The 72,089-nt window shown below is 43.4% G+C and overlaps 1 protein-coding gene and 1 pseudogene across 1 annotated transcript; one reads left to right on the forward strand and one right to left on the reverse strand.

The window, feature by feature from the left end:
- Positions 1 to 9,321: 9,321 nt before the first annotated feature.
- LOC147424362 (uncharacterized) lies at positions 9,322 to 46,595 on the reverse strand. The gene is made up of 9 exons (XM_086500493.1): positions 46,345 to 46,595; positions 45,567 to 45,684; positions 45,054 to 45,373; positions 37,775 to 37,894; positions 35,004 to 35,354; positions 31,814 to 31,874; positions 22,161 to 22,210; positions 10,309 to 10,377; positions 9,322 to 10,225 (listed from the first exon to the last, which is right to left on the reverse strand). The coding sequence occupies exons 1-9, from the start codon at positions 46,432 to 46,434 to the stop codon at positions 10,058 to 10,060; spliced, it is 1,347 nt and encodes a 448-aa protein (XP_086356619.1). The 5' UTR covers positions 46,435 to 46,595; the 3' UTR covers positions 9,322 to 10,057.
- A 10,338-nt stretch (positions 46,596 to 56,933) lies between these two features.
- LOC147424363 (uncharacterized) lies at positions 56,934 to 58,243 on the forward strand (annotated as a pseudogene).
- Positions 58,244 to 72,089: the final 13,846 nt, after the last annotated feature.

Below are 72,089 nucleotides of genomic sequence, written 5' to 3' on the forward strand. Positions count from 1 at the left end.
AGTAGAGTATGCATAAAATAAAATTGTTCATACTTCTACGGGAAAGGCACCCTTTAAGGTAATTGAAGGAAGACCCAAGCTCCCATTGATAGTCAAGAAACTCGGGAACATATTTGTTGCTAATGAGTATAGCAGAGATCTTTAGAAATCTATGTGAATGATAAGAGAAGCTATACCCATCACGCAACAGAGGAAAAAGGCTATTGTTGATAAGCATAAACGAGCCTTGACCTTCAAAGAAAATAATTGGGTATTTCTCAGGTTTCCAAAAGCACGTCTAAGTCATACTATGGGCAAGGGAACACAAGGGTCGCTAGAAATATTATGCTAAGTTAGCAAAAATATATTATGGCCCATTTCAAATTCTTAAGCCTATCAATGAAACAACTTATAAGTTCAGGTTACCAAGTAACTATCTACATAAGCCCTACATTTAGAGAGAGAGAGAGAGAGAGAGAGAGCTCTAATTTGCTTTCTTTCATGGATAATAAACTAAAGCGCTCTCTCTCTCTCTCTCTCTCTCTCTCTCTCTCTCTCCCCCAATATTTATTCCATTCCTCAATAGAGTTATCATCCCCTCTCTCTCTATTTGATTTATGGCCCATTTCAGTGCATTTCAAGAGCAAAATTCTTTGATAGGAAGCTCCTCAAGCACTTTTTGTGCTTTATAAAGTGCAACACATCTTGCATACATGTCAACCAAGGCAGTGCCGAGCACAACATTTTATTTCGACAATCCCTAACTAACAATATCATCGTGAATTCTTTTGCCCATAACATCTTGTGTAATGCCACACGCCTTCAAGGTGCAAGTGTATGTGATTGCATTTGGAGAGATTCCCTCTCGTGACCCCGATCCTTGCCTTCAAGATGCAAGCGTATGTGATTGCATTTGGACTGAAAACCCTTGCTTTGCATCCAACAAAAGCAGTCTAGAGCTTCTTGACCCTGCTGAAGTTTGACGTATCCCACAATCAGTGCATTTTAAGAGACAACATCCTGGACAAGAATCTCCTCAAGCACTTTTTTTGCTATATGAATTGCACCACTTTGGCATACATGTCGACCAAGGCAGTACCCAATGTATGTGATTGCATCTGGAGAGACACCCTCGCTTCGTATCCACCGGAAACAACCCTAAGCTTCTTCGAACGGCATATCCCGCAATCAATACATTCCAAGAGACCACATCCCAAAGAGGAAGCTCCTCAAGCTTCTTCGAACGGCATATCCCGCAATCAATACATTCCAAGAGACCACATCCCAAAGAGGAAGCTCCTCAAGTACTTGTTGTGCTTTATGAAGTGCACCACATTTGGCATACATGTCGACCAAGGCAGTGCCAAGCACAACATTTTCTTTCAACGGCATCATCATGAATTCTTTTGGCCATATCAGCATCTTGGGCATATCCCACAATCAGTGCAATCCAAGAGAAGATATCCCGAACAGGATTGCAAGTGTATGTGATTGCATTTGGAAAGACGCCCTCACTCTCCATCTGCTTAAAACACCAGAGCCTTTTCACCCTGACCCTTGTCTTCAAGATGCATGTGTATGTGATTGCATCTAGAGAGACACCCTCACTTCGCATCCGCCGAAAAAAGCCCAGAGCTTTATGGCCCTGCCCAAGTTGGACATATCCCGCAATCAACGCATTCCAAGACACGACATCCTCGATAGGAAGCTCCTCAAGTTATTTTTGTGCTTAATGAAGTGCACCACATCCAGCATACATGTCGAGCAAGGTAGTGTCAAGCACGACATTTTCTTTTGACAACCTTTGACTAACCATATCATCATAAATTCTTTTTCCCATATCAGTATCTCATGTAATGCCACATGCCTTCAAGGTGCTAGTGTATGTGATTGCATTTGAAGAGATGCCCTCTCTCTCCATCTGCTAACCTTCAAGATGCAAGCGTATGTGATTGTATCTTGAGTGAAAACCCTCGCTTCACATCCACCAAAAACAGCACAGAGCTTCTTGGCCCTGCCCAAGTTGGGCATATCCGGTAATTAGTGCCTTCCAAGAGATAACATCCTAGACAAGAAGCTCCTCAAGCACTTTTTACGCTTTATGAAGTGTACCACATTTGGCATACATGTCGACCAAGGGAGTGCCACACTCGGTGCTATGAAGAATGATAATTCTTGTGAGAAGTCGTTTGTTGCCTTCAGAGACGTGCTAATGATGCATACTTGTCGATTAAAGGCATTGGTGATGTGGGGTTGACAACATTTATTGGTGATGCATTGTACATGTCAAGGATATGTAAAAGCTTAATCTTTGTTTCCTTTCACAACGATTGGCTTCTAGGTTCAATTACTTGTAAATAGTCTATACTATCTATAATAGGGGAAGGGATTCCGGTCCCTTCCTCCAACCACGGTCAAATGCTTTAGAAGGGACTCTAAAGCATTTGACCAGTGTGCTCTGACTCTCAAGAGTCAGCCGATGTGAGAGAGAGAGAGAGAGAGAGAGAGAGAGAGAGAGAGAGAGAGTTTTGTTATGCGAGCGCCAAAGAGTAGGTTGAGAATAGCAATACCACTACACGCAACGAGTCCTGACCATAGGCGTGCACGGACACTCACAGATTCTATTTCTTGAACTCGGAGAATCGCTAAGAAAGCATCAATATCCGCTCAACAAGCAAACATGGAGGAAAAGAGAATAACTCTTTCATTTGTGAGCTCACTTAAAGACTGTGCTACGAAGAAAGATTTGTAACAAGGCACCATGATACATGTTGATATTCGTGATAGTGGGTTGCTTGAAAAGAACTCATACGTAGGCAACAAGTTAGTCAGTATGTCAAGTGTGGTGGACTTGACAAAGCGCAAAATCTAGTCGAGGAGCTTCCTATTCACACTATTGTCTCATGGATTGCAAGATATGTCCCATAGGGTCGGGGTCAGGAAGCTCTATGCTGTTTTCAATAGATGCATAGAGAGGGCATCTCTTAAAGTGCAATCACGTACACTTGCACCTTGACAGCATGTGGCATTACACCAGACACAGAGCTTCCTCCTCTATACCCCCTCTTCAAGCTTGATATTGCAGTCGGCCTCTTCAGATGGCAATAGAGACTTGGTCTACCCTTACCTAACCAATGTAGGTATAAAGACGACAAGTGTGGCTCTGTATCGGTAAGCTCTCCATACAAGTGCACCAAGAGCACTAACGGTGTCCTTATTCATCAACACCCTCAAACACACCTCTTTCATCCACAAAAACAACATTCTCATTTTTATATTCTTGGCGGTTAAGTGCACCGGATCCACGGTCTTATCACGGATGCCTTGCCGAATGTGTTCCCAAACATAGGTAATGATTTCCCTTTGTCTCAATCCACTATGGTGAAAATGGTGAAGTCCATTTCCGCCGCAATGGATTGAAACAAAGAAGCAATGTTTGGGAACACATCCGGCAAGGCATCCGTGATAAGCTCGTAGATCCGGTGCACTTGGAAGGGTTTGTGCAAGCAATGGCCAAGAAATTCGAGAACATCCAGCAAGGCATCTGTGATAAGATCGTAGATCCGATGCACTTGGAAGGATTTGTCACAAACTGCTGACATGTCAAAGACCTGAAGAAGGGAGCCAACTTGCAGATGCCGGCCGCGGGGCCTAAAACCTAAGAAGAACAAGTAACAGAAGAATAAGTCCTACCAACTTATGGGGACCCCGTTCGATGGGGCCCCAAGTGACATAAAGGATTAAAATAAAGCAGGACCCACACACACACACACACACACACACACAGAAAAGGCTGGCGGAGCAGCTGATGACGTGGTAGTTGTACGAAAATTCCAAAAATTGCGTTGACATCATGACGTGGCAGACTGTACGAATTTCCGCGCCTTGTGCTGACTGCTATACGTGATTTACACTGGCAACTTTTTGGCTTTTCTTTTGGACCAAATGCTTTTGAGTTTGAAGAATTTTTATTGTAAACTGTTTTTGGGGCCTAGGGCCTTTGAATATGAGGCCATGGGCTCATTCTTGGGCATACTTCCTGGAGAAGGTGCAGAGTCTGGAGTACCAGCTTGTACTGTGTTGATGCAATATGAAGAAATACCGAAAGGGGCGCCAAGGTTTGGGGCCAATACTCTTTGGGGTGGAATTTCACCACTCCGTGTTGCATGTTGTCTCTCTCTCTCAATTCAGCTGTTATTGAAGTGTTAAAAGTCTGTTCAATCTGTTCTTTTTTATTAGCACGTGGTGCCCATCTTGTAACAAGATTTATAAAAGTAATGGCCATTTATGCAACGGATCTACAGTCTTATCACGGATGCCTTGCCGGATGTGTTCTCGAACAAAGGTAATGGTTGTGGCAGTTGCATGGAGGCAATTTTTGGACTTGGACGCTAGTATGTTCGGGAACACATCCGGCAAGGCATCCGTGATACGATCGTAGATCCGGTGCACTTGGAAGGTTTTATGCAAGCAATGGCCAAGAAGTTCGGGAACATCCAGCACGGCATCCATGATAAGATCGTAGATCCGATGCACTTTGGGGGGGGGGGGGGGGGGGGGAGGGAGAGAGAGAGAGAGAGAGTGCACGACACACGACGGGGAGTGGTAGAGTTCCACCCCAAGAGAGCATTCGCCCCAAACCTTGGTGCCTCTTTCGGTATTTCTTTATATTGCTTGAACTCAATACAATGTAGGTACTCACGCTCTGCACCTTCACTCAGAAGAATGCCAGAGACTGAGCCCTCTGCACATATTTAACGGCCCTTCGCCAATGAAAAGCAGTTACATGAAAATCTTGAAACTCAAAAGCACCTGATCCCAAAAGCACTAGCGTCCAAAAACTACCTCCATACAACTACCACAACCATTACCTTTGTTCGGAAACACATCCGGCAAGGCATCCGTGATAAGATTGTAGATCCGTTGCATAAATGGCCATTACTTGCATAAAAGAACACATCAAGATTGCCCTCCATCTCTTAACACGTCCATTGCCATCCTAGACATATAATTCTTTGAAGGGTCTGGATTCAAAACTCATAATATTTTGGACTCCAAATGATTCCCAAAACCTTTCAATGCATATAGCTACTTGCCATGGATATCTTGACAACCCACCTCTCCAAAAGCAGCCTTTATTAGAGTGGAACTTACGAGATACATACTTAGAGAAAGCTTCTTAGAGGGATACCTTGAAATTCAAAGCCACTTTTATAGTAGGCTAAAGGGTTATCCTAGGGCTTTCCTCCTCAAGATCTTCCACTCTATCTCGTTTCTTGAGAAAAAAACTCTCTTGGCCTCCAACACCCCATCACAAAGGTTTTCCTCGCAGTCCTCAAACTCCCGTTCTCCCCCGAAACTCAAAAACTTGATCCCTCCTCCCATATTAGAAAACCTATTGCACGTGCTTGCCAAAATGTTCCCCACCTTGCTACACTCCCTATACCTACCATTTGTTGGACTAATGGCCATAACCTACATGGCTTGCTTACATGGCACTACCCACCCTAATGCTCTTCCGTTTTTTAATCCTTTTTTGACTTTTTAATCACAGATAATGCAGATGACTCCTCCTGGCCTTCTCTACAATACCTTGAAGCATTCATGGAAGCCCTTACTTTAGCCTCTTCTTAAACCCTTTCATTAAACTAGATTCTCTCCTCCCTCCCTTTTTTGGTCAGCCTTAAAAGAATTTTGTTATATCTCTTCTACCTACTTGTTAGGTGTGTGATGTTTTTGAAAAGAGATCGTCATTCCACCATCCCGTACTTGCTTAGTCCCCTCTCTATTTGCAATATAATCCACTTTCAAGTAAAGCGTGGTTTTAAATCCCCCCCCCCCCCCCTCTTCTCTCCCTCTCTTTCCTTTGTAAAATACCTTCCTTTCTCTCTTTGTGACTCCCTCTACCCTTTAAAAACTCTACCTACCTTCCTTTCATTTATTTATAAAATCTGCCCTTCTGATGACTTCCCATAACCAACTTCCTATATGAACCCCCCTCCCATCCCCATTTTTGTCAAACTTTCACCCTTCTCTCCCTCTTTGTCACTCCCGCTTATGAGATCCTCCTAGGAGCGAAACACGTTTAGGTCTAACCCTTTACCTCCCTATCAACCACCCCTCTCCTCTCTCTAAGCAATTAAACTTCGCTTGTATTTCTTCTTTGAATTTGATTAATATGCTTCTACAACCTTGTTTTGGGTCCCTGCCCTCTCTTTTGGAGTGTTTCGCACTCTTTACGCATCAATTTTTTAACCACTTTTTGTTCTAATCAGCACAAGTTGTCACAAACTGCTATGTGTCAAGCCACGTAAGAACGGGGCCAGCCTACAGATCCCTCTCGAGGGGCCTAAACCCTGAGTGAAGAAGCAACAACAGCAGAAGAAGTTTTACCAACTTGCAAAGTCTTGCCGAGCGGCCTTTTTTTAAAAGAGTTCCCCCGTTCCATGGGGCCCAAGCGACATGAAGACATTAAAATAAAGCGAACCTCTACACACATACACACTCAAAGAGATGACATGGCAACTGTACCGACGCTCGCAAAACACGATGACATGCTGGTGTGGTAGTCTGTACGGATTTCTGCAATTTGCGCTGGCATGATGACGTGGCAGGTATACGGATTTCTGTGATTTACACTGGGCAGCTTTGGGCGCCAACTTTTGGGACCAAATGCTTTTGAGTTTGAAGCTTTTCATGTAAACTACTTTTCATAGGCCAAGGGCCTTTAAATATGTGCTCAGGGCTCAGTCTCTAGCACTCTTCCAGGTGAAGGTGTAGAGCGTGAGTACCGGCATTGTACCGAGTTCAAGGAGTATAAAAAAATACCGAGAGGGGCGCCAAGGTTTGAGGCCAATTCTCTCTCGGGATGGAACTCCGCCACTCCCCGTCTCGTGTCATGCATCTATTTCTGTTCACTTGTTATTTGACGTGCTTAAAGTTGTTCACTCTGTTCTTTTCGGTTGGCACGTGGTGCCCGTCCCCGTGACAGTGGTATCAGAGCTTCACGCATGTGCTTTTTTGAAAGCATACCGGTCCTATCAAAGAGGAGACAGAGCAAGATGGCACTTCCAGATTTTACAAAAATCTTCATGTCCCGACACCGAACTTATTAGCCACTCCCACCCTTACTCCACCGCACATCGAGCGTGCTCCCGTCTTCATAGCTCTGTCTTAAAGGGCATAAGCCATAAGGAATTCAAGATCACTTGCACGAGAAGGATTAAAAAAAAATTTCGAGCCACTGTTTTTCTCAAAGGCAGTGCCGTGAAGTGGACGACGCTTATAGCTACCAAGCCCTATACTCCAAGGACTTGGCAAGCTTTCAAGAAAATTTTTGTCTGAAGTTATATGCCTTCACACATCTTTCTTCGAAGTGCAGCTTCTGGCAGAGTGGGGTATTCTAAAATGCTTGCCACAGAAACCCTAGCAGATTATAACTTGAAATTCTCGACTCTCGTAATACGAGAACTTGTTTGGTGATCCTGTTTGGAATTTGTTTGAAATGGATGGTATCTATTTTAAACCTCTTGGTACCGATTTGAATTGTTGACTCTTGTTGAAATATTGGTTTCAATGATTGGTGATTTATTCCCGGGTGGAGTACTGAAGAGAATTAATGTTTGAGAATGCTTGTTCATACTCATGGCCCAGACCCTTGTGGTTAACTGCTGGTGGAATATTGAATGTTTGAGAAGTGTTGTTGTTACTCATCGTCCGGACCCTTGTGGTTATTTATGGGGGGAGTATTGTTGTGGTTACTCATGGCCCGGACCCTTGTGGTTAATTATGGGGGGAGTATTGTTGTTGTTACTCATGGCCCGGACCCTTATGGTTATTGACAAGGGAAGTATTGTTATTGTTACTCACGGTCGGGACCTAGATGGGTATTTACGGGGGAAGTATTAAGAAGTCTGAGTAGTGGTTACTCTCAGCACCTCCAAACGACATAGGCTGCGGTTTGTGGGGCATTTGTAGAAGGCCTCTATGTCCCATGGCCCGGACCTTTTTAGGTTATTTGCCGGAGGAGTGATGAGGAAGTCGTTGAACAGCTCATGATCCGGACCAAGATGGTTATTTGCAGAGGGAGTGTTCATCGACGGTTCTATGTTTTTATGTCTTGTAACATGCATATGTGAGCATTTGGGTTGAAGTGTGATGTGCCAACCATTGAATATTCCTTATTGGATGAGATTTTTCTGGGAAACCAACGACCCGCGATATTAAGAGCTCCAATCTGGAATGAGACTTCTTATTGGATGAGATTCTTCTGGGAAGCCAACGACCCAAGAAATCAAGAGCTTCGATCTGGAATGAGACTCCTTATTATATGAATTTTTTTCTAGAAAGCCAACAACCCAGGATATCAAGAGCTCCAATCTGGAATGAGCAAGCTGATTGTCCCTCAGATTGTCCCTCAGAATGACCCTCGGAAATTTTTGAGCTAACTTGAGTTGTTTTGCAGATATGCTGTAATCGCGGACGATTACTTTCTTTCAAGAAGAAGGGATGTCACAAACTGCTGATGTGTCAAGCCACGGAAGAACGGAGCCAACCCGTAGTTCCCTCTTGAGGGGCCTCAACCCTGAGTGAAGCAGCAGCAACAACAGAAGAAGTTTTACCAACTTGCAAAGTCTTGCTGAGTGGCCTTTTTTTCAAAAGAAGTTCCCACCAACTTACGGGACCCCGTTCGATGGGGCCCAAGCGAAATAAAAATATTAAAATAAAGCGGGACGTCTACACACATACACACAAAGCGATGACATGGCAGTTGTATGAACGCCTACAAAACGCGCTCGCATGCTGACGTGGCACCCTATACGGATTTCTACAATTCGCATTGAGATGCTAACGTGGCATGTGTATGGATTTCCGTGATTTACGCTAGGCAGCTTTGGGCGCCAGCTTTTGGTACCAGATGCTTTTGAGTTTGAAGCTTTTCATGTAAACTTCATAGGCCAAGGGCCTTTAAATATGTGCATAGTTCTCAGTCTCTAGCACTCTTCCAGGTGAAGGTGCAGAGCGTGAGTACCGGCATTGTACCGAGTTCAAGTAATATAAAGAAATACCAAAAGGGGCGCCAAGGTTTGGGGCCAGTGCTCTCTCTCGGGGTGGAACTCCGCCACTCCCCATCTCGTGTCGTGCATCTCTTTCTGTTCACTTGTTATTTGAAGTGCTTAAAGTTGTTCACTCTGTTCTTTTCCATTGGCACGTGGTGCCCGTCCCTATGACATAAGTAGCCCTCTGGGTCCCAAGAGAACATATATGTATGTATGTACACACACCTAGGTGAATCCAAGATAAGCCTGGATTCACCTTTAATGGAAAAAGAAAGGCAGCATATGTTTAAAAATGTCCCAAGAGTCTTACAACCCTAAACATCAAGATAATTGCTAGCAACGTCGGCCAACAGGCCTTGCATACAAGTACAGCATTGATTGATGAGATATTAATGAATCCTATAAATAAGACTATGAGCTATCCGCTGTAATTAGACTACAGACACTTGCTATGCCTATAAGGACATCCAAGCTAGAGTGACACCCAGCGGCATAGGATAGCAATTCTTCGGGTGTCGTGCTACGCCAAACTACTAAGTAGCTTCGGGTTCCCTAGCTATGGGGTGAGCCAATGTGGCTGGGACATGAGTCAAATTCCTGTCTGCCATGTAATGAATTCTATAAGAGCACTAAAAGCAATCTTCTTGTAGATCTGGCATCCAATAACAATCAACTTTTCCCTACAACCAACCGTCTTGTACCTAGACCACTTTCCCAACACTTTCTATCACCAAAAACTTGCATAACCAATTGCTAAGCATTTTAAGCTCTAACTGCCACGACCCTTGGAAAAAGTCACTGAGAGAACTCTAGATATATAACCTGCATTTTTGCTATGCTGCTTGAAGCATCAGGTCACTTTTACTACACTTTCTTGACTAACAGTAGTTAGAGTGCTGTTCCACAATCCTTCTGAGCTCTTGAAATCCACAAGCACTGCTAATCGTCTTCTTCAAACAGCAATAAATAAAGGCAAGCAGAAGATGAAACGCCATTACTGTAAGGCAAATGATCCAGCTTCATATGTCATCGATGCGCAGTTGAGCCACAGCTGCTTGAAGATCATTCATAGCAGCATCACCTCGCTCTAAGACCAATCTCATGCTTGCAATCTTCTCTGATAAGAAGCTAAGGTTTGAACCGACTTTAGCCGCAACTTGATTGGCAGAAATAAGAGCAGAGTATAGCTGTTTCAAATGCCGTCAACCCAAACAAGTTAAGCACATTCCAAACACCATAAAATTTCGTACCAGTGAGACTAGCCATATACCTGCTGTGTCAAACTTGTCCAATAGTGGCCTGAGCTTGCCAAACCCAGTTCCAAATCTTTGTATGTCCTCTGCAAAATGACAATGAGATCAGGAGACCTGGGAAGCTATCAAATACATATATAGACAGTAGGAATCAAGACCCCAATGTTTTAGTTTTTCAAAAAGTTGCAGACCTATCCTGGCTAGCCACGTTTGCTGCAGGCCTGATTTGGTAACTTTTCCTGTCAGGAAACGTTTCCCAAACATTTCGGGTATCATATTGAGGAGTCTGGCAACGTTTCCTACATTTCTTGCATTTTTGGGCTTGGGAGACATTCCCGACCATTTTATGCCTGCAACCAACATCTCTTATTGGTATGGATCCCACGTAGATTGACATAAAAACGAGGACTTTTGCGATATCGAGGGCTGATGCAAACAAGTAGCAAATTGAAACAAGTTACCGCAGTAAAATCTCTCATAGAAGCCTCCCTCGATATTGAGGGCTGATGCAAAAACATGGCAAATTGAAACGAGTTATCGCAGTAAAATCTCTCATAGAAGCCTCCCGAAGCGTGTTGTAGTGTCTCCAAACAGTCCTCAGCCTTCTTGCTCTGACACCATGAAGGAATGAAAACAAGAGAGAGGAACACTGAGAAAGAAAGAGAGGCACAGATAGAGAGAGAGAATGAAACAAAACAACTCAATAACTCAAGAGAGTACCCATACAATTGGATGTTTATACTAGTGAAGGTGGCCTAGGGTATGCTAAAATGAAGGCAGTCTAGAGTAGGCGCTAAAAAACACGCCACTTCATCTAAAGGGGGAACGTGAACAAAACATGATCAACTGAATATAACAGGTCCAGGATAATAGTAAGCTGCCATAAAAGGATCTCTAACAGCACCCAATACCACCACAAGAGTACCTAACTATAGAGACACACACATGACTCATCCAAGCAATCTTTTGATCTAAACAAAGAGAATTGAACTCCATGGATACACATAAATCATCCTTTGCAACTGACATGAACTCCCAATCTCTCATCTCTAGCACACAGTTGCGAGACATACGAGAGTGTTACGTTCCCAAACATCAGGATGTATGCCTGAGCTATGTTTGGCCGAGTGTGAACGTGGCTGTAATGTGCAGCAGAAGTGATTGATGGTGAATGCACCCAAGGGCCAATACCACCACAAGAGTACCTAATTATAGAGACACACACACGCACATGACTCATCCAAGCAATATTTTGATCTAAACAAAGAGAATTAAACTCCATGGATATCCGACACACGAAAACCATCCTCTGCAAAAAACTGACCTAAAAAAGAGATTAATCATTAAAAATAAGAAAATAGTCCAATTAGCAACAGTCCCCCCGTCGCACTTAGCAAGTTGGTGGATACTAGGAAGTGAACTCAATAAAGGCATAAAGTCAAGGTGTGATCACCAACAGAAAGTATCCGACAATTGGGCCACATTGCACTTTTGGATGCGGTCCCAATGAGGATAGATGGTCAGATGACCAGTGGGAGCCCAACGAAAGCATCTCCTAGAAATTAGGGAACTCCTATTTTGGGCCGTGAAATGTGTTCGCGTCATTACCTTCGGAATGACAAGGGGAACATTTTACAACTCTACTGCGAAGTCAACTGGGCAACCAATCGGGAGATTTTTAGGCGGTAACCCCGAAACGGGAAAAAGCTTGTAATCGTGCCAAGTGGCAAAATTCTGAGCACTTACCTCATACAAAAAATGGGGCGCTGATTTTTAAGCTGGGAGAGGCCACTTTTTGCAGTTTGTCACAGGTTAAGAGCTATGGAGTGCTTCCTTTCGACTCTATGTACAGTGTGGTGCTAGGAGTGATACCCTGCACACTACACACTGCTCTCTCTCTCCCCTACGTGCAGTTATGTGATGCCCCACAAGAGGGCTCTTCATTTGATTGATGTACAGCTGTGTGGTTTCATGCTTTTGTACTGAGGCAAGAGCCTCCTTGAGCAGGAACAGGGCTAGCTAACTGCTACTCCAAAGCAGGCACTGGTGATGGTCATAACCTCACCGTACAGGTGCATTTTCAGCGTTGTGTATGTGCTGTAATTTGACTGTTTTTCAGCCATACGGACGCCACAACCATTGAGAACTGTGCCCCATTGGCAGAGAACAGCTTGGGAACTGTTTAGGACTGAAAACAGGGCAAAAACCAATAAATACAGCGTGTTGAATTTACTGTTTTTGGGCAAGAATCAGAGGGTTTATGCCAGTGGAAGTGAGTTCCAGCAGGGGAATTGGTTTCGCGCAAGTCTTGGGGCTGTTATGCTGCCGAGATTTGGCCAAAACAGGTGGTATCTAGCTGAATACAGGTAAAGGATTCCCAGGACTCTACTTTGTAATTTACCCTCTCAAAGTATAAAAGAAATACAGAAAGGGGCACCAATTTTGGGGACCACAGGTGGTCGGCGTCTGCTCGGGGCATTCTAGCTTCCGAGCTCAGTTTTCAGCCCTAAACCTGCAGATTTTCAGCGACAAAGACCATCAGAAAACAGCCCCAAAAACAGCGTTTTTCGGTAACAACAGATTTCAGCCCATAGCGTTTTTGGACAGCAGATACAAGATTGCAGATTTCAGCCCTTGTAACAAAATGCTGACGCATCAAAGCCTAAAGAATGGAGCCAACTTCCAGATGATGTGGTTGCCCGAGAGCAGAAACCCTAACCCTAATTTCTGCCAAAAACCCTAACTGCTGAAACCCTAATTCTGGAAACCCTAACCATAAAACCTGCAAACCCTAATTATGAAAACCCTAACCCTAAAACCTGCAAACCCTAATTCTAAAAGCCCTAAGAAGAACAAGTAATAGAAGAAGTCCTACCAACTTATGGGGACCCCGTCCGATGGGGCCCCAAGTGACATAAAAGCATTAAAAATAAAGCAGAACAGACTCAAAAGACTTTGCACATCAAAATATGATGATGTGGCACCTGTAAGGACGTCCCGGAATTCGCGGCAGATTTTTAGGGATATCCCGAAATTTTAGGAAAGTGATTTTTTGGGGTCAGCTTTTCATATTTGATGCTTTTAGGCTTTGGGCCTTTAAATATGAGCCTTGGGGGCCCTCTCTGGCACTTTTTAGCGCGCAGATTGCAGAGCAGGTGCTCCTCGGCTGTTGTACTTTGTGAATCGGCAGTAATATAAAGAAATACCGAAAGGGGCGCCAAGGTTTGGGGCCAATACTCTCTGGGGTGGAATTCCGCCACTCTGTGTCACGTGTCGTCTCTCTCTCTCTTTCAGTTCACTTGTTATTGAAGTGCTAAAAGTTTGTTTAGTCTGTTCTTTTCTATTGGCACGTGGTGCCCGCCTTGTGACAGCCCTAGTGTCGGCCTCGTCATCCCCGTCATCGTCATCGACATAGCCTACACTTGCATCAGCTTCATGCATCATCATTGTACCCGTCTGTGCAATCAATCATAGACCACTCTCGCCAACAAGAGTGGGGCCTTCGGAGGAGGGTTTTACAACAGTCTCTGGTGTCGTATCTCTCTTCTCTCTCTATCTCTCAGTCTCATACACTTGCACGCACAATGTCCATTCACTTTGTTCGTGATGATAGCATTCTCTCATTAAGAACGGAAGGCTCTACCTTCCATAAGAACAAAAGGAGCCTTGAGCACAGTTCAGAGCACTCATCTTGAGCAAAGCGCAAACATTCATTCCGCTACACCTAACATCGGTATCAGAGCTTTGGTAGTGTTCTGTATCACTCAAGGAAAGAACCACAAGAATCACAAGATTTTATTTTTTTTGCTTGTTGCGGTCGCACGAACCCAAGTTCGCTTGGGCATCTCGATTCCTAATCATGTTTTTAAAGAGTGACAGGAATCCCAAGAAAGAAGGGCTTGTCCAGCCTCCCCTTGTGTCTCTTTTCACTCATTGAGAGCGGACCGTGCGCTTACCGGCCGGCCAATCGACGTGAGGTGGGAAAAAGCAACCTTGGTGTGAGCGCAAGGCCGCCAAGGGGTGCGCCCGCGGAAAAGAGTAGAACTCGGGTGAAGAGAAGATCCTTCTCAAACACGGTTTGCAAGCAAAAGACAACCTCAAGAACCTCAAGACCTCAAGAACCTCAAGACCTCAAGAACTTAAGAACCCAAGAACCCACGACTTTAGAGGATGGTCATCACTCAAAGCGGAATGGATACTTCGCTTAGAGGTGATGAGCATGAGAGAGGCAAAGACGAATTTTCCCCACCAGGAAGTTTTTCCGACCCTCCTTCCCCATCTACGCCAAGAATTGCACTAACTCCTATGGAGGCTTTAGACCAGATGTTTCTGGGAAGTTAGAACGCGAAGCAAGAAATGCAGAAAGAATGGCAGAAATGAATCACAGACAAAGAAAAGCAGAAATGGATCGCAGACACGCAGAAGACAAAGCAGAAAGAGAAGCAGAAAGAAAGGCAAGACAAGAACAGAGCGAGCGACGCATGCAAGAGTTCTTGCGACTCTTTTCTCAAGTGCCGGCACAGATGCAAGAGATTCATGAGAAGGAGACTCTCTCAGTCTCTTCTTCTCCCAAGCATGACACACAGGATTTGCATGATGATAAGCATGATGATTTGAATGATAATGATGAGCATGATGATTTGAATGCTAATGATGAGCATGATGGTTTGGATGACAATGACAAGCATGATGATTTGCATGATCAAGATGTGATTTCTCACAAGCATGATGAGTTGCATGAAGATGACGTGATTGTTCACGAGGATGATGAGTTAGTTGATGCTTTTTCTAGTGAAGCTAACCTTGTTGTAGATTCGATCAATCACGAAGAACCGATCTTGGCTTTCAAGTCGAGGTCCAAAGAACCCCCACAGGACGATTCGATCATTCAGGAAGAACCGATCTTGGCTCTCGAGCCTAGGTCCAAAGAACCCTCACGGGAAGCATTATGTGTTCGCATGATTGATACGCACGCATTGTACGAGTATTTCATTCGTGATCGTTTCCTGTATTTTAGTCAGCGTCTTTATGTGATCCCTTTTCCTAAGCATGACATATTGTACGTTGAGCATGTTTCACTCATGAATGAGCACAGTTATATGCAGATTGTTCATGAAAAGCTGAAAAGTATGCATTCAAGGAAGTCACATTCCCTGTCTCTTCCTTCAACCTTGGCATGACACATTCGTAGAACGAGCACATGAAAGTATGAGCACCAAGCATGGGCATTTGCGTTGTGAATTGCCACAGTTGATTTCTTTAGATCAGAAGAGAAAGATTCGATCTCATTGTTTGCGTGTGTGTGGTGAACGCTTTGGCACTCCATCTCTTTGTTCATCTACATTGCATGCACAGTCTTTGAGGAAGACGAGGTTTTTTCCAGTCACTTTACATGGAATAGGTATGTTCATGGTTTTGTGTTGGAAATGGTTTCAGGAATTTTCAGCCATGAAGATTCTTGAAGGAGAAAGAAGCATGACTCTAGACGAAGTTGAAGCATCGAAGGAGCCTCAGAAGACTTTGTGTCGCTTTCGGCACGGCCCAAAGAAGCAAGCGTTGCAGACCTTTATGAAGTTCAAGTACCGCACGACCCACACCTCAGAGTGGGCCGGCGAAGAGTCCCTTCCAAGATTCTGGATGCTATTGGCGATCTCCCTTGACGCCATACAGTTCGGTACCAGTACCTCACTTTGAAAAGGAGGGGATGTCACGTGACACATCCAACCCTATGTGTCCGTGGACAAGCTATAGAACGACAAGGGTTCAGTCAGTCCAGTCAGTTTAGATTAGAAGTGATCTGGCACTTTTGTGAGTCTATTCATAGACCGTGCATGCCCAGTCACTTAGTATAGATGCATATCCTCTGGTTGCACACAGCATGATAATAAGCATTCCCATCAGAATCCTTCAAGGGAATTTTCCAGTGCATTTAGCCTATTTTACCTATCTTTGACATTTTTCACTTATTATTTTTAAGTGACTTTTGTTGGAAAGTAAGTAGGGCAATTTTGCTAAGTTTGTATATAAGCAAACTAGAGCTAGCACTATTTGGCAGAAAAGGCAACAGGAGCCAAGCTCAGCAAGCAACTTCTCCAACAAAAACTTGGCGGTACTTCCCTCCAAGCAAGAATCTCCCCTAGCGTTTTCTTCATCCACAGCCTCAGCAAGCTAGCGTTTTTGGAAAGCATCATCGGCTAGCCCCTGCATCAGCCTTGCGTTTTTGCCTCAGCATCATCACCTAGCGTTTTTGGATATCCCTTCCACTAGCGTTTTTGCAGACCACAGCGTTTGCAGTTTTGCAGCGTTTTCAGCCACAGCAGTGCAGCGTTTTCAGCAATGGAATAACTTGCAAGTTCAGCCCCTAAAAGAGTAGCAGATTTAGCCCAGATAGACCATCAGATTCAGCCCTTAAGAACCTCAGTTTTCAGCCCTAAACCTGCAGATTTTCAGCAATAAAGACCATCAGAAAACAGCCCCAAAATCAGCGTTTTTCGGCAACAGCGGATTTCAGCCCATAGCGTTTTTGGACAGCAGATACAAGATTGCAGATTTCAGCCCTAGTGTTGGCCTCGTCATCCCCGTCGTCGACGTCGACATAGCCTAGACTTGCATCAGCTTCATGCATCATCATTGTACCCATTTGTGCAATCAATCGTAGACCACTCTCGCCAATGAGAGTGGGACCTTCGGAGGAGGGTTTTACAACAATCTCTGGTGTCGTATCTCTCTTCTCTCTCTATCTCTCAGTCTCATACACTTGCACGCACAGTGTCCATTCACTTTATTCTCTCATTAAGAACGGAAGGCTCTACCTTCCATAAGAACAAAAAGTCAAGTTTCACTTCCAGATTCTCGGTGCAGAGACAGAAGAACTTTGTGGCAGATGCTTTGTCCCGGAAGCCGTTAGTCTTGGCTATTTCCGCGATTCACCATAGAAGCTTTGAGGACATGGTCGATCAGTACGCCACAGATCTAGATTTTGCAGATGTATTCAGTAGAATACACAATGGGGAGGTAGTAGCGGAATATTCCATTCGGGATGGATACTTGATGAAGAAAACGATGGTGCGCGTTACACAGCCGTTGAGGAAAAGGTTCTAACCGAATGCCACTGTCCACCATTTACGGGTCACCGCGGAATTGATACCACCTTGAAAGGTGTGGAGAAATACTTCATTTGGCCGAGACTCAAGAAAGACGTGGACGATTTTGTACGTAGTTGCTTGGTATGCTAGGTCAAGTTTGACAGGCATAAAGCACACGGATTGTTATAGCCTTTACCCATACCTACCCGCCCCTGAGAAAGTTTTGCTATGGATTTCATTTTTGATCTCTCGAAGACACAGAGTAGGCACGATGGTATCTGGACTGTTATTGACATATTTAGCAAGCAAGCTCATTTCATTGCAGTGAAGAAAACAATCAAGCCGGATCATTTAGCGAGACTGTTCATTGCCCAGATATTCAGATTACATGGCATGCCTGTGACAATTGTCTCTGACACAGATCCCCGATTCACGAGTTTGTTTTGGAAGGCTATTTGGGAGAACATTGGCACACGGTTGCAGTTCTCGTCGTCTTTCCGCCCGCAGACAGATGGGCAATCCGAGATTGCAAATTCTGTCGTACTTGATTTATTGAAGTCTTACATTTCTGATCAGAAGATTCAATGGGAAAAGTTTTTGCCTTTGGTGGAATTTGCCTACAATAACACGATTCACTCTTCGACGGGGAAGGCGCCATTTGAGATTATTGGAGGTGCTACGAAGGTTCCACCCTTCCTAAGCACGAAAGATAAGATTTTTGAAGCCGACCAGTACACGAGGGACTTGGACATTGCTCTTGCCAAGGTCCGAGAGGCTTTAGAGAAATCTCAAGAAAGACACAAGAAGGCAGCAAATGGACACCGTCGCGATTTAAAATTAAAGAAAGACAATTGGGTGATCTTACATTTGAGAAGGCACGCCTCAGAAAGAAAAAAAGGAAAGGAGCGGCTTTTTCCAAAGCTTAGTATGAGATACTATGGGCCTTCCAGATAAAAGAAAAGATAAATGATGTCTCCTTTAGGCTGAAGCTGCTCGATACTTGGAGAATTCACAATGGTTTTCATGTGAGTCTCTTGAAGCCTTTTAAAGGCGATGTGCCCGATGATGGGGAGCCAGATGAGCAACCCGAAGTGGAGGAAAGCGAGGAGATACTCGTTCCAGAACAGATACCGGCACATAAAGATAGAAAGATTAAAGGTGAAGTGATTAGGCGGTTCTTGGTTAAATTCAAGAACTATCCTGCATTTGATGCGAAGTGGATGGAGGAGGACCTAGCAGATACTCCTCAAATTGTAGAACTTTACCTTGAAGCATTCAGTTTAGCATAGTCTGCTCCGATAGAACCCCGATTTCAGCATGGGCGAATCTAGTGCAACAGGTTTGCACAAGAGGGGAGTCACTCCACTCCTTTGTCAACAGATTGCCCCAATTTTTATATAGAGTCGCTGATGTCCCTTTGGGTTTCAGGGATATTGCTGAGCTGACAGTATTCTGCTATATGACTTTATGAATTGGAATTCTCGATAATGAATATGACATTGATTGATTTGTACTTGACTTGTTTAAATGCAGGAACTGATAGACCAAATGATTGCAACATTTCAGTCTCATAAATCTCTATAGACATGATTGCAATATGGATTAGTTAATCAGGCATCTGTGACGTGCCGACTGGATCTAGATGCGATTGCTAAATACGTTGCCGATTATCATGGTCTGAGATTTGGAATGAATTTTGAATGTGATTTGTCATGTGATGTCAAGTGATATCCTGTGATGTGATTGTCGATTGGTACATGTGCTAGATGTGTTGTGCCTAGTGCGTCGGTACTAACAGCCAGTGTCTGCTAAGATAGTTTATAGGCTCTGTCTATTTTGCAGGCGTAATCGAGGACGATTATAATGCTTTCAAGAGGGGGGTATGTCACAAATGGGTGACGTGGCATGCTCCTTGCCACACTCACAGAGTGATAGCAAACCCTGGGACACACACACTGACACGTGGCAGGCTGACGTGGCCACAGTACTGATCTTCGCATTTTACAGCGCAAATCTGCTGACATGCTAACGTGGTGGGCGTACGGACTTGTACGGGTTTCTGCTTTTTACGTTGGCACAGCCGTACGAAAACCTTGAATTTGTGTTGGCTATTTTTGGGGCAGCTTTTGGGCCAGTTGTTTTATTTTTAAAAGCTTTTAAAGTTGACAGCTTTTGGGGCTCTGCATTTGGGCATCCCTTGTACCAATAAATAAGTGGGCAGGGCCTCACTTCTCAGAGCATCTGGACGCAACGTCTGAGAGTGAGCACCTACCCGCTCTCTTGTACTTCGAACACAGATTAATACAAAAACAAACACCGAAAGGGGCGCCAGTCTTTGGGGCCAATATCTCTAGGCACGGAACTACGCCGGGCCGTTTGGACTTAGTTGTTTAGTATGAACTATTTTGAAGTGAATCTCTGCTGTGTCGCGGTAGAATCTTGACTTGGGGTGTCCAAGTTTGTTACATAGAGAGAGAGAGAGAGAGAGAGAGAGAGAGAGAGAGAGAGAGAGAGAGAGACCACAAACGCAAGATATGGTGAAGAGGGGGCGATCAGTCCCCCCATGACTACCATGAGCAGAAGACCCTCTCAATTCATCATATGATCTCTGTGTGATGAGATGTGGAAGTGGGTACCCCCCCTGGCCCCATATATAGGTGCCCAAGGGGAGGTAGGGCAAGGCTTGATAAAAATCCCCACGACGCAACAAGAAAAATGATATATAAAAATATAGGAGGCCGCCCGCTTTGTATATATAGGTGCCCAAGGGGAGGTAGGGCAAGGCTTGATAAATATTCCTACGACCCAACAAGAAAAATGATATATGGAAATATATGAGGCCGCCCAGACAAAGTGGGCAGCCGGCCCCAAACTTAGGCGGCCGGACCAGGTACAACCTACATTATGCATGGCCAGCCCGGAGACATACTAGCCGTACAAGTATGCCCTAGTCCTCTGTAGCAACACAGTGGTGTAAGTCTAACAATCATGAAGAGTCACTCAAAGCAACGTAATTCCCTTTCCACTAACTAACAGACACTTATAAGACATGCAATGGATACCCGCACTGACTACCACCTTTTTCACTAAAGCCACGAAGGCTCCCCTCCCATAGGGCTTTTTGTATTGCTCCCCTCCCACAGGGCTTTTCGTATTACGAAAGCTTACAGTGAAGCTAAATACAATTATGATACATCAACTTGCCAATAAGGTGGCTTTCATCATACTCCAAACATGTCCAAAGTGCTTGCCGTTTACAATTAAGGAAGATGCAAGACCAGATCCTTGCATTACGCGATTCCAAGCATGTTGAAGCTCTGCAAGCTTCTCCAACTCCTTGGTAGTAAGAGACCTATATGTGTGAGCCTTTGGCCACTCAATCTCATCATGTACCATCAAGATAAGGTCATAGGGCTCCAATACCGCCTCCATAAGCACCTTCCAGTCCTAATAGCTGGTGGTTGCATCCAACTTTTGATCCCGGGGAAACACAGGCAACACCAATACCATCCTCTCAAGTAACTCTTGCAACCCTCACTATGATAGACTTCCACAAACGCTTCAAAGCATCATCCACTGTGTTTACATAGATTTCTTCTTCAATGTCCCCAACATGAGAACTCTCCACAACGTTCTCCTTCTTCAGTGCCATCGTCAAGAAACTCCCAAGGTTGCAACGCAATTCTGTGTAGAAAGATACAAACCGAGCTTCAAGGCTGCAAGCGACTTTCGTCGAGAAGGAATCTCCAAACTCCTCAGCAAGGGCAGGTACACTGACTGAAATCAGTCCAAGATCAGCGCCCTCTGCCGTTGGCTGAAAATCTTCAAAGGTACAGGACACACTCCAATCACCTATTGGTCTTCAAAAGGCATCCCAAATCTCCTCCAGCTCCACACTAAAAATCAGCAACACTCATCTACTCGCTAAAAAACTTAGGTACTCAAGGGTTCTTCGTGACAAAAATACAGTAGAGACCGATCAGCCCCCTCGTGATGCAAAAGTGTTTTTCCAAGGGATGTCTCTGCGACATCAAAACGTTGCCACAAGTCGCCCTCCCACCGATATAAAAACCTAGCCACAATCAGCCTCTTCGCATGCTCTGGACCCACTAGAGGTTGTCGAGCCTAGGCTTTGATACCATGTCAAAGTGTAACGGAAGTGATGGTGACAAGGGAACATGTGGCAGATCGAGAGAGAAGAGGAGAGAGAAAAAAGCTGGAGAGAAAACAAGAAGAGAGAGTGGGCAAGCCCTACGAGACACAACTCTACTAATCAAGAGAGAGCAAGACTACACACAGTCGAAAGTTTCACACAAACCCCCCCCCCCCCCCCCCTTTCCCAAATAGAAAACGAAGAAAAAAGCCTTACCACCTCTAGAAACCGCACAACCCATAAATATGGGAAAAACTGGAAAATAGGGATAAAATAGGGCACCGAAAAAGCCTACAAGTGGCTGGCTGAACAAAACAAGGAAAAACCCCAACATGCATAGAATGTCAAAACACCTAACAAGGCCAGGCATAGACACAAAGAAGCCCTCACTCACAAGATCTAGACGAGGAAACCCATGAGATGACCTCCAAAACTCCATCAACCATGCATATTTCAAAAGGAGACATGCTTTGTTTGCTTTCACTACTCTACTATGAAGGTGGTTGTGCAGTCTGATAAAAGTGAATATGCATACACGCATATTCTTTATTCCTAAAGTAGATATCGAAGTGGGTTTGTATGTCACACATAGAAGTTTCAAAAAGCATGATAGATATGCCTCGGAGGTCACCTGAAAAACATCCTCTAAGCTTTCACTAGTTGGAGTAATGACATCCACACCTGTATCAAATTCAAGAAAGCACCTCTTTAATAGACTTCCAAACTACAAAGCTCTCTCTCTCTCTCTCTCTCTGGGCGGCAGCGAGAAACAATCTTCTATTAAAAAATAAGCATATCAAGGGCACAGTCTCAAGATAAAATGTACAAAAGCTGATCACCACAGAGTTGTGAAACCAAAAATGTCCATAAATATACAATGAATGACCAATATTATATCTTGAATTCCAAAATTCTCCTCATACTGTGTCATATGCACAACCAGAGGAACATCTCTGTCAAAATTGCATGAAGGCAGAGTAGAATACCCAGAAATAATGGGTTCAGGAGATGCAGATGATATCTCTTCAGAAGAAAATGGAGCTCTCTATATGTTTTCCCTCTCCACAAGATCAACATTTTCTAAGTAAGAAAAAAATAAGCAACCACTAACACATCATCCTTGTGAACAATCACATCTTCTTCATGCAACTCATCATGCTTGTGAGAAATCACATCTTGATCATGCAAATCATCAGGCTCGTCAGTGTCATCCAAATCATCATAATCATTCAAATCATCATGCAAATCATTGTCATTCAAATCATCATCATGCTTCTCATAATCATGCAAATCCTGTGTGTCCTGCTTTGGAGAAGAAGAGACTGAGAGAGTCTCCTTTTCCTGATCCTGTTGCATCTGTGCCTGCATTTGAGAAAAGAATCGCAACATCTCTTGCCTTATTGCTTGGTTCTCGCGATCTATGGCTGCCATTCTTTCTGTGTAGTTACGCTCTATGGCTGCCATTCTTTCTTTGTGTTCACGCTCTATTTCTGCTTTTCTTTCCTGGTCCAACTCCTCCATAGGAGTTAGCGCAATCCTTGTCGTAGATAGTGAAGGGGGAGGGTCGGAAAAACCTCCTGGTGGGGAAAATTCTTCTTCGCCTCTCTCATGCTCATCACCTCCAAGCGAAGTATCCAATCCGCTTCGAGTGATGACCATTCTGAAGTCATGGGTTCTTGTGGGTTCGTGTGGTTTTGGGTTCTTAAGTTCACGAGGAACTTGGGTTCTTGGGGTTCTTGAGTTCTTGAGGTTCTTGCGGGTCTTGAGGTTCTTCAGGTTTTCTTTCGCTTGCAAACCGCGTTTGAGAAGGATTTTCTCTTCACCCGAGTTCTACTCTTTTCCGCGGGCACACCCCTTGGCGGCCTTGCGCTCACACCAAGGTTGCTTTTTCCCACCTCATGTCGATTGGCCGGCCACTAAGTGCACGGCTCTCAATGAGTGAAAAGAGACACAAGGGGAGGCTGGACAAGCCCTTCTTTCTTGGGATTCCCGTCACTCTTCAATAAAACACGATTAGGAATCGACACACACAAGCGAACTTGGGTTCGTGCGACCTCAACAAGCAAAAGAAAAAATCTTGTGGTTCTTTCCTTGAGTGATATAGAACACTGCCAAAGCTCTGATACCAATGTTAGGTGCAGCGGAATGATTGTTTGCGCTTTGCTCAAGATGAGTGCTCCGAACTGTGCTCAAGGTTCCTTTTAGCTCTTATGGAAGGGAGAGCCTTCCGTTCTTAATGGAAAGTGCTATGATCACGAACAAAGTGAATGGACAATGTGCGTGCAAGTGTATGAGACTGGGAGATAGAGAGAGAAGAGAGATACGACACCAGAGACGTTGTAAAACCCTCCTCCGAAGGCCCCACTCTCGTCGGCGAGAGTGGTCTACTTATAATTGCACAAAGTGGTACAATGACGATGCAATGGACTGATGCAATCTGGGACTATGTCGGTGACGACGACGGTGATGACGACGACGACTTTAGGACTGAAATCTGTGGTCTTCTATCTGCTGAATTTCGGGACTGTTTTGGTGGCTGAAAATCTCTGTTGTGGATGCGTTTTTATGAGCTGAAAATGGGGTGTGTCTGCAACCAACTAGGGCTGAATTGTCTGCTGTCCCATATGGCTGAAAACGCTGACAAACTGCTGTACTTGAGGCTGAAAATCAAAAACGCTGATGCTCTTCTGTCGCTAGCAAAAACGCTAGGCTGTTCTAGATCTGTTGCTATCGTTGATGAAAACACTGCCTATCTGCTAGGGAAAATGCTGATCTGAAGGGTGGTCACTAGGGCTGAAAACGCCAGGAGTTGGGCTGCTGTCAAGGCTGGAAACCACAACCACCAGGCTGATCTACTAGCGTTTGTGAAAACGCTGAGGTTCTGGGTAGGCTGGCGATGATCAGGTCTGAAAACGCCAGGGATCTAGGGTACTGCTGGGGAGGTCCAAAAACGCTAGGTTGATGGGTTCTTGCTGAGAAGGTGCCTGTTGAGCATGTGCTCCTGCTGCCTCTTCTGCCAGAAAGTGCTAACTTGGGTTTGCTTATATATTAAATTAGCAAAATTGCCCTACCTACTTTTGTTGGGAAGTCACTTAAAAATAATAAGTGAAAAATGTCAAAAATAGGGAAAATAGGCTAAATGCACTGGAAAATTCCCCTGACTGAATCTGATGGATTCTGAAGGGAATACTAATGATCATGCTGTGTGCAACCAGAGGATATGCATCTATGCTAAGTGACTGGGCATGCACGGTCTACCAATAGACTCACAGAAGTGCCAGATCACTTCTAAATCTAGACTGACTGGACTGGCTGAACCCTGATCATGCTGTAGCTTGTCCACGGACACATAGGGTTGGACGTGTCACATGACACGTGTAATGAGAGAGTCCATACCGGGAGCGAAGCCCGACACATCGAGAGGAGATGTCTTGCTAACCTCCAAACGGGCTCTTTCGGCAAGAGAGTCACCAATCACATTATGCATACTATGAGAATCAAATAAGACCACCATGTGTTGATCATTCACATGACCATAACACTTCATGAGAGACTCATCAATGAGAGGATCGTGAGAAACTTGGGACACACGAGTGTTCTCATTTATGACATTAACAGAGGATGTGGGTTCTCTGGGTTCTTTGGATTCATTCTTAGGACATGTTCTTTTTATGTGACCCTTGACGTGACATTGATAACAACAACCTTCCTTAGAATAAATGACTTGTTCTTCTGCCGTGATGTATCCTCTTATGATTCCTTGTGCAGCTTTTTCATCCGGGGTGAGCTTAGGTTTAGCAAGTGTGTTAGCTTTACCCTTATATTCATTTTGAGTGTTCTTTTCCGAAAGACTAGTGGAAGTGTCACAAGACTGGCACCACGTGCCAATAGAAAAGAACAAACTGAACAATTTTAAGCACTTCAAATAACAACTGAACTGAAATAGAGAGAGACGACATGTGACATGGAGTGGCGGAATTCCACCCCAGAGAGTATTGGCCCCAAACCTTGGCGCCCCTTTCGGTATTTCTTTATATTACTACTGATTCGCAAAATACAACAGTCCGGGAGCACCTCCTCTGCAATCTGCGCGCTGAAGAGTGCCAGAGAGGGTCCCCAAAGCTCATATTTAAAGGCCCAAAGCCTAAAAGCATCAAATATGAAAAGCTGACCCCAAAAAATCACTTTCCTAAAATTTCGGGATTTCCCTAAAAATCCGCCGCGAATTTCGGAACGTCCGTACAGGTGCCACATCATCATAATTTGATGTGCAAAGTCTTTTGAGCGTGTTCTGCTTTATTTTTATTGCCTTTATGTCACTTGGGGCCCCATCGGACGGGGTCTCATAAATTGGTGGGAACTCTTCTTTAAAAATAGACTACTCGTCAAGACTTTGTAAGTCTGTAAAACTTCTTCTTCTTCTGCTGTTGCTTCTTCGTAGGGTTTTTGATTTTAGGGTTAGGGTTTCGGACAAAATTAGGGTTTCTGGTTTTAGGGTTAGGATTTCAGTAGAATTAGGGTTTCGGGCAAAATTCGGGTTTCTGATTTCAGGGTTAGGGTTTCAACAAAATTAGGGTTTCGACACGTCAGCAGTTTGTAACATCTCCCCTTCTTGAAAGAGAGTTATCGTCCTCGATTACAGCATATCTGCAAAACAACTCAAGTTAGCTCAAAAATTTCCGAGGAACATTCCGAGGGACAATCAGTTTGCTCTTTTTATTAAGGAGTTATCTTCTCCTTTCTGCTCTTTTGATCAAGGAGTTAGCTTCTCCTTTCGGCTGTTTTGATCAAGGAGTTAGCTTCTCCTTTCGGCTCTTTTGATCAAGGAGTTAGCTTCTCCTTTCGGCTGTTTTGATCAAGGAGTTAGCTTCTCCTTTCGTCCAAATCAGAACTCTTGATATTCTGGCGTAGTAAAATTAGCCATCACATCCAGACCGTACTAATCTTCCACGGGTGTCTTGATGCACTAAAATTACATACCCATGCAATCTCATCCAATTAGGAATATTCAGTAATTGGCTCATCACAATGCAACACAAATGCTTACATATGCATATTACAAGACACAACAAACAGCGTCGTTGAGCACTCCCCCGAGACAAACGGTCTGCGGTATGAAGCTACTCAACGACTACCTCGTCATGGCAAGAGGCATAGTTGACCGCACACCTAGAGGAAGCCGAAGAAGATGCGTCCCTTTCCTTCAATTGGGCCGACTTCCAAGACAAGCTCAAGGGGCAGTTTATGCCACCACAGTACCTAGCACGGTTGAAAGACGATTGGCGCAGTCTCAAGCAAAATGGTATGCCAGTTATGTCTTTCTTTAATCGTGTTTTGCAGCTCGGCACCCAATTACGCAAATCGGATGATGAGCGCAAGGAGGCATTTCTTTATGGATTGGACGAGTATATCAAGTATTATGTCGAGGTACTCAATCCAATCGATCTCAACAAGGCGGTAGCGATTGCTCTGGCATAGGAGATGAAGCACAATAAGGGAAAGCCTAAGGAGAACAAGTCCCTCTCAGACTCCTCAGAACCCACAGAATGGTAAGAACAGTAAGAATGGTAAGAATGGTAACTCTTCGAGCCAATCTTCCTGTTACAAACTGCTGACGTGTCGAAACCCTAATTCTATTGAAACCCTCACCCTAAAATCAGAAACCCTAATTCTACTGAAACCCTAACCCTAAAATAAAAAACCCTAATTTTGCTCGAAATCCTAACCCTAAAATCAAAAACCTTACGAAGAAGCAGCAGAAGAAGAAGAAGAAGTTTTACAGACTTACAAAGTCTTGACGAGTGGCCTATTTTTAAAGAAGAGTTCCACCAATTTATGGGACCTCGTCCGATGGGGCCCCAAGTGACATAAAGGCATTAAAAATAAAGCAGAACACGCTCAAAAGACTTTGCACATCAAAATATGATGATGTGGCACCTGTACGGATGTTCCGGAATTCACGGCGGATTTTTAGAGAAATCCCGAAATTTTAGGAAAGTGATTTTTTGGGGTCAGCTTTTCATATTTGATGCTTTTAGGCTTTGGGCCTTTAAATATGAGCTTTGGGGACCCTCTCTGGCACTCTTCAACGCGCAGATTGCAGAGGAGGTGCTCCCGGACTGTTGTATTTTGTGAATCAGCAGTAATATAAAGAAATACCGAAAGGGGCGCCAAGGTTTGGGGCCAATACTCTCTGGGGTGGAATTCCGCCACTCCATGTCACGTGTCGTCTCTCTCTATTTCAGTTCAGTTGTTATTTGAAGTGCTTAAAATTGTTCAGTCTATTCTTTTCTATTGGCACGTGGTGCCCGTCTTGTGACAGTGGTATCAGAGCATCAGGCGTGTGCTTTTCTGAAAGCATACCGGTCCTACAAAAGAGCAGACAGAGCTATTGGAATTATTATGCGAGATATCTTCGCCCAGCTATTGGAATCATTATGTGAGGTATCTTCGTCCTCCAATCCGGACTTATTAGCGACTCCCACCCTTACTTCATCGCGCATCGGGCGCGCTCCCGTCTTTACCGCTCATGTCTTACAGGGCATAAGCCATTAAGATCATTTGCAAGAGAAGGAACCAAGATTTGTTTCGACCTGCTGTTTTTCTCAGAGACAGCACCATGTAGATGTTGATAGCTACCAAGCAGCATACTCCAAGTACTTGGCAAGCTTTCAAGAAAATTTTTGCCCAAAGTTGTATGGTTTCTGACATCTTCCTTCGGAGTGCAACTTCTGGCAGAGTGGGGTATCTTGAAACGCTTTCCATGGAAACCCTAGCAGATTATAACTTGAAATTTCTTGTCATCTCTCAGTAGATGTCTCTTCACGAGCAGATGACCTTAGAGGTTCCGTGTGATTGCTATCTCTTGGGACTACCATCGCCGCCAAAGAAACATTGTCTGTCCATTAGCTGATGGACCATGCTGTGATCGGCTACGACCTCATGGAAGGAACCTAACCCTAATTTTTGGTGCAGGTTTCAAGATGGAAAGTCAGTCGACTTTTCGAGCTCGATTGATGTCGAGAATGCTTTTTAAGTTTGAAATCTGTTTGAGAACTTGTTTGGTAATCTGTTTGAAATGGATGGTATCTGTTTTGAACCTGTTTTGGTGCCGATTTGAATTGTTTGACTCTGGTTTGATAATGGTTTCAATGATTGGTGATTTTACTCCCGGGTGGAGAAGTGATAAATACTGTTTTGGTATTGTTTGAACCTTGGAACGACGTAGGCCGATGCCTGGGGAGTGTTTCGTTGTATGTTTGAAAACCTCGGAACGACGCAGGCCGATGCCTGGGGAGTGTTTCGTTGTATGCTAGAAAACCTCTGAACGACGCAGGCCGATGCCTGGGGAGCGTTTGGTTGTATGCTTGAAACTCCAAGCGACGCAGATGCGATCTGGGGAGCGTTTGGTTGTACAGTCTTCTGAGCTCATGGCCCGGATCTTTTTAGGTTATTTGCGGGGGGAGTCGTGGTACCAATTAATGGCATCACTTGCAAGGTACATGGTTGCCGTCAAAACCTTGCTATTTCCTGTCTTCTTAGTTGTCGCAAAATAAGCATTAAATTGATGCAACCAAGAATGAATAATAGTAGCATCCATCTTACTGTCATACTTATTCAATGTCCACTTCTCAATGACGGGTTTGTTGGAGTCCGAATCTCTGCTTGTCCTACTAGATGAACTACCAACATCTTTGACCGTCTCGGGCTCCGAGGTGAGTACGTGTAGGACCAACTCTTGTGCGTTGGTCTCTTTGTGCCTCACGCTCTAACTCCAAGGCCACTCGTTTGTCTTCGCGCTCGTACTCCAATTCTGTCTTTCTTTCTTCGCGCTCGCGATCCAAGATTGCCTTTCTTTCCTCGGCTGCCAAGCGCGCTTGCTCACGCTCGCGATCCAAGGCTACCTTTCTTTCTTCGCGCTCGCGATCCAAGGTGACGCGTTGCACTTCTTGTTGTAACATCATGTCCATCATTGTCTTGACCAAAGCCTCCATAGGATTTGGTGCAAACCGTGGCGTAAATGAGGAAGGGGGAGGGTCGAAAAAACCTCTTGGTGGGGAATATTCTTCTTCACCACCTCCATGCTCATCATCTTCACGTTAAGTATTCATTCCGCTTTGAGTGATGACCATACACTGAGATCTTGGGTACTTAAGTTCACGAGGAACTTGGGTTCTTGAGGTTCTTGAGTCCTTGAGGTTCTTGAGTCCTTGAGGTTCTTGAGGTTCTTGAGGTCTTTCTTTAGCTTGCAATTTGTGTTAGAGAAGGCTTTTCTCTTACCCGAGCTCGACTCTTCCCTGCGGGCGCACCCCTTTGCCGCCTTGCGCTCACACCAAGGTTGCTTTTTTCCACCTCACGTTGATTGGCCGGCCGCTAAGTGCACGGTCCGCTCTCAATGAGTGGAAAGAGGAACAAGGGGAGGCCGGACAAGCCCTTCTTTCTTGGGTTTCCTATCACTCTTCAAAAACACGATTAGGAATCGACACGCCTAAATGGACTTGGGTTACTTGCGACCGCAACAAGCAAAAGATTCTTGTGGTTCTTTCCTTGAGTGATACAAAACACTGTCAAAGCTCTGATACCAATGTAAGCTGCAGCGAAAGTGAATGTTGAACTTTGCTCAAGATGAGTGCTCCGAACTGTGTTCAAGGGTTCCTTTTACTTACGGAAGGGGGAGCCTTCCGTTCCTTTAATGAGAGAGTGCAAATGATCACAAACAAAGTGAATGACACTGTGAATGAAGATGTTGAGACTGAGAGAGAGAGAGAGAGAGAGAGAGAGAGAGAGAGAGAAGAATATGACACCAAAATGTTGTCAAACCCTCCTCCAACGGCCCCACTCTCTATGGTGAAAGAGGTCTATGCTATTGATTGCCCAAATCTGGTACAATGGTCTAGATGCAATGGACTTGCCGACAATGTCGACGACAATGATGACGGTGACGAGATGGGCTGAAAATTGAAAACGCTAGGGGCTAAAATCTGTAAATCTACTGAATTCTGACACTGTGTCGATGAGGACGACGATGGCGACGACGCAACGACGATGCGTTGAAAACATAGATACTGAAATCTGCGAACAGCGGACTGAAACTGAAAACGCTGGCTGATCTGATCGTGCGGCGAGGATCTGCTGCGGATAGGTGAGATCTGCAAGGTTTGGGGCTGCTATTGCGGAGTCTAAGTGCTGAACATAGAAAGCGTTGATGCTAGGGTTGATTCTGTCGCCGGAAATCTGCAAAAAGCTGATGTTGATCTGCAAGTTGCAAAAACGTAAGGCTGATCTTGTATCTGCAAAAACGCTAGGTACTCTGCAAAAACGCTAGCTGATCTGCTATAGAAAAACTTGCCTAAATTGAATAAAGTCACTAATTTCTCCTTGAGATTCTAGGGATACTGACAAGCTGACGGTATTTTGCGAGATGACTTTATGAAAATACATACATTGAATTGGAAATTTTCTAGAATTGAATACGCTCTTTCATGTGTGTTTAGTATGTGATGGAAAGATGAAAGGTGATTTGAACTTAGTGCATCTAGGCATCTGTTAGAGATCGGTAAGGTCTGGATGTGATGGCTAAGTGAATGAGAAATGAATGACATTCTAGTGCATCAAGATTTCTGTATGGTTGAGAAGATTGGATATTGTTGTGAGATCATCAAAACTTCTGGAAGGATGAGATGGTTGCATAGCGATCTAGGTGCATCAAGAGTTTTGGACAACATGAGATGGCTAGATTGAATGATTGAAACACAATGCTCATTGTGAACTAAGTGTGTGATTTTCTGAACCGCACGCTCTGTGAATGTACTCTCTTGTGGGGATGGTCATGGGCATGGTTTGGTTGAAATGTGAAAAGAAAGGATATGAATCACAAACACTTCAATTCAACTCAAGTGTACAGTGTTGGTCCATATAAAGTTTCACAAGTTTGCAATTAAACATTTTAAAACTTTTTCGCGAGCCATTTGGTAATTTGCAGAAAACTTGTCCTTTGGAAAAGAGCAGTGTGCCTTGTTTAAGTCAATACCCAATAGACAAAAAAGTCAGAACCATTGCAAAGAGTATCTTGGGTATGAACATAACTCTCATTAAAGGTTCAATTCTCAGCAAAGGCATGGTTGCTTCTAGACATGGAGAATATCCATTGAGACATTAAGTCTAAGGACACCCTCCACTAAATTATTCCGATGTCCAATCTCGTGTGCTCTAGTAGCTCACACCCCTCAAAGTTTAAGAGATTCTTAAGACATTTCAAAGCCCAAAAGAAGAGAAAGCACTAACCTGAGTTATGGGAGGAGCTGGAGAGCGACTGCATGCAGAAGGATTCCTCCGACAGTAGATCCTGCATTAGGTCATCTACGCAAAGAAGAGGGCCCCCGGTCGTCTTGCCCATTAATCCGAGAGAGAGAGAGAGAGAGAGAGAGAGAGAGAGAGAGATCGCTGAACGTCGGACTGTACACAACAATGGCCAGCCTTGCGAACGCGCGTTTGCAGCCGCTCCCATAAAATGGTCACAGAACGCATAAATAAACTACACACACGTACAATTATTAAACACTGATACATTTTCATATTTGTTTTTACTATATATATATATATATATATGGCTCCTTTAAAAATAAAAAGGTTTTTTCCGAAGATTCTTTCACTCAAAGCTTTGCACTCCTTGCGCTATTGCCTCCACCCTCGGCCCCATCTTCCCCTCACTCTGCTCGTCTCTCCCCCAAGCTTTCTGTTGCTCCAACTCTCTGTGCTTTCTTACAGGAGCTACTCCTTGCAATGACAGCCCCTACCACAAGATAGAGGGAGAGAGGCAGAGATAACCTAAACATCAAGGGCTATGAGACAGAGACCGCAACAAAGAAGGGTGCTGGTCCACGAAAACATCAGAGCAACAAGGCTTGAGAGAGAGAGAGAGAGAGAGAGAGAGAGAGAGAATAAATAGATTGCCCCTCCTCCCTGCACATCGACAGCCTGACCTCAATCCCATCGTGTTAAAATTCTCGACAAACAGTCTGCATTGATGCTCACCTCATGCATGGAGACATTTTCATGATTGAGATCGGTATATATATATATATACATAGAGAGAGAGAGAGAGAGAGAGAGAGAGAGAGAGAGAGACAGGTCTCCATGGAACATCACGCATGGAGCCATATGCATGATAGAGAGAGAGAGAGAGAGAAAGTTCACCACCTATCGACAGTAAGCGCACATGTTGCAGCTCCAGTCGATACCTCACAACGTTGAAGACAAAAGTCAATTGTATTTGTTGTGTTGTCCTCCTCGCGCAGCCAATAAGGCTTCTTCCCGCCAGGCAAACGGCCCTCACCGCCGAGTCACTATGGGTAACCGTTAAGGCGAGTGGTATCACGTTACGATTGCGTCGATGGGATTGACGACAGCTGCGTGCAAGGGCATGGTGGGCCTTTGGTGGGCTCACAGCATTTTTTCGTCGGGAGGAGCCATCGCTCGTAAGCATGTGCGCAGACTAAGAGAGATCTGCATGGGACTGTATTCGTTGCGAAGCATCTCCCTGGATTCCGGATTAGTTAACATTTTTTCAAATCGTGGGCACATACATACTGGCTTGAGTGAAATGAAATCCCCATCAATAACGAGATTTGCACCCCCCACCCCCCCCCCCCCCCCCCCCTCCCCCCCCCCAAACAAAACAAAAAAACAACCCTAGCCTTAGGCTCTACTAGAGAGCAACCCTCCACTCAACGTCACCTCATCGCAAGCAGAGCCTTTGAGCTTGACGTCGTGCGTCACGTGCAAGAGTGAGAGAGACTAACATTTTTTCAAATCGTGGGCACATACATACTGGCTTGAGTGAAATGAAATCCCCATCAATAACGATATTCGCACCCCCCCCAAAAAAAAAAAACAAAAAAACAACCCTAGCCTTAGACTCTACTAGAGAGCAACCCTCCACTCAATGTCACCTCATCGCAAGCAGAGCATTTGAGCTTGCAAACGTCGTGCATAGCGTGCAAGAGTGAGAGAGACTAACTGTCAAAGAGAGAGAGAGAGAGAGAGAGAGAGAGAGAGAGAGAGAGAGATCGTATGGGCATGCAGCCCTCTCTACAAAAACCTCCTTTGAAGCATTACAAACACCATCGGACACCATACTTACTGCTACAAAGGATGGATTTGACCCCACACTTTGGGCTGGCCTCCCTTGAAGCCATTCCTTGTTGAGCAAGAGATACCCTTTCAAGAAAAACTTGCCTTGGAGCTCAGTCTTGGATGAGCCACACTTGTAGCAACACCAAATTTCACAAACAAACAACAACAAGATGGTTTCTTAAACATCATACATCTTGGATGGAAAATACAAAGATTTTAAATTAAATTTTGCTTTCAAGCACTTGCACATTATTTTTTTTAAAGGTCACAAATGAAAAAACTTTGAGATCAAACATAATCAAGCAATCAAACACAGACACCTTATCGATCTAGTGCAAGGCTAAAATCAACCCATGACATAACACCCACAATTGCATAGTAAAACCAGTTCTCCACCCAGCCCTAAGGTCTTTGCTTTCTTGCTAAAACAACAACAAAAACATTATAACAAAGAATTTTCTAGGAAGCAAGGCAAAAATGCATCCATGTCCAAATCCTTAGTAGTATGCGCCATACTTTGCACCACACTAATCGCATGCATGCCATAACCAATACCTCACACTAAAGGGCAATGCTAAACCCTAAACTCACAAAAGGGAATTCCAAGCTTCTTTGCCACCTTTCCTGGGCCTTTGACAATTGATAAAGGACTTTTAGTGCCCTCTGAAGGCCCTTTCCCTTGTAATCAATGCTCCCATGTGGCTCTCGACTCCCATCGATCGCCACATAATTACACTGATTACAAGGAAAGCAACTTTAGGACACTAAATGTCCTTTCCTTAACCCAGCTAATCCCGGATCTTGGCACATTCGAACGATGCTATTGAGCACAAGTTGTTTAATTTTGTGTGAGAAGAATCATGTACTCCCATTACTAAATCTTCGTTCTCTAAACGTGCTCTATTGAGAGCATGGAGGCCCCTCCTCATCTTCCCTTTGGCTTCTATAGCAAGGCACGACCTTGCACATGAGTTCATCTCAAGGGGTTTTAATAATTTTAAAGAGTCAAAAAATCAACTTAGAGGGGGACAATGAATGGCCGCAAAATGATAACCACTTTGTTTGATGCTTCTAGTTATGTCTCTAATATTATTTTAAGAGGGAAGAAGAGATATGCCCCGCCCACACACACACACACGCGCGCGCGCACACACACAAGAGAAGAGAAGTTTTCTACATCATAGGAACAATCCCTTTTTTTTATGAGTACTCTCTCCAATAGAGAGAGTTATATTATATTAGATGAAAACCAACCATATACAACGAATCCATGGTCTAGATGAACCATGGAAACCATGGATGACCAAAAAGAATTCCAAAAGGTTCAAAAAGAACAAACCAGAACAACAGAAGAGGCCAACCTCGACTCCAAGAAGACTCGAACGAGATACACAACCAAGGAAGAGCACATACCACTAATAATGTTGGATGGGCAGGGCCCATAATCCCCATCACCAACAGCTTGCTCGGTGTGCCAACATGATGCCACCTCTGCCACTAGCAAAGGACATGCCCCGAGATGAAGCACATGCATGGCCGAACTCTGATGCCAATACATAGCCAAAAAGAGCAAATTGCACCATCGAACCGCTCCAAAGATTAGATTCGGGCTTTCAAATGAGCCATGCACCTTCAACAAGCGGGATTGCATTGCCGAGGGAAGCCACAAAACCAGTAGGATGCTGCCACCCTATAGCAAAAATCATACAAAAAGTTAGAGAGGTTTGACTAGCATTCTCACACCATACAATTCGAGCATGCCAATACCCACTTCAAAGTTAGTCAAAGTGAGAAAGCACTTGGATGTTTCAATGGAAGGCATATTGTCAAATAAGAGGTTGCACAAATAAGTGTTAATGTTTGCCTTTAGATACTATGGCGGGTTGCCTCCATGACACGCCTACTTTTTTTCTTAGTTTGTCCAATCCAATAACGCAAGTGCTTTTTCTAATGCTTGGTAAAAAATGCATCCAAATCAACATATATACCTAAGAACTTTTACTATTTGCACCTGTTTTACATGTCCTCCAATTTGTGTTCCTAAGGACATCAAACTTTCACAAATCCTATTTCAACATAGACCCATAATAAATCGCTTAATGAAAGCAATGCCCACAACACAATACAATCATGCTATATGGAATAATTAGTTGTAGAAACTTCAGCCCATATTGAGGTCAAAGAACCAAATGATCATTGTGCACTATAATATAACATGATAAACATAACCAAAAAAAAATCACTACTTATTTAATGCAAGGACATTAAGAGAACGCTAAAAGGATAAATAAGCAAAAGAAAAACACAAATGCATCATCGTGTGTTGGGCTCTCTTTTATATGGACACAAAAAGTCAAAGTTTTTGACTTTCCATTTTCATGGGTCTTTTCATTCCCTAATCTTCCCTATGCACCGAAGATGTTTTGAAAGGTTTTTTATTTTTCCAAAATTGGGTGTTCCTAATGAGGTCAAAGAAGAGCCAAATGATCATAACTAGCTTTATGCCATATTGAGACCCAAGTAGCACCAAATGGTCTTTTCACATAATCATGAGAAGAGAGCCCCAAGCAGAAAAAAAGCCTTAGCAGGCAGAATGTCTATGATCTAATATTTACTCTGAAGCACATGCACGTGCATGTCACAAACAATCTCTCCGACCACCTTACTACCCGCCATGAGCCTTCCCCTACTTTGAACACACGTGCAATTGTTTCGAGAAGGTGCACTTGCCTGATAACAAACTCATCAACAAAGCAACGCTCAACAAAGTGGAGTTTCAACAATCCACAGTAACTCATGTGAGCAACATCACCACTATGCAACTTGCTGAAAGAGAACTCATCTTCATGCAACAAGACCAAATCCTTCTTTTGAATGATATCATTTTTTACCAAAACAGACACCACTGCCAAAGGTTCTTTAACTCCAAAGAACGTTGCGAAATAATTTCCAATACAATGATGAAACACACTTTTCAATTGATGCAAAATCCATTCAGAACCTGAAGGAATGGAGCAATGTAAAGTGTTGGCAACATCAGTAATTCTTTGAATTTGCTTCGCATCCCAGTCTCTCTCTCTCTCTCTCTCTCTCTCTCTCTCTCTCATTTCATGAGACCCAAGTAAGGTAGAGCCCCTTTAATGCTCTACACTGGCACATTTTGTGGTTCCAAACATTCAAGATGCACTTTTCCACTCTCAACAAAGAATTGTACCAATAGAAATGAAAATGTACATTTATCTCCCTCTGTCACACACTTCTCAACATTGTCTGTATATTCATAAGTAAAAGAACAAAATTGTTCACAATAGCTGATTCCTTAACATCCACCATTTATATAATTTTCCCACTCCCAAGAAAGCCTAGGTTTATATCCATACAGGTTCAAATCCTTGTTAACCACATTGAACTCCTACCAAGGCTCTGCAAAAACTCATTGCCATACCGAGGGCAAACAAAAAATAGCAATAACTTTTCTTACGAATTCTGAATGGAAATTAAATACGACTCAGCAACTAAGATAATGATCTGTTACACATTACTATGTAAACTTGAGATTCTGCTCAACAAAACGGATACAAGAGACCGGCCAATGAAAGCTTGACATCTGCGTCAATTAATACATGCTATAAAGAGCCAATCTGAATCTTGCTCTTTGTCAGCTCTGTGTCCTGTGATTCCTTCGGCCCTGGTATAGGCTGTTATACACAACTTTCTCGGTTACCAATTCCCTCCATAAGAAAATGCACCTTGCATCATCTTGCAAAAGCCTGCAAGGAAAAGCTCTTTGTACACAGATTGTGGCGCTGACTGAAATGCTTGGAGGCCTCCTCCCACCCTTGCATGCGGCTTCCATATATCCTCAATCTCTTTGTCACAGACGGAGCTTTCTTCTCGGCCTGCCATTGCTGTCTCTTGCCAAGGCCTTATAGTGAATATAGACCTCACATACCAAATACCGCTACCTTTATTTTACAACACTAGGAAAAAATTACAATTTTTTAAACCCAGGCAGTGTTTTACATGTACAATGCAGAGATTCTAGAGCAGCTGAACAGCTGCAATCATGGGAATCTTTTCCCGCAACTTTTGTGTTACAGCAACTCTCACCGTCATGACTTGGGCTGCGGGACCGCCAATCCGAACCTTGACTACTGGGCCATCAATCTTCTCTAACTCTAGCTCGCCTCCACCAGTTCCACTTAGATAAGGCCTAATCTCAGCGAGTACCTGCTTGACAAAAGAAGAGTTTGTCATATAAAACAGTAGTAACAGACATACCTCTAAACATTTGAAAAACAACCAATCAAGAAACATCACATGCATCCATCTCCAGCATGCAGTAAGATGTACGATATGATCAACTAAGGGGTATCACAATGCCCATCCCAAACGGAAACAGGATAAGAGCAATCAATGATACTGTTTGACATGAGCGCAATTTCCAGGGTTTGTGTTCATCTTATCTGTGCTTCAACAAGTCATTTGCTGCAATTGCAGCTCCACTACGTGCTCTTACCCACAAAGGACTTACTTTCACTTGGAGGCAGAAGGAGGTCACTATCTTTGAACACCTGAAGGAGAAGCTTACTACTGGACCCATTTTCATATTACCAGACCTTCAAAAGTTTCTGGAAGTTTTTTGTGATGCATGTGGCAGTAGTATTGGGGCTATTTTGCAACACAGTGGGCATGTGATCACATATCAAAGTGTAACAGGAGGGCACCAAGTGCCAACTGAAAAGAACAGACTGGAACAGACTTTTAGCACTTCAAAACAATTGAACACAGAGAGAGAGAGAGAAATGAAATGAAATGTTATATTAACCTTCAAAAGGCCAAAGTGACCTATGAGACCAGAAAGTTACAATGTGGTGGATCTGATACAAAGTCAGAGTAACAAAATAACAACATAACAAAACAAAAATACTATGGGATCCTAAGCTGGTCGATGTCAACTAAGCAAAATGAGCAGCTCGCTGGGATCTAAATAGCTAAATCACAGGAGATCCGGCATCAGTCGTTGGCGGATCTCATCAATCTCCTCCATGGTCAGTAGGCTGACCGGGCATCGTGCATGCCTGGCCAGAGTGCTCCAATCTTCTGATGTAGCCTCCGTCGATGCTATGTAGTCCTCCGCAGTCGAGGGCTCTTGGATTTCCCCAGCTCAATCGCTCAGTCGATCAGTGTGCCTTTGGTGTGAGACGAATGTGAGCTCTACTGTGGGAGTAGCTCCTGCGGCTGTCGAGTGTCTGCTCTAAAGAAATTTGTGATCCGTCTCTAAGACTGGCTAGTCTCTCCACTCATCAGGCTATCTCTGTGTCTGCGCAGCTCGAGCAAGAACAAACCGAAGCATCTCTGATCCTCGTATCCCATGACTCTGGAGAGTGGTCCAAAACCCTCTCTAAACAAGCAATGGAAGCGGCCTAGTTTCTCGTAGTAGATGGGGCAGCGGCATATGTAATGCAACTCTATCTCAAGCTCCATGTCACACAAGGGGCATGTCCTAGCCTCTGCTGGTACTCCGCTGTATCTCCCAGTCTCAATCCGCAGTTGGTGAGAAGATGTGCGTATCTGGCCAATAGCACATCGTATCCCATGAGACAAGTGGGTGTCCATGTATCTGGGTCTCGTCACAAAACCATCCTCTGTAAGCTGGAGAAGATGCTCTCTGTAGAAAGCCATCTTTGTGCCCAGCTCCTGTGCTGGTTGTATCCATGTCCTTCTGGTGTCTAGCTAAGTCAAGTCTTGGCGGATGAACCCGATGATCTCGGACTATGTAAGAGTGAGAGATGGTGCATCCAATGAGTACTGAAGGGTGGCAACCTGTCTATGTTGAACCCTGCGCCTGAAACCATGATGTCATCTCCCCATACCAGCATGTTGTATCTCCCTGCATGGCTAACTGTCAAGAGGACTCAAGTGCAAGGCGGGCATATATGTCTCTAGGAAGTTCTCACATGCGGTGTATGAAGGAAACTGATATGGTGAGCGCCTCAACCACTAGTGGGGGTGCCGCTAGCTCTGCTCGGATAATGGCACGTGATACTGAGGCCTTGGCTCTAATGAGCCGCGAGATCATAGAGACGAGAGGTTTCTCCATGCTCCCCCATCCACTAGTGCGACCCGACCTCCCGTGATGATCCAATGAAGGTCCCCATATCTCAGCTCCATAGAGCAATTCAGAAGCCACCAAAGTGTCAGAGAGCCAGAGCTTCGTCCGAGGCTCCTGAAACTGAACCTGCGAACACATCCTCTCCAATCTACCCAATGTTGCATCGGCTCTAGTCAATCTGGTCTCTGCTGCTCTCCTTAGTGAGAATGCACGTCCCCTAAAAACCACTCCAAGGTAAGTGTAAGCATCTGTATACTCCACAGTCTCCTGGCCGTATGTGAATGTAGGTGCTGACCTCCTGCTCCATTGTGGGGTGGTATTAAACACCATAACCTTGGTTTTACCAAGGTTGACAGACAAACCACTTTCGTGGGCAAACCTATGCAAAGCATCCAAGTGACATTGCATCCCCTCCGGAGATTCGGAGATCAACACAATATCATCAGCATATAACAAAAGTGGAATCCATGTCCCTGCCAACTGTGCACCTCTATCACCATCACTCTCAATGTAGTCAGAAACCTCATCCACATACATACCAAATAGAGTAGGAGAGAGCGGGCAGCCTTGCTTCACCCCAATAGTGGAGTGAACCGGTCTAGATAGTCCCTCAGAGGTGCGTACATGCCCTACTATTGATTTGTACAATGCCATGATCCCCCATATGAGCACTGTGGGTACTCCCATCTCCTGTAATCTAAGCATCAATCTAGCTGGGTACTGTGTCAAAGGCTTTGCGGAAGTCCACAAAGCTACAATAGATCCGTCTCCCATGAAATCTGCCCTCCTCAATGATGGCCCTGAGTGTCAAGATATGGTCAAGAGTAGAAAAGCCTCTCATGAACCCTGCCTACCTAGCTACACGCATTCCTTCCCCCTCTGCCCATCTACTCAATTGTTGCTCAAGAATGGATGCGTACAACTGTGCCAATGTGTCCCCAATCATGATAGTGCGATAATTCCCAGGCTCCATAGGGTCTCCTGACTTGAAGATAGGTACAATCGTAGATAGGCTCCAAGTATCAGGCAAGCCCTCACACATGGCACTGTTAAACATAACTGCTAGAAGCTCTGCTAGTAGATCTTTGGCATGCATGAAATGCTCAGCCACTAAGCCATCATGATCATATGCTCTCCCAGTCCTCATCTTGTCAATGGCTTTCTTCACCATCTCAGCGGTGAAAAAAGCACATGTGTGTGGGCATGGATCGGGGGGGTTGAGAAGGGGCGGTTGTCCAGGTACTGTGTACAAAGATGACGCGTACTGACCCCAGGTCTCTGTAGAGGTAACGACGAGGGGGGGAGACGGCTCATGAAAGAGCCGCCACGCCTCACGCGAGTCCTGACTCAAGAATAGCTGGTATAGATCCTGCTCTAGTCAAGCCAAAAATGCCCTCTTCTTCCGCCGCACTAGGCGTCGGAAGTCAATCTGAGACTGTCTGTGAGTGACGTCCCCCAAAAGCACCTCCCTCTCAAGTCTTAGCTCTAGTCTGACGGCATACCTCATCATACCAGTTGTTCTGAGGCATGCTCCTTGAACGGCGTCTCTGCTCAGGCTGGGTGTGTGGATATGCCTCTACTGCTGCATCATGTAATGTTTGCGTCAATATAGTAGTAAGCTCCTCCAGAGGTCGCCCTAGTTCCTCAATGCATAGGCGTCTGTAGATCCCGTCTATGTACACAGAATCCGTCTCCCGCGTGAAGGTGTAGCGAGTAGAGGCTGCTACCCGTGGCCTGTATGCTACATTGAACTGGAAGGAGATGGTCAACGACACAAGAGCATGATCCACTGCCACCCCAACCGGTTTGGGCCCAACTGTGAGATCCTGGATACTAGAGATGAGACTCGACTCTGCCATGACATAATCCACTGTGCTGGCTCCATGTCTGTGTGGAAAGCATGTGAAACCTCCCGTAGCAAGAAATCTCTATAGGCCATTCAAGATGACCAGTCCATGTGCGGTGCCCATGTGTATCAGGGGTTGCCCATACTCAATATATTCCACATCCTCTGATAGTCTGGACAGGCCCGTCTCTACAACATCTAGCTCTTTTAGCAACTCCTCTGAAGTATCATAAAATACTGTCTGGTGCTGGGCAATCCTAGCATTGAAGTCCCCTAGAATGATGATGTCACCATCTCTAGAGAACTCCCATATGTCATCATCCAAAATAGAAAAGGGAGACTGTCCTCTGGGTGATGCATAGACTGACGTACTCGGAGGAAAGTAGCAAATAGCAATGTAAAGATATTTGCCTGTCTCTGCTCTCAATCTCACCCACATGTACCTAGCCTGCTCATCCCTGCGGGCTATATGTATCAATGGCTGCAACTCCCCTCTAAATAACACTGCCACTGCCACTCCCCCTGAGCCCCGTCCTCTGTGCTCTGATCGTGTCTCCTGTCTGTAAGCTATCTCCCATCTGTATCCACTAATGTGAGGCATAGATTGCCCAAGGGCCTGATCTTTCTCAGAGTAGAAGATGATGTCTCTTCCAGTCAAACTATCCTCAAAAGCACCCACATCAAGACGCATAGATCCATTACAATTCTAGGCAACAACTTTGAGTGTGGTCCATAAGTCTCGCACCGTCATGTGGAGCGTCGCTCCAGTATTACCACTCTTCCATCTCGGTAAAGGCAATCTTGCCTTTTCCCCTTGCCGCTCTAATCTCCGGCATTACCTCCTGCATATGAGCAATCTGCGAGAGGGTAAGATCATCCCCGAGAAAGATACCCGTCTCTTTAAGAGTTGGCCTTTTCTTCAAAAAGATCTTCACTTCCATGGAGAGAAAACGGAGGATGAGTGCCCTTTCTTTCGAGGTTTCCCCACTGCTTCCATTTTTCTTTATGTTGCCCACTCTCCAAGCTCTTGTGTGCGTCGGCTCATAAACCCCCATCAAGGCCATGAGTTCTTTTACCTCTTCATCCACATTGTCTTTGTCTTTAAGACCTTCACATGTAAAGCGCGCACACGTCTTCTTTGCTCCTCCTCTAGGGTCAGATTAATAATAGTGGGTGTGGACGTGGACGTTATTTCCTTGCCTTTTCCTTTCTTGGCAACCTCGATCCATTTCTCGGCTTCATCCGCCTTCTCTTGAGTTTCTGTAAGAACATCTACCCAAGAAGTCATCATCTCTTTGTGTTGCTCTTCTCCCTCTTTGATGGCCCGTACTTGCTCCTTGATCGTGTTGATTTCTTCGATCAATTCGCCCTTTCAGTGTGTTTCTTGATCGTGCTTCGGCGAGATCCTTCTTGAGTGACGCTCTTCATCCTGAGTCGTCACACGGTCTTCCAGTGCATTTATCTTGCTTTCTTGGATCAACACGCATCCTTCGAGCATCTTTATTGTGCCCAATAGATTGCGGTTCATCTTGGTAATGGTCTCCGTCATTTCCTCTTTGCACTTTTGAATGGCATCCTCAAAGGAGTCGGCCTTATCATTCTGCTTCCTCATGCTTAAACGCCGCCCGGAAAACGAGTCACTAAGCGCACATATGTTTCCACACTATGCATACATTGTCTCCCGCATCAAGCATACATTTTGCGTACCCTTGCAATTTCTGCAAAAAAGTTTGCAATCTTAATTTTCTGTGTTTCTGAATTTCCGCTTGCAAACTCTGAGAGTTTCTGAAAAACTTGAAAATTTTCTAAAAATTGTTGGAAAATTCCATGCAATGTGAATTCGAAAACCCTGTTGCAGATTGGACCTGTACCTACCCGGGGGGGGGGGGGGGGGGGGGGGATGCAAAGCAGAGTAGAAAATGCAGGGGCAACGGGGCTGGCTTGTCGAGGGGGGGGTTGGCTGGGCGAGGGGGGAGCGCGAGGAGGTTTGGCAGGGGGGGGGCACGGGGGGCAACGCGAGAGGGTGTGGCAGGGGGGCAGCGCGAGGGAGTAGCGAGAGAGGGCAGCGCGAGGGGGCTAGCTGGGCAAGGGGGGGGGGGAGAGAGAGATCCACCTGATAGAAACTAAGTGGTAGAGTCTAGTCTGTGAAAAAAAAATTCCAAAATCCTAATGTTCAAAAATATCTCCTCTGAGCGAAGTGTATTTAGTCACCAACCTACTCATAATCTTTACTGTCCACAAGTACTTCAACAACCTTGTCAAAAGACCTTGTAGCAAATCCTTTCCCCCTTGTCTCTTGCACTTGAGTAGCAACCTTAAGTCTCATGTTTGTAACTCCCACCCTTTGATCTACAATAGCTCTAGAATGGAGCTTGCCAAATCTACACGTCAACGAGACATGCCAACTGTGTATATACTGTATGAAAAAAAAAAGACAAAAATATTGTTCAAAGAGGTGCATGGACTTTAAAAACCAATAACGTGAACAAAAGGAATAAACTGATGTATGCATCCCACAAAGCTTGGCGCTAGACAAGAGTCGAGAAATGAGATGTCTAAAGAAAAGATATAAGATAAAATTTCTAAACAGCTTGTGAATTGATTGAGCTTTTATGTTTCTCCTAAATACTATTTAAGGGAAATATTTGAGAAAGCAAATTTATTACATCTTACGATGGGCTACATCATGTCCAGTCAAGTGTTGAATTCTAAAGGTCACTAGAAGACCAGAAATTTTGAAATATCCAACTTAATGGTGTTTTCTTTTTTACTTTATGCGATTCTTTTTTGACTGAGCTTTCCCAATAAATGGAAAAAATTAAGCGAGTTTTAAAAGCTAGACCCAGAGTCATTGCATGCCAGCACGTTCACACATGATTTTTCCAGCCCATCGTACAAATCTAAGAGCGGTGATGCGGACATCTTCAATCCCTTGTCCAATAATATCATAGGATTTCCATATGTCAACCACACGGAATAAGTACGGATCAGACCCCTGCGGATTCTATACATCGGATTCCATATGGCACACTAAAAATAGCCTATGTATGACACTTAAGAGAATACAAAGGCACAAAAAACATACAATGAAGTGAAACACCATAGAAATTTATAGAATCTAGGCAAAGAATAAAGTGAGGAGGCCAATAAATGGAGCTTGAAGGCAAAAAATGGAGCCCTATGACAATAAAGTCCGAAAAACCCATTCATATATCAATCAGAGTCAAACACATCCAAAAATATGGTTGCCCAATCGGACGCGTCCGGAAACAACTATGAATAATAGTATACATGCAGAAGCTACTTTACTGATAGCTTAAAGATTCGCCAAAACCTTGTTCCGTAATGTATGAAGAGGCTTGCCTTCAACCAAACAGAATATACTCTAGTTCAAACTAACATGCCCAATAATAGATCTGGAAACCAACCTTTTCAACGTTTTCTTCGGTGAGCGCGAGACCTGTCTCTTCGTCCATGACTTGCTCTACACCTACAATTTCTGGGATTCTCTCCATCAGTCGACGCTCAATGCCCATCTTCATTGTCATCATAGAACTAGGACAAGACCCACAAGCCCCTTGAAGCTTGAGTTTCACCACCAGTCCATCGATCTCACACAATTCTACATTTCCACCATCCGACATCAAATAAGGCCGAACTTCATCAAGAACCATGTCCACATTTTCCTCTGTCAGGGCCAAACTTCCATCTGATGTAGATGCCGCTGGACTTGCTATTGCCTCTGGCCCTGGAGGCCAAATACCACAAGTTCGATTCAAACCTTTACATATACACACATGTATATATATAGATATATTACGTGTACGCATATATAAACATGTATGTGTATACGTACATATGTATGTAGCACATACACACATCTGTACATATTGCTTTATTGACAAAAAAGAACTACCTCTTCATTGACAAAAAAGAATTACCTCTTCTCAACTTGTGATAAATTGGCCTTCCTAGCTGCAAACCAAGAATACACAAACATGCATTCTTGTTCAATATAGTGTTCTTGAGGTTGAGGTTTTGTCGAGTCGAAAGTAACCCCTAGAAGATAATATTGATAAATTAGAATCAGAAGCAATCACAAATGAGTGTTTGACTACAATGCACTAATGGAAAATTACTAAAAGGTGCAACTCTGATTCTCCCTACTTCCAGCTTTGCCTACAGATGTTGTGAATGGACACCTTATAGCTTAAGCGTTATGGCCAAGAAAGCAGCACACAAAAAATGTAGCACGTGCACAAGAGCACATAAAAAATACATGCAATAGGGACATTGTCTGTTAAAAAGAATGCCATGGGGTAGAAGTGCAAAAAAGTATCTCTAACAGATGTAAGGAGACATTAAAGCTCTTGATTAAGAGCAAGTACTTCAAGAACAAAGGCATCAAGTTGAGCAAAATATGAAATTAACAAGAACCATGTTTACACAGCCCAAGTGTATCAATAAACTATCCCATGCATCAAAGCCAGACTTTTGGTTTATATTAATGACTAGCTCACTACTAAAAATCTTCCATCATCCCTGAGAGCAAAAAACCTTATCAATCACACCCCTCTGTTTGCTGGAAATATTTCCCATAACAAGAAGGAAATGCGCTCTCTCTCTCTCTCTCTCTCTCTCTCTCTCTCTCTCTCTCTCTCTGTGTGTGTGTGTGTGCGCGCGCGCGCACACCATATACACAGGTACAATGAGACTCACCTGACGCGCATCACAGGAACATCCACAAGCAGCTGCAGATGGTGAATAAATGCGATGGTGAACATGCAGAGTCTGCATCTCTCTGCACATCAACCTTTCAAAGGCTTGGAGCAGATGGTTTGATGATGTTGTTCGATGCCGAGAGAAATGGTGAAAGGAAATACGGAAATTCAACACTAGCCTATTGATCTCCTGAAAACACTATCCCATGATCGTTCAATTTATTACACTCAGGATCGTTTTCTTGTCGGTTAAGTTCACAATTTTGGTCCACTAATTATTCTAGTCGTGTACTAGCAATACGTTGCCAAGAGTTCTTTGGTTGATCCATCTTGTTTGGTTTGAATTGAGATGCACCAATAGAGATTACATTTTTACTAGCTTTAGAGTAGGTAGAACCAATTTTTAGAATCTTTGGAGATGCCCGGAGTGGGTGCAACTTCAGGTTGGGCTCTCTCTCTCTCTCTCTCTCTCTCTCTCTCTCTCATGCAATGAAGCTTTGTGCTTGGTTAAATGGATGCGAAGGCAATGCCTTTTTGGATGTAATAAAGCTCTATGCTAATTTGCTAAAGCAAGGACTGCATGTTCCTGTTTCATCAAACGCAAATGCAAAGCCTTTTATCATGAAGGCATGTGGCCTATGGTGAGACAATGGGTGCATGTAGTTCAGAGTGGGTGAAAGCGGGTACATAGGCAGACTACTACACGAGTAGCGAGATGTTGAACAAGGTTGTGATGGGTAGAAAGAGGGTTGTGAAATTGGCATGCTATGTATTTCTTAGTGGGGGATCAGGTTTTCTTTTTTTTTTTCTTCTTTTTTTTTTTGGGAGGGGGGGGAGGCTAGGGGACTGGGGCTGGGTTGAACATAGAGATGCATAGAGCTGAGGCCAAGGAGCAAAGGCCGCAAAAGAATCGGGTTGGGGGGGATCTTTCAAAGAAATGCATTTTCTTTAATAGACATCGAGTAGGTATTAACTTTAGAGTAGCTTTGTGTGGTGCTTTGCTCGATTTGTTATGATGAATTGTTGGCTTGCTATATTATCAAAAGGTTTACCTAATGGCTTCAAAACAAAAATATTCACTACATAAGTAGTGCGCAAGAACACTAAGAAACGCTTATACAGTGCAGCGACACTAAGATAATGATAAAGGGAAAAATAAAAAAAAAGAAAACACAAATCTATACTATATATAATTGAGCTTAAAATTTTCAAAGAAGGAGAGAACATCCATGTGTCAGTCTCTTCTTCATTTCAAAAACACATTTGGTTTGAAATGTAAAAGTAAAGTGAAGGCTAAGTAACAAGTACTGTGATGGTAGAAAATGAAAAGACTTAGTTTTAACTTAGTTCTGTCAAAATCTATACTATATATAATTGAGCTTAAAATTTTCAACAAAAGAGAGAACATCCATGTGCCAACAGTCACTCTCTCCTTCATTTCAAAAACACATTTGGTTTGAAATGTAAGTAACAAGTACTGTGATGGTAGAAAATGAAAAGACTTAGTTTTGACTTAGTTCTGTCAAAAAGTCACAATACTTAGTACTATATATATATATATATTTATATTATTTAAACTCTTTAGCAAGACCATGGAGTTTTCAATCTAGCCTTGAATTTTGAAGGGTGATTACTTTTGTTTTTGTAAAGGGTGTCTCTACTTTGCAGGCCTGGAAAAATAACGAGCAACAAGATGTGTCATGTGTCGATAAGTTGGTTTGCCTCAAACGTGCATGCGCGCGCGCGCGTGTGTGTGTGTGTGTGTGTGTGTGTGTGTGTGTGTGAGTGTGAGTGAGAGAGAGAGAGAGAGAGAGAGAGAGAGACAGTCCCACATCGTTTCCACACTTTGTTTGTCTTTTTTCGGCCAATCAACAAATGCTACAATGTTGAGAGCTCCAACGGGACAATCCGAGCTTTTTAGCTTTCTCAAGTTTTCACATCTTGAACTTCTGACATAGGTAAGAAAAAAGGGGTTCTGCAAGGTGACAGGTGACCTTGCCTACTGCTATAGTGCTCACGACAACAGTCATGCAAGGCGGGTCTTTGATTCAGTGTTTCGGAAAAATGTGTCTCAACTTAATATCCCGTTCTTAATTTCAAAAATGTCGGACGAGGGCAAGGGAAAAAGGAGAAATTCCATCCCAAAATAGTGTAAAAACTTGCAAAATAAACATAATTTTCTAAACTTCCTCTTGGAAAATTAAAGGAAAGTAATTTTGCATGTTTAAAAAATTGATTTTTCCAGAACACTGATATGATTGCATTGGAAGATATCATTGTCAGTCGAGGGTATTGGCCTTGGTCTTCAAGTTAGCAATCCTTTGCTCATTTGGATCCTCCTTGGTGTTGCATACCTAATGTGGGCTCTTTGCCTCCTCCTAGAAATGATGACTCCGATCTCTTATTGTAGGGTTTCCTCCATGCATGTGTGTCAATTGTAGGACCGCCTCCATGTCATTTTGCTTACATTTAGAGCATGGCCACTTTGGAACGGCTAAATAACCTTCTAGCTTTCTTTGCAAGTCAAGAAAATCGGTGGCTTCGAAGATAAATTCTTGATTTGTTTGAGTGGTGAGAGAGATCTTGAGCAGCTTTCTGCTAACCGAGAGGGTCTCAAAAGTCAACCATTTGAAAGGCTATGTCCGTTTTGAGGCTCTTAACTCCCACCATTAGATAGGTAGAGAGAGAAGAGTTGGCTCGTGACTGGGCAGAAAGCAGATTCGCTGGTACACGCGACCAGGCTCTCAGCCTCTCACATGCTTCATTTTAATACTACAAACTAGACATGCAGCCTCTTAGAGAGAGAGAGAGAGAGAGAGAGAGAGAGAGAGAGAGAGAGATTTCTTCTTATTGACCTGGTTTGAGACCCGTGAGTCTTGAGATCGATTAATCTCGACTCTCAGCTATTATGTTTAGGCAAACCTTATCCAATCCAAACAGTGTTGGCAACAAGTCGTCATGTTGCATACAAATTGTTAAGGGATATAATTCGCGTACGAAAAGAGACTCTCCTCTATGTAATGCCTCAATGCTCTATCTCACATTTAAGGGAGTGGGAGCTAAGCCAAATGGCTGCTATGGGTCAGGGCAAGCATGTGAATGGTTGAATACAATCTGCTCTCTCAAAGAAGAACATGCATGTGTGTATGTGTATGTATGTGTGTGTATTTTGCAGCACGCCCTTTCTTTTAGTATGATGCCCAAAACTCTTGCAAAGAGAAATGTTTGAGTGAATTTTTCTACTTTCATTACCCTCACATTTTAAGGTGCCAATGGTGCCCAAATGTACACAAACAAAGAATATGTGTCTTATATTACTAACCTGCTTATCGTGAATTGCAAGAGACCTCAACATCCATATGTGACGAGTCTTGGTAGATGACAGTGTACATGCTAGCTAGATTTAGTGCAATCCAACCTAAAAATTTTGAAATTTACCACATATAGAGACAAAGTTGCTATAGCCATGCAATTACCCCCAAGTCACACACCCATCATGAATACTGCCTTTGCACGCGTGCGTACACACACACACACACATATAGATAGAGAGAAGAGGGGTGGGGGGAGGGGGGGTAGGGACAAACTTGCCATGATTAAAATGAGTATGTTGGAGCTTGGCATGACCAACTAGAAGGAGATTTGTCATTGGTCAATCCACAAGAATGTGGAGAGTAAGTAAATTTCATTAATTGTTCTATCTTACACTCTAAAAGGTAGACATAGTGTTGATCCAAAAGATAGATTTGTGCTTGGTTGATGTGAATGTGGAGGGCACTTAGACCTTGTGTGTTGTCATACATTGTCATTTAGAAAGTAGTTATAGTGGTGGTTGATGCACAAGTGTATTAAAGAGCTATAGAAGCTCACATGAGAATCAAAGGCATTTGCCCACATTTGCCTTGCTTATGAAGGGAAGGAGACCAATGGTTGCTTCAATTGACGCACATATAGCTGCGGCAACGCGCGGGTCACATACTAGTGTATATGATGTGCACTCGACCATCTCTTTTATATAAAAATGAAATGTCTTTTGACTTTTCATTTCCATGGCTTTTCATTTTTTATACTCACCCTTCACTTATGCATTTGAAATGTTTTGAGAGAATTTTTATTTTTCTGAGATTGGGGAGACCTAATGGATGTAAGGCACTTGTAGGTCTTCTTTAGAAACCTTTCATCATTTATGAAAGGCATTTAGTTAGATGCTTTTTATTGAGAAAGAAGATAATCATCCTCCCTTGCTTCTATGCTTCTTACACGCATGAGAATTGCTTAGCTACCATGTCTTGAAATACAAAGTATTTCTTATATCACGCATTACATTGTAACTATGATTTTAGTGTTTTAAAATTCATTGCATGGCGTTTATTATTTGGTCCCGTTAGGCCATCCTCTTGTGTTGTCCTTCGCCCAACTTCCTCCCTCTCAATAGGAAATTATACATGCCTTATATGCACATGAGAGTTTGATTGAGTTTGCTAGATTGCACGCGCGCGTGCACACACACACAGATCAACAATTCAAGAATCTACTCTCCTCAATCCTCAAATATTCAACCAAACATGTGCTTGGGTGGTCTATGGGTTGAAGGAAGGGCTTTGCCAAGATGGTTGACAATGATAAGAATGAAGCCAAGGTTGATCCAAGCAAATCAAAACTCTGCATAATGGGGGCAAGAGCCATAGGTAGACAGAGGGTTGGAAGGGCAAAGAAGCAAGGAGGGAAGCTAGGTGGGAACGACTATCAAGGTAGACTGCATTGAGTATTGCAAATGATAATTAGGTTACTCACATGTGTTACCATGGCCTTTGATTGTTGCCATCACTATGACTACTTTAGCATGGTGGTAATGCATTGGCCAACGTTGATGCCACCACAAGTTTGTTTTAATAGCATTGTAGGCTATTTAGCCAATGAGCTTTAAAATACTTGTATGAGCTTTGACTGAGGATGCCTTCCATATGATACACACCAACTCGTAAAATTGCTCAATTTAAATAACAATCAAGGATCATTTGGGTGTTCTTTTGTATTGATAAGGTGAATGTTATTGGAAATAAAGTGTGGGCAATTTGTTGGGTAAAGGCCCGTGGCCACCCGACTTGACTAACCCTAACCCCATTAACACTTTTGCTAACCCTTGTACACTAGAAACACACACACTCCTAGCTCCTTGAGGTGTGTTTCCCCTCTTCTTGCTTTCTCTCCCCTTTCCTTGCACGAACAAGCACGAGGCCATTTGGCCCTCACAATGTTTGGGTAAAGGTGCTCCGTCTTTGTTCGGGGTCGGACGTTCGGTGTACGATCGTCCGCTCACGTGTGTATATATTTTTATTCTTCATATACTTATTCTTTCTATATGAAGAATAAGGAGCACCTCACTCATTAGTTCATGAGGTTGCTCCACCCGCACAGGTCTCGCGCTTCTCTACTTCCCCGCACGCACGCACTCATAAGTGGTATCAGAGCTATGGCTTGGCGACGGTGGCAGTCTTTCGGCGGTGATGGAGCTTGACGCTTCGCGACACCAGATTGGAGTGATCCGACATGGATCGGGCGGATCTTGGCACCCCGACGCGCGGTGTCCCTCTCGGGCATGTGAGGAATCTTGAAGGATTTGAAGAATCTCTGCAAGAAACAGGGAAAAGCAAGCTTCTGTAGGGAATCGACCTTGAAGCTTGTGTGCAAAGCTTAGCTTGGAGGTGAGAGTCGAGGCAGATCTCAACTAGCTTTTTTGGCGGTGTGTGGTACATGCACACACACACACACACACGCGCGCTGTTTGAATAGGGATCTGCAGAATCGTACACCCTGTTGAGCTTCAAATTGAAGCAATTAGAGCTTGGCAACCTCCTAAGCAAGGAGCAAATTTGACTTTTGGGGGAGCTCACTATGTGTAGGAGTGCAAGCTTGAAATATCGAGCAAGCAGCGAGTGCATTCGAAAGTAGGGAATTGAGTAAGCGTTAAGGGGGAGATTGGAGCTTCGAGTGTAGAGAAATTGGCTACAGCAAGAGAATCTCTCTCTCTCTCTCTCTCTCTCTCTCTCTCTCTCTATGTCTGATACACACACACACACACACACACACACACACACAGGAGAGGAGAATCGGGTTGCAGAGGAGAATCGGTTTTTCGCTGGCTTTTATTGAGCAAAGAAAAGCAAGGTCGGCAGCATATCCGAGGTCAAGCAGGGATAGCGCCTGGCAATTGGAGCAATTAGCGAAGGGCTTGAGCTGGTCGTGAGCGGGCAATGCCATGCAGGAAATCAGCATCGACTAGCAGACATGCATTTTGGGTTGCCACACCGAGTAGAGCAGGAGGTTCTGTGAGCCGTGAGCGGGATCGACCAGGTGTTGGGCTTTTTGAATTATTCAATTTTTTAACAAGTGAAAGGGTCACGACGGCATTCAAAAACAATAAGAAAGTGATAAAATTGTTAGGTTGAATTAAACTGGTACCAGTGTTTGGGAAAGGATTGCCTCAGCTTAGTCTTGAGCCGATTGAAAATCGAGACTAGGTAAATGTAAACTATGGTAAATGGAAGAAAAACCGATGAAATATGTGAGAAAGTCGTCCAAAAATTTTACAAATCTCAAAATTTGTGCTAGTATTTCTGATTTTCTTCTTTGTGAGGAAGAAACTTGATCAGCATCCACTTAATAAAAGAGACTTTTTCAAACGTTAACACTGATTGGAATCAAGCTATAAAATGCAAGAAATGTAAAGCCATATGAAGTTGTGAAATGAAAGGTGAAATAAAAAGAACTAATTAATATATATATGTATGTGTATAGAATTTATTAGAATTATGCAAAGAACAATAGAATGCAAAAAAAACATGTGTGTGTGTGCGTAAAATTTACTAAAATTTATGCAAGGTGAAGCTTCACTTTAGCATTCTAAAACAATAGAATTCAACAAAAGTAAAGACATGTCACGGTGTGAAATAAAAGGTAAGGCTCCATCATGTCACGATGTGAAATGAAAGGAGTCTCCCTAACCCAACACAACACTAAGGATTTCTTTTAGAAAGCCAAAAAAATTTTGAGCCTCACACACCTCATGTGTGCAAGGGCCCGCTCCCAGTGAGCCCTCGGCACCCCGATTATCGGCCCTCGACTCCCCGCTCATTCACACACCCCCAGCTTGGAGATAGATCAAGAAAGCCCGAGAAAGAGTGAGAGAATGCGAGTGAAAGAGAGTGAGTGTGTGAGTTGAGAGAGAGAGAGAGAGAGAGAGAGAGCGACCGCCACTTCGGCGAGTAAGTCCGGGCATCACCCAACATCGGCCCAATTCTTCTTAGTGTTCTCCTCGGCATCAGAGGCTCACGTCCAACGGTGGGAGGCAACCTCGACATTAGTTTTCGACACTGATTAGCGGCTCGTTATCGGTTTCGACACTGATTTTGATTATTTTCTTGGCATTCCTCCTCTACGGCTTCGAGTACTGCCTATTTGCATCAGTTTTCGACACTGATTTAGCGGCTCGGCTTTTAGCGTTCTTTTTTGTGTTTTTCCTCTACGACTCGACATCGACAGCTCAGCACTGTCTTTGAGCATTGACACTAGTTCGACGCATCCATTTTGACATCGATTAGGCGGCTATTCAACTAGCATAGTTTCGCTCAGTAGTGGAAGACGACATCGACGAGTGTTTTCTTGGCTTTGACTTAGCGAGACCGAGTGATGGCGGTTAGGCTCTCCTCCAGCATAGCCTTGCCATAATCTTCCCTCCCACACTCATTCCGGAGTGGATTCGGCTCCGAGTACTCTCCACGGCATTTCGGCTTCGACAGTTTCCCAGTTTTCAGCTTCGACGGCACATACCGACACATACGACTCTGACGGCCCATTCGGGAGTAGTTTTTTTCCTTGAGCGCACTTGGCTCTTGGACAACGTTTCCGATCGACGAGTTTACCGACCAATGAGGTAGTTTTTTGCAAGTTTTCCAGTGGTTTTGCTCATAGGTTGCATAGTCTTTCTGGTGTGGATTATGCAACACATTTAGTGCTCATGTACGATTGTGTGGAGCATTACAGAGAGATTTTTTTGCACGGTTTGGTGCAGTTTCATGTTATGTATGCATTATACGGATGCAGTTTGAGCTTGGTATAGCTCATAGGTAGTAAGTTTGCAGGTTTACAAGTGTTTTTGGACAGGTATACGTCCATAGAGCCACTCGATCAGGAGTGAGCTGTTTTGCTAGGGTTCTGCCAGTGCTATGTATGTCATTTGTGGATTTTGCTACTGAGACACCAAGTGTCTATTTTCATGCGTATTTGGTGATATTTTTGAGTTTTTGCTCAATTTTTAGGGGAAACTCTGCTGGATTTTTCCAAGATACTCGCCATGGTTTATGCGTATTTGCAGTTTATTCTCTGATGGTTTAGTGGTTGAGTTCTCCCACTCTAGCAGTTATCTGCAGTTTTTTGGCTTGCGGTTTGCATTCAGTTTTGACTCGTTTTGCAAAGGAAATTGTGTTTATTTTTGTCATAATAATCAATATCTAATTCTCCTAAATGATTTTCTCATGTTAAAATGATCATTTAATATGGGGAAGCGTCGAGGGAGAAAAAGCTAGAATATTGGTTAAGCTAGCAGACCGGCCATAGTAGGGATCCAAAGGAGGGAAAATAGGGATCCAAAGGGGGGGCCATCTGCAAAAGATCCATGTGCAACAATGGGCTAAAAAGACCCTAAGGTTCAGCCCATTAAGACTTCCAAAATGCTAAGGTTCCAAAATTCAAAGGTTGTGTCCAAAGGTCAACCATGGGGGGAATTGGATGCTTTGTGTGTGTCTTTACAAATCCCTACATAGGAGTGGGTGAGCCTTGCTTGTAGGGGATGAGAGAGAAAGTCACACACACACACACACACAAGCTCCCTTTACACAAAGGGAATGAGGGACACATGTCAGCTCCCTAGGCCAGCTCCCTAGGCTAGATGCCCACAAGGTGTACCCAATTCCTATTGGATGGCCTTGGAGGTGGACCAATGAGAATTAGGCTAGAGTAAATCTAGTTTAATTAATTTAAAAACACTTAATAAAAGAACCAATGAGAATTAAGCCCTCTAGAAGACTATTGGACAGTCTCCCAAGGGGTCCAATGAGCATTCAGCAGCCCAATGGCTTGCCTGATTCCTATTGGCCAGGAGGAAAAAGGGGTCCAATATTAAATTACCTAAAGCTCTCACAAAAGGGGAAAGGGGGACACATTTCAGAAGGCTATCACTTATGCTGCTTAATTGTCATTGGCTAGCCCTAGGGAGGTCCAATGAGAGGGTAGCATGAGCAAATAGCAAGAGGGGTCGACCAAGAGAGAGAGGGGGCTGATTTTTGCAAGGCATTATCACACACACACACACTCACACAATCTCATGTGTGAAGTAAAGAAGACTCTCTCTCCTTCTCAAGATTTAATGGAAAGCTGACCACCTACTCCAAGCTTGTGAGAAGGGAGGCCTACACCAACAACTCTTGGCTTTGTGATGCAAATCCAACCAAGAGCCAAGCTTCAATGCATGCTCATCTCCTCTACCACGCTAATCACTAAGCTAAGCTATGCTAATATGAGTGATTATGTGAGGAGATGTACATCTTTCTCGTAAGAATACTCCTATTTCCTCTCAATCTACTCTCATACCCTGCTAGCTCTCACCATCTTCGAAGGTGTGTGAGGTCTTGGGTCTGAGACCAGGGAGAATTGATGTTGTGTTTGATAAGTGTTTTGCTTAGTGCATGAAGCTTTCATCTTCATTGCACTAGCTAGTCTTGAAGGAACACAAAGAATTGTATTGTACCATGTCTCTCTTGATGGGAGAAACCATAATACAAAGCCTTTTGGAGGGGGGATCGGCTCCATGTAAATCCGGTCCTCAACTGTTGTCAATAGCTTAATTTCTCTCTATTTTGAAAGTATTGTTCATGCTATCTAGCTAGGTGTTATGCTTTTTGTTGCTCTCTCCACCCAAGCACTCTTGTAATTCTCATTAGGAATCTATTCTAATGAAATGCCCACTATGTTCATGCTAATTTCCTCTACATACAAGTTTTTAGGCCATTAAATGTTACAATTTTTGTCTGTTTTCTCGCCATAAAAGTTTGCAGTGTTATGCCATTTTGTACATTGGTCGATATATTCCCACTTTGATAGTGATCAAGTGTTTACTCTCATTTTGATAGGTTTTGTCAGCTTGGACATAGTTTGGTGTTCTTCTACCCACTCTCGCAGGAGTGAGGATTGCGTGGCTACAGATAGAAAATCACACTTTTCACAGGTTTTTGCAAATTTTTGCTGGCAGTTTTTCTTGTGGGATACGTTTTGAGCTAGTTTGCTCTCTACTTGCGTATATGGTTATGCGCAGTTTCTCTTGTGCAATACATTTTGAGCTAGTTTTCTCTCTACTTGCGTATATGGTTACGCTTGGTTGAGCTGTTTGTCCCAGCTTATGCTTGCAGATAGCAGATTGTGGAGTTGTTTTATGCATATGTGAGCAACGATTTTGATGTTATTGGTCATGGTTTTCATGATTGTGTAGTGGTCGAGAGATCTCCCCCTTTGTTGCCATTTTGGCATTCACTTATGGCAGTAGATATGTGTGACATTGAGAGATGGCGGTCTCGTTCTTGCCGATACTTACGTTGTTGGCATTGTGGTCACACATGACACATTAGACACCAGTGTTTCAGACATATGAGACAGCAACATAGATGTATGTGTGATGTAGATACGGCTTTGACACATGTAAGAGAGACAGTTACAATGGTAGTCTATGGCAGTGATGGTGATGTCATGATTGCCTTGAGTGTATCTCTTGTAGATATGTCTATGGATAGCACACTTTCTCCACAGTGGTTACTAGATAGTGATGTTGCTTTCCATGTCACACCATGTCGTGAGTGGTTCAACACATTTTCTAGTGGGAGTTTTGGCTATGTGCACTTGGCCGATGGTTCAGCGTTTGACATAGAGGGTGCAGGAGACATTTGTTTGTCATTGCCCAGTGGTGCATCATACACACTACGACATGTGCGCTATGTTCCTTAGCTAAAACAAAGCTTGATCTCAGTGAGACAGTTAGCAGATTTTGGTTGTTAGACACTTCTTAGAGAGGAGTCTTTCCAGATGCATTGCGGTTCATTAGTGATTGCCAGAGGAGCCAATAGTGGCTTGGTATATCCTATGCATGTGTCTAAGGTTCGAGACGGCATAATCTCGGTTTTGTTGCTGGCATGCATTGAGCGAGAGACAAGACGTGTCTCTTTCGCAGGTGAGCTCCATCATGCTCACAAGTCAGAGCATTTAGCTGTGCATGATGTGCCAGTAGACTCTATAGAGACAGAGATAGAGCGACAATGCTCTAGTGAAACACAATAGGTGTCGTCAGAGTTTGTGCAGGTAGAGGTCGAGCAGGTTTGCTCCCTAGAGACACAGGCAAAGATGACAGATATGGAGCTCTTTGATATGCTCATGTTAGAGGCTGATGAGTTGGTGCTAGGACGCACAGTTTTGCATATGGGTGAGGTTTTCCAGTGTCGGTGTTGACACATCCATACACGATGGATAGTATTGATGATGCAGTACATGCAGATAGTGCATGGGAGACGAGTACAACCGAGTTTGCATAGATTTTGTCAGCATTCGGGCGTCTCATGTCCGACTTGTTAGTGTCGAGGCCCGATCTAGCAGCTGCAGTGGGAGAATTTGCAGCAGGGGTTGTCAATCGTGTGATGGCTGACACTAGCATGATGCATAGTGGAGTTTTGCACACCATACAAAGTTGTCTACGCAATTTACATGTGGGCTCTAGCATGGGTACGCACGCTCGTCTACCACCAGAGCCGATACAATTGCGTGTAGAACGACAGAGTGAGCCAATGGGCAGAGGTTGAGAGAGTCTCTCACCTAGTTTCTTGTACATAATAGTAGTTTAGCTAGTAGGTCTTCACTTATCTGTGCATCGCCTTTAAGTGGGAGATTTTTGGGGTAAAGGCGATGCGCCTTTGCTCGGGGCCAGACGTCCGGTCGCCCCCCACGTGTGTACATACCCTTATTCTTTCTATATGAAGAATAAGGAGCACCTCACTCATTAGTTCCTGAGATTGCTCCACCCGCACCGGTCTCATGCTTCTCCCCTTCCCCGTACGCACTACATCACACCGCATGCACGCATCTGCGCACTCACACACATCTGGTATTAGAGCTGGCTCCCCGAACTCGATCCCAACCTCCCTTGGAGCTTGGGAAAATTAGGATCTGCAACAAAGTCGCATCTCTATAGGAGTCAAGTAGTAAGAGACTAAGGATTCACAATCAAAAGCATAGAACCCGTGCAACAAATCGAGATTTGTCTGGTTGTGCACACACACACACACATACACACTCGGTCACAACATCTCAACATCTGACCTTGATAGCATCTGGGGGGCTCTGATTGTGTCCTGAATCACTATATCTGGCTACAAAATATGGCAATCCAACCAGTTACACTCAAACTTGATTTAAGTTGATGCCTTATGTGGGTTTTACCTTATGCTTTACATAATAATTAACTGCTATCTTTTGCTATGGTGAACACACACACACACACTTGGTCACTACAATTAACCAGGGTAGCTAGTTCTGGTAACACTAACTCTACCTATTGGTTTTACTACCCTAACCATGTATGCTGGTAAACATTGTACCCAACGCACTTCTGGCAGTTAGACTAAGCCTTTGTTGCTCGAGTACAAGCAGCCTACTCATAGCATAAACATTTCCACCTTGGGTAGGAAAACTCGGAAATGATACTTGATTTCATTGTTGCTGGCCTACTGTGCTATCTGGATTAGCATGGCTGAATGAATACCACAAAGAAACCTAACTTGGTGGGTGCAACCCCTTGTGGATTTAACCTTACTTGGTTTGCTTGGGTTAGTATGAACCAATTTTTTGGAACATGGGCCCAGTGGGAGCATTTCCCTAAAAAATTCTCTAAACCTATAAGTGCTAGACTCCCCTCTCGGTTATGCTCTGCATTACTGAGGTAGTTTACTCTGTCGAGGCAAGTCTCTTCCCCTTCCACTCATAAAGCGGCACGATACATCTCGATCGAAGGATGGGTGGCTTGACACGACTCTGAGCCATCAACTGCTTGGTATGATTCAAAAGGCATCCTACCCTCCTATGCTAAGCGTCTGTGGCACCCCCATAACTGTAGCGCCTGCGGCCTCTTCCACTATATAAGGTGAGGGATGCTTCCCTTCACTTAGACTTGGTCTCCCCTGGCACTTTGGAGAAAACCTTGGGATTACCTTTGCTCACAGGTTATTTATATTTTTTAAATCTCAAATGCTTCATTAAGTAGGTTTCTGGTTGAAATCTTTTAATTGGATAAATAATGTTCTTCTCTCTGGACTACTAACGTAGGTAGAATTGGCTTTTTCCTTTCCATTTTATCGGGCTTGACTGAACACCATGGTTTAGATAGCATTCTTGTTATACATTGTTGGACTAGGGATGTTACTTGTTGAGGATGATATTTCAGTTTTGCCTTGCACACAATACATGAAGCTTTTTTAAAATGCTGCTGGTCTTTTTGACTTGAAAATTAAGTGGTTTTTTGTGAGGGCTTCTGTCCTACTCACTTTACTTTAGAAATTACTCTATGCAATCTCTGAAATAGTGACTTATCATGGAAACTTATGAAAAATTGGTGCTTTTTTCATTAACTGGATACTTATGGTGAGTATGGTGTTGAAAGCCTGGTGGCATGGTTGGTTATGTTGCCGAAATCTGAGTTTGGAAGATTGCAGTTGTTTATCTGGTTATGATACATACACTTTGCAGAAAATCTGGCTTGAAAAAAATGGATCTAATACTTGATGATACTTCTAAGATAACTTTGACTATATAAAGGATGATGTGATGTATCTCATGAGGTTTCCATAGCATATTCCTTTGACTCTTTACAGGTTTAATCTCTTCAAAATTAGTCAAATATTGGTCTTATAATCCTACAGCCTGCTTACTGATTACTAGCTGGCTTTTTGGGTCTTAATTTCTGGCATAGTCCTGATCTTTCTTCTACTACAACTACCAAAATTATGACCTAGTCTCTGGGTTAGATCTTCCTCTCATGAACTAGCTGTATTTGGGTATGGTTGGAGTTAGCTAGATCTGGCTCTGGTTCTGACTAGTACATCCTTGGCTTTGGCTTATACTGCTCTGGGCTATTATATCTTTTTCTCCTTGCTGACCTTGCTGGACTTTGTCATGCTGACCTTGATATGCCGAAAATCTGACATGCAGCTTGCTGCTATTTACTAGGAGTATGGTTTGGCTTTTTTTTTGTTTGACTTTATACATAATCTGGTTTTTATTCTTTAAAGAGAATTGGCTTAAATTTTGATCTAGCCTTGTTAATGATTTGATGAATACTGATGTGGTCTGGTTTGAGTGTAACTGGTTGTAGCCAGATTTTGTACCTTCAGCTTGGTACTTAGATTGTTGGCTTAAATTTGGTCCTTTTTTCTCTACATCTGGTTGGAATTTCTCTTGCCAACTATGGCTTAAATCTGGATAATGATACTTTGGGCGTGCTCACTAAAGCTAGAGTAAAAATTTATCTAAAAACTTTTGTTCTTATACCTCATTGATGGTTCGTTGTGGCACTGATTAAGGGATGAATTGAAAGCATTTTTTACCATTGAGAATGAGCTCCATATTTTATGACTCTGGTTGATACTTCATGGGCAGATTAATCCAGCTACTATACCAAAGAAAATCTATGTATGGTACTTAAAATGGGTGCTGATAGGAAAGCAGGCCTATTGCAAAATCGATTAACTAAGGTTCTTGCTGGCTGACCTAAACCTGGGTTTTTTTCGTACAATGTTTAAACTAAAGAATTATATAGGATGATATGGAGTAGTCGACTTCCTCTCACAGTAAAAGGTTATTTTAAAGAAGAACTTTTATAACATATGAAGCAATTCTGGTAAGATTACTTTGTATAAGACACTAGCTAGTCTAATGATTTTTAAGTTTGACATGGATACCAACTGATAGGTTCTTTGAAGCCTGCCATACGTAGCCAAGTCTAACATATCTGTTGTCTTGACTATATGGATGCAGGTGAGAATCCTATCTTGGCTTAAAAAGGTTTAGCTTGTTGCAGTCCGACTTTGAAAACACTTGATGATTCAACTGGGATGGTTTTGATACCTTTGTATAAACTCATTTGGAATGATATTTCGTTCTTATTATGCTGTATAGTTATGAATCAAAGATTGAGTTGTTTCTGTACTAATCTTTGCCTAGACATCTTTAGCCAGTTGTCTTTTTTGAATGTCTTGTTCTTTGTGTATTTATTAAAATTAAAATAGCTACACACACACCTAAACACCAGGCCCTCCTAGGCAACTGGGTGGACTGGGACGCTGGCTTTGGATATTTCTTTTCTTTAGGCTTTGAGTGACCCACTGTCTATATTTCCTTTGCTGGTTGACAGGTGTGGTCTCTCCTTGACTATAGACTGGATTCCTACTCACGACTATTGTAGTCTTTTGGCTTAGTTGGTTTTAAGTAGCAGGTTAATCCAATTCTACTCACCCATGCTTAAGTAAATTGAATTTTGATGATTACAAGAACATGCTTGTTGAGCCAGCAGAGGATCACACCCACATTTTTGCTCACACTCATCATTTTGTAACCATTGATTGTAATAAATGTCTTTCCGACATTAATTTTAATTTGAGCCATTCATTAAGTAACAGGACTCAATTGAGTTTCCAGCTTGTAATCCCAAAGTAATTTCACTTGTTGATGTAATTAGTTAGAGATGTTCTCACCTCCAAGGCTGAGGTATATAAGCCAAAGTTTTTGTAACCTAAAGGATTCAGATTATTAATCAAGGGGAGTTTTTTTGAGCGCCGTGACTGTGTCTGAGAGAGAGAGAGAGAGAGAGAGAGAGAGAGAGAGAGAGAGAGAGAGAGAGAGAGAGAGAGAGAGATAGATAGATTTTATTATCGTCCTCGGAGGTCAAATATGACCTATGGGACCAAAGTTACATGTGATGTAGTATGTGTACGGCTGATGAGTGACTCTCGATGCTCCAAAATTGTAGTGATGAGAGTCGCAATGGAGAGCCCACACTTTGGCTGGGAGAGGAAAGTGTGTAGGTCTAAGTTATGGCTGAAAATGTGAGAGAAGCAAGTTCGGATGTGATCAAAAGCTGAGCACTCTACTAGTGTGTGGTACTCAGACTCTCGAACTTGCAGTGAGCATAATGTGCACAGTCGATTTGACTCTTCTCCATTGCCCCAACGCCCTATCTCGCATCGAAGGAAATGGGAGCTAAGCCGAATTGCTGCGATAGTGCGTATCGCGGACAAGGGAATAGGCTCAAGCATGTAAGTGTGAGTACGGTTTCCTCTCTCAGCGAAGAACATGGTTTTGTAGTTGGGGGCAATATAGGTGGTGTAATGTATGAAGCGTGACCCACCGGATTTCTCCCAAGCCGTAATACATTGGCGTTGTAGAAAAGCTTCATTCACTTGAGAGTCAATTGAAGCATCATGTAGCAAGTGTAATGCATCCCATCTCCCAAACCACTTCTTTATGTCTTGCATCCATCCCGTGATCAAGATCTTGCTTTTATGCGTCTTTTGAACTTTTTTGCTTGCTTCCCATGCAATTGTAGGAAGTCTTATCTACTTGCTATGCGAGCTACGGAGAGAGAGAGAGAGAGAGAGAGAGAGAGAGAGAGAGAGAGAGAGAGAGAGAGTCTTATCTACTTGCTATGCGAGCTACGGAGCCTCCATTGGAGAAGCGACACCGCCATTGTGTTAGCAACGGCGAGAGCTATGCACAGATACCAAGAGTGCGCGCTATCGGCTTCTATGTGTGGTAAGTTCCTACGAGCTTCGGTGTGAGTTTTCTTCCAACTCGTGTGTCGGAATGGAGCGTGCAACATATCTATAGAACCACAATGAGTAGAGATACACATTAGTACCATCGGGGTCAAGCTTCGATCACCTGTATTTTTCGGCTTGTCTTCATACGCGTTTACCGCACGGAGTGGTTATAGGTTGAGTTTGCAGTTCAAGTCTTTAGGGTGTTGTTCTTACCTAGTGTATAGACTTCCCTTGAGTTTGAGATCGATTCAATGATTCTAGATCCTGTTTCGTATAGCATTCGTTCGTAGTACGGATTTCAGTCACTTGCGTATTTTAGAACTTAGATTTGATTTCCTTAGTAGTGATTGTCATTAGAAGGTCGAGTAGGTGATTTGACACCCACCTAGTTGTTTCCATGCGCCTGCGGGTCAAGCTCCGTCCTCGTCTGACAAATTATGTTGTTGGTTGAGTTCTCGCTATTTAGCTTCCGCTAGCGGCGTAACCGCCTTAACATTTGGCGCCGCTGCCGGGGACGAGAGCCCTAAGTAGGTGACCTTAGATTAATCCTACGAGGTGAGTCGTATAAACTACTTTGTATACTTTAGTTAGAAAAGATCTAGGAGTGGTGGACTCCGAAGATCTCGAGAGATACTAGGAAGTGGGGTATTCCTGGGTGTTGGTGTTGAGTAGTTGTTGATAGAAGAAGAATTTGCTAGTCCGTGAGTGACAGTGGATCTCTTTAAAATCATAATTACCAAACCCATTTTATGATTAGGAATAGCTTAGATAGGACTTCATTTGATCTTGATCTAGAGCTAGTAATCATTGGAGTATTTGCTTGATATGGTTGATTGCATGTTAGATCACTAAACCGTCGAGTTAGTAGTGAAACTTGCAATAAACAAAAGTCAGAGAAATTTTCTGTGTATCTGGGAGCTGCTGAGCACTTGAGAAAGCTTTAGGAAGGATTCTGTGCCAAAAAACTGGAAATCTGCAACTTTAGACATCATACGTGTATGATGTCTAAATGACCAAACAGAGACCAAAACAGAAACTTTGACTTTACGAGAGTGTTCAAAAGGGGGGTTATACCCTAATTTCAACTTAAAACAAGAGCATTAACACTCAAAGAAACCCAAAAAGACAAGTCGGAGCCCAAGAAACGCAAAGAACAGGAAATTTTGGATTCAGATCTTGTTTTTACATTCAAACCTGACAAAAACACTTGAAACTCAATTATGAACATTGGAGAAGGCTTAAAACCAAGAATAGTCAAAATTTGGGACAAAAGACATCATACGCGTATAATGTCTTTTATCACATCCACTGCTTATTTTTGATATCTGACCTGATAAGATTGTTACAAACAATGTAGAAAGCATAAATATCAAGTCTTGACCCAAATTGATGAAAAAGACATCATACGCGTATGATGTCTTTGACCTAATTTTGGACATATTTTGATACTTTTCCAACACAGATCCATTGTAATAGCTGTCTAGAGGTTATATTTCAAGTTTCATCCCATTTGGATCACAATTGACCCAAAACAAGTCAAAAGCGGAAAATTGCCAAGAAAAGCCTAAATTAGCCATAACTTGCTTAAACAGAGTTCAAACTGAATTTTGTGAGTGGACAGAGCATAAGGGGGCTACTGAGAGTGAGCATAACCAAAATAGTCCAAATCTGTGAAAAAAGACATCATACGCGTATAATGTCTTTTTCAGCATAATTGCAACAAAATTCTCACTTGACGAAACAGAAGTTGTCCAACTGACAAGATTAAACAATTGACCAAGTATCAATCAGTTTGGATCAATTATGACCACAAAAACTTGGGAAAACAAATTGCCGAGACGGAAAAGTTAAAGTCCTTTAAGGGAATTGATGAATTTGAGATCGGGCAGGAATCTCCAGAATAACCAACCAAAACAAGGGGAACAAGCAAGTGTCATATCAACCGAGGGAAGTGTAAACCAAAGTTGGGTGCAACCATTAGAGCCGATCTTTGAAGGAAGTGTTTCTGATACTTCTTCGGAGAGATATTATGAGATTTTCACCGAACACTTGGAACACTTGAACCTGAACAACAGAGAAAATATGGCAGCAGGATCATCAAACCCTTCCGCCACAATGAAGCTATTGTTCATAAAATACCAGTACGACAATGAGCAAGGTGCCAAGATCTACAAAGATGGAATGGACCGCTATTGTGCAAAGATAGAAGATAGACCTAGTGACTTCAATGACTTAGTGCCTGTGAGCTATAGCGGAGATAGATATCTAGATGACGAGGGTACCATGTACTTGGTAGTCCTAAACCCTAACATTGTGGACAAGTGGGGATTGATGGGCACCAAAGCCAAAGTAGATGAAGAACTCGAGGAGAAAGCACCAATAATGAACTTCCCTTGATGCGAGGTTAAGAAAAGAGAATGAAACTACAAGGATCAACACTGATAACATCTATGTGGGGCTATACAAATATAATAATGGGGAGCAAGATCTCTATTATAGATGTGAAGAACCCTACACCGGAGAGTTGACAGACCAAAAAAGACTTTATGTCTTTACCTACACAGAGGGATCGAAAGTGAAAATTGCCGCTTACGACAAGTATGGGAGGCAATACGCAACAATGGGCAAGAAAGAATTAGAAGGATATACATACTTTGGGGGACCACTACATCAGTATTATGTTACTTCTAGCTCACAAAGACCAGCACCAACAAATGGAGTGCAAAACCCAATGACAACAGGAGGACAAAGAACTCAGGCTGCTGACTCTTTCAGTCAACCTCAGTACTCGAAGCCCGGACCAATGGGATCATTACATTCCAGAGAGTCAATGGATACGAATCGAGGTAGTGCAGTTCCAATCCCCACATATACCACTCTAGGTCCAAGGTTTGAAGCGGAACCATCAAATTTACCTCCTAGTAGTAGATTCAGGGCAGGGAAACCGGCAAGGGTAACCCATGAAGTCCATGATGCTAGAGAAAGCTTTAGCCAGGACACAGGAGCAATGATGTTGGTAGCAGACCATAGACGTATGAGACCATCTCAAGTAGCCAAGTGTATGCCAAAGAAGTATGGTGGTTCAGGAGATCCGTATGCACATGTGTCACTCTTTAAGCAAGTCTTAAGAGCTGAGCAGATAACAGATTTCCATACACAATACGAGGGATTTGGTCTTACTCTAGAAGGTACGGCATTGAAATGGTTTCAACCACTGAACTGAGGGGGATTCCATGACATTGACCATTTGCTAAGAGAGTTTGCTGAGGAATTCTCAAAACGAGGGATTAAGCACAATACGGTCTCACAAATATATGCTTTTAAACTGAGAGAACACGAAAAAGTGAAGGAAGCTTCACTTCGCTTCAAACAATACATTGAGAGATGTCCAGTACGTGAACGACCACAAGATGACAGACTATCTGTTCTCTTTATTGAAGGATTGAGAAACGACACTCTCAAGAAGGACTTGCACTTGAAAGCTTGTACAAGTTTCAAGCAAGTAACGAGAGAAGCATTGTACTTAGTGGATAACTGTACGGTTTATGGAGAGGTGTTAGCGGATACAGATTTTGCATCCAGTAGCTCTTCCTCCGTAGCGAGCGAGACTACCACTAAAAAGAATGTTCAAACAACAACCATGCCAAATGTAGAGCAAATGATAGAAGATGCTCTAAAAAGGATGGCACCATTCCAAAAACCATTGCCAAAATCACTGAAATGGTGTGCTATTGAACAAAAATGGACAAACCACCCAATAGAGGAGTGCTATTACAACAAAGGGTATGTAAGGGAGCGTCAGTATGCACCTCCTGCTCAATTAGCACCACCTCAGGTACATCCAGTACCTCGATACCCAACGAGAAATGTACCAGGACCTATGGGGATAGAAAGACCGCAACTGGTATTGAGACAACAACCACCTTTACCAGGAGCAAGACCAGTGGGCATTAGATATGCACCAACCTTAGAGAATCAAGAAGAACAAGCCTTAGTGCCTGTTCAAGCCTATTATGAAGAATCTGGTGCACACATGTCTCCAACTGTGTATTACCCACCAGAAGAACCCAAACAACCAGAACCATGGGGCATGATTGGGAATGTTGGAACACCAACAGTTACGAGTGCTTCTGATGAAGAGAGATACAATTTGGACGCAAGAACATTGATGTTCATAGCTCATGGAGGGTTAACAGGACAAAGACCATCCTATCCACAAAGGACGAATCAAGTGGGACCAAGACCAGCACTAGGACCCTGTTACAAGTGTGGAGGTGACCATCTGATGAATGTTTGTCCACATAAGGAAATCATTAGAATTAACGCTTATTGCACTGAGTGTGGGGTTACTCACTTCATTGAGGATTGTTCAAAGAATCCAAACAAAGTGCAAAAGACGACATTGAATATGCTAGAAACTATTCCTACCAGCAGTGGGTCTGAAAATGAAACTCTGATACCAACGCAAGTTGTTACTAGAGCTCAAGCTAAGAAAACCACTAGAGAACCTGAGAATGGAAAGTTAGCGACTGAAGTGGTTAGTCAAGGATCGCGGAGTCAGAGAAACACATGGAAAGCTAGAAAAGCACGCATGAAGTTGAGAAAAGAACGTGAAGACGCTATTCTAGCTGAGGAACTAAAGCAAACTAAAGATAGATTAGAAAAACTTGAGAGTCAAAACGGGAAACGAGAGATGAGCCCTGAAAGAACGAAACAAAAGAGTATCAAAGAGACAACGAGCTTAAGCTCAGGGGGATCAGTGCTAGTCGACAAAGTACACGAACCATTGGACGCACTGATGAGAGATTACGAAGCTAGGTTAAAGACCAACCAAACACAAGAACAGAGGTGGATGACATACCCAAACGCGGAATTGGAAAAGCAGAGACTTGAAATGTGCCAGAGAATGATCGAGACTGCACAAGCCTTATTAGAACCACCAAGAGAAACAATGAATTGTGGAACGGAAAACCCAATTCAGCAAGAGATTATCATTTCACGGGTAGCTGAAAAGACTCCCAGTGCACAAAAGCCTGAAAATACACACAAGGATGACCGCATAGTATTGAACACAACCGATCAGGAGATAGAGAGTTTTCATCCAGTCATACAGAGGTCTTACGGAAGAGATGAGGATTACAATGACTTTTGGAAACAAGTGAGAGAGGCAAACTTTGCAAACGAGCTAAGTTGCCAAGCTAATCAGAAAAATTGGGAAAAGGACATCAGGAATCCTCCCATAGTGGAATTTGAGGTAGGATCTCAAGTGGACTTGGATCTGCAATCTTACTGGGGAGATGGGGGCTCTGTTAGAACAATGGAGAGCAAACCTCATTCACTGAATACCTTACCTTCATACTTAGGAGAGTATGAAGCAAAATCCGAGATTAGAGCACTTCCCTCATGAAGAATCTCATCAGAAAAAGTCATGGAATCGCAAGGATTGATAGAGATCTTGTCAACACCAGTGACATGCACTATCACTCTAGCTGAGCTTTTGAGGCTAAGACCACATATGTGGAGCACTGTAGGAAAATGCGTGGAGAAATTTGGGATAAAAGACCGAACATCGAGACTGCAAGAGGGTATACAAGAGCTGAGCAAACCACAAAAGAACGCTAAGCCTGTACCCTTAAACAAGGTCGGAGAGTATTGCGAAGGTGAAGAGGGGAATACAACCTTACCAGTTGAATTCCAAGGAGTGAACACGATGGCAATACTAGATAGCGGAGCTGGGGTAGCCATTGCTACAAAAGAAATCTGGATAAAATGGGGGAAACCAGCAATAAGGAAGACTAGGTTGAAACTCCAATTTGCAGATGGACACATGGAGAAACCTATGGGGTTATTAGAGAAAGTCGTAGTAACTTCTTGCGGCATTGAATACCAACATACTTTTGCTATTGTCGATTTTGGCAAGGAGAATAACTATGATATCATACTGGGAAGACCATTCATGAGACAGTTGAAAATGGTCCAGGATTGGAGCTACGATCACATATACCTGAGAAATATGGAGACCACTACACGTGTGAACTTGAAAGACCATAGCTACAAAGATGTGAACCGAACACCGGTAGAGGAGTTTGATTCAGCTACTTTGGCGGGATCCGAATTTCCAGCTTGGTTAGGTAAGCCCAAGGAGTTATGGATGTGTGGAGCCTCGAAATGTGGAAGTCTGAGGCGAGAAGAATATGTTTTAGAAAGGGCTATCGAAGACGAAACTTATATAGGAGAACCCTTTCCAGAGGACACGCTTGAACCATTAGAATGGACACACATTCTAACAACCCTAGATGTTTGTGCAATTCTGGATGGTCCCACAATGAAATTTTGCGACAAGGACGGGTACGACGTGGTTCCGTACTTCATGTTGAGAACTGTACTCGAAAAAGAAACTGAAAAGAACGATACACTGGAAAAGAAAGATGAAGAAGAGGTGTTTCACGACATTCCCAATCATCCAGAGTGGGGAAATGAAGCAGACAACGAGTCAACGGACAATTCAAGCGGAAACGAAGAAACTATAACGGATGTCCGATTTTACGATTTTTCGAACCAAACTAAACAACGCCAGAAACGCTATAGAGCAAAGAGAAAAACAAAGGGGGTTAGAACCAATCCGATGCCTAGAATAAGAGGAAAAAATCAATTCCTAATGCTAGTAAAGGCAGAAGATTGTGTTAAGGACAAGATTTCTGGAAGAATGAGAGGCAATGAGCAAAAGAGCTTACGAAAAGACAAAAGAAGCTCAAGAAATCAAGTTCAAAGGAATGAAACGAAAACTGAAACAGAAAAATCAGAAAAGAACAACCGCAACAGAGAACACACGGAGTCCAAGTTAGAACGTAGAAACAAGTACAGAGAGCTCAAGAAAACTTTGAAAGAAGTTTGGACGACAGAAATTGAGAGTGGAGAGGACGAAAACGCCAAAATCAAGGAAAACATGGATGTTCCCTCTCACTACAGGAAATTCACAATAGAGGATAGGAAGGTGGTATTAACCCAACCTATTCGAGAGAGAAGGGAGAACGAATGTTATGACGGACCGGAGGATACAAAAAAAGTTGATTTAGCAGCTCCAGGTGAGACACCTAGATCGGTGTACATAGCCACAGATTTGTCTCCAGGCGAGGAAGAGAGACTTTTGAGTCTTCTCAAAGAGTACAGGGAAGTGTTTGCATGGTCTTATAAGGACTTAAAGGGAGTTGACCCATCGATATGCCAACACACAATCCCACTAAAACAAGATGCAAAGCCTAGCAGACAGAGACCATACACATATAATGATACGTTTGCTAAGCGAATCAAAGAAGAGATAGATAAGCTAATGGAAGCTGAATTCATATACGAGATTGAACACACCGATTGGGTATCTCCGATTGTGGTGGTACCCAAGAAGAACGCAAAACTCCGAGTGTGTGTCAACTTAAAGAAAGTGAATGCTGCAACAATCCGGGATAATTATCCCCTGTCGATAACTGATCATGTTCTAGAGCGTGTATCAGGGAAAACAGCATACTCCTTTCTTGATGGTTTCTCAGGATATAACCAGCTAGTCAAAGCACCGGAAGATCAACATAAAACACCTTTTGCAACGGAGTGGGGAATTTATGCTTATCGGGTTATGCCTTTTGGTCTAACCAATGCCCCCGCAACCTTCCAGAGGCTGATGACGCATGCTTTCAAAGAATACTTAAGGTTGTTTCTAGAAATATACATGGATGACTTATGTGTACATTCTCTTCTGAGAGATGAGCATCTAGAACACCTAAGAAAAGTATTTGAGAAATGTAGGACATATCGCATTTGTCTCAATCCTGAGAAATGTGTGTTTATGGTCCAACAGGGCAGAATTCTGGGACATATTGTCTCACAAAACGGAATATCCACGGATTTAGAGAAGATAAAAGTTATAGTGGATAGGCCTAGACCAACCAATGCGAAACAAGTATAGAGCTTTATGGGACATTGCGGATATTATAGACGATTCATTTACATGTACGCTATAATAGGCCAACCACTTTACAGGCTAATAGTGAACTTTGAATGGACAGAGGAGTGTGAGGAATCATTCAAGAAATTGAAAGAGGCACTCATTATTGCTCTAGTCTTGAAATCACCAGATTGGGAGAAGATATTCCATGTGCATATAGATGCTTCGGCATATGCAATAGGATGCATTCTGGCTCAGCCAGAAGAAGGAAACATGGATTTTCCTATCTGTTACGCCAGTCGACAGCTCAACAATGCAGAGAAGAATTACACCACAACAGAGTGAGAGGGATTAGGAATGATATATGCTGTGAAGAAATTTCGGCATTATCTTCTAGCCAACAAGTTTGTGTTTTTTACGGATCACCAAGCCTTGCTCTACCTAGTGAATAAACCATGCAATACCGGGAGAATAGTGAGATGGTTCATTATCTTACTGGAATTCGACTTCACGGTAGTAGTAAAGAAAGGAAAAACACATCTTAGAGCTGATCATCTTTCGCGATTGACGAATGGAGAAGACCCTATAGGAGTAGATGACGACATGCCAGACGCATACTTGTTCAACATAGAAATGATACCGAAGTGGTCTCAAAATGTCGTTAGCCTATTAACCTATGGAGGAGAGTTTGATAGAAGAGAATACAACCAGAAACATATTGCTATTCAGCAATCCAAGAATCTTCAATTGGTTGCAGGAAGGTTGTATCAATTGGGAAATGATCATGTTTTACGACTATGCATCAATCCTGAGGAATATAATATATATTTGCGTGAAGCACATGTTCAGGAATGTGCATTTCATTGTTCAAGAAGGAACACATATAGGAATTTGTTACAATTG

Source organism: Adiantum capillus-veneris, chromosome 25 (assembly GCF_014529385.1).
Source record: "Adiantum capillus-veneris isolate H3 chromosome 25, ASM1452938v2, whole genome shotgun sequence".
Taxonomy (NCBI): domain Eukaryota; kingdom Viridiplantae; phylum Streptophyta; class Polypodiopsida; order Polypodiales; family Pteridaceae; genus Adiantum; species Adiantum capillus-veneris.

Excerpts from the sequence above, each read along its gene's own strand:
- LOC147424362 (XM_086500493.1), bottom strand. The coding sequence starts at position 46,434 with ATGTGCAGAGAGATGCAGACTCTGCATGTTCACCATCGCATTTATTCA. Across the intron at positions 35,355-37,774 it reads CCGCAGCCCAAGTCATGACG|GGTGGCAGCATCCTACTGGT; the intron begins GTGAGAGTTGCT and ends TTTTTGCTATAG. Across the intron at positions 10,378-22,160 it reads GCTTAGAGGATGTTTTTCAG|AGGACATACAAAGATTTGGA; the intron begins GTGACCTCCGAG and ends GTCATTTTGCAG.